General features: G+C 40.0%; 1 long non-coding RNA gene across 2 annotated transcripts in view; it reads left to right on the top strand.

Annotated features, from left to right (window-relative positions):
- Window positions 1-70,794: 70,794 nt before the first annotated feature.
- The window catches only part of LOC148024360 (uncharacterized), an 11,247-nt gene continuing 9,952 nt past the window's right edge, over window positions 70,795-72,089 (top strand). The window contains exons 1-2 of one of the 2 annotated variants that reach the window (XR_015693293.1): window positions 70,795-71,466; window positions 71,870-72,089. The exon at window positions 71,870-72,089 is cut by the window's right edge and continues 5,843 nt beyond it. This is a non-coding gene — a long non-coding RNA (uncharacterized LOC148024360). The remainder of the gene's footprint in view (window positions 71,467-71,869) is intronic. The other variant, XR_015693294.1, reaches the window with a different exon arrangement.

Below are 72,089 nucleotides of genomic sequence, written 5' to 3'. Positions count from 1 at the left end.
ACAGAGGTAGGTAGGTGTTGTCTATGGCAACCAAGAGAGATAGAAAATGGAGGTGGAAGATGAAGGGTTTATGTCAAGTTGAGCTAACTAAAGATTGAGAGGAGCTAAAGGAGTGATTTGTAGAGCTGACTAGGCTATGTTGATACCATGTAGAAAATGTCGGATCTAGAGCATGGCTATGGAGGAAGAGTGAGCTCATAAGGTAATAGACATCAAGACCGAATGTCACATAAGTGAATTAGGTTCCAAGACCGAATGTCACATAAGTGAACATCATTTTTTTTAGTGCCCCCAAATTTTCATTTTAAAATCATTTTTTGGATCAGCACTATCATCAGAGGAATCCTCTTGGCAGCAAGTTGCATCAATGATGATGCGACAGTGAAAAGAGACATTAATCAAGGTTGGAAAGATCATCAATGGCCATAAAAGAGAATTAGCCAACCTCCAAGTTTAAAAAATATGCATCATAATGAGCAGTTTTACGAGAAAAATGTAGATTTTATCGTTTTATGATCAATTGTTGTTTGAAATGGTTAGAAATGATTGTATTTGATTGCTCATACTCTAATTGATCACTCATGTTGAAGAAATCACAAAAATTCAATTGTATAATAATTTTATACTAAACACACAAAACTCAAGACTAGATATTTTAAGGAGAAATATGCAGTTTTTGGATTTTTGGTATACATTTGTCGTTCTTATGAATTGAAACATGCTAAAAAAATATTTTTTCGTAAGACCATTCAATATAAACAAAAAAATTAATAATAATAATTATTATTATATATAAAATAAAAATAGATATTTTTAAGCATAAAAATAGGAAAAAATAAAATTTATGTTGGTGAACATATGATAGAGATGAAGCATAAGGTTTACTGGGAGCCCAGATTCTTAGAGGAGCGATTGGCCAAATGGCGGTCTCAAAGAGACCCAACCTATGTAGTGCTAACTTTCTTTCGAGTGCTGACTACCATTCAGGGTATGGACTTAGCCGAAACTAGACAAGAAAACTCTCTAATTGATAAGGTTCTCAATGAGGAGGAGCTACATGTTGCGAGTAGGCTCGGACAAGGTACCATGCTACTCGATGTTGCAAAATATCTATTGTTATTGAGTAAGCTGCCATGAGTATTGGATGTGTGTGCCACATTCCAGTATAATCATGAGTTCTACAACAGGTTTTTATCCTCAGAGAGCGACATGGATGCATAAATTGTATATAAATGAACAATGTGTTTTGTGACGGTGAATAATTAATACCACCCAAGCAAGCACACACACAAGCAATGATAGTCAAGTGTAGAAAGAAAATTTTGGGTTTGATAGGCTTAGCTCCTAGGGTCCTCCTGTGAGCACATGTCTAGAAGTCGTGTGACCCTTTCTGCCTCCGAGTAAAGGGCATATAGTCCTCATGACTACCATGGGAAGCCTTGACCAACACCTTTGAGGGTGAACATGGGGCACCGTCCCTTTCTATGGGATCTCCCTCCACTTTTGATCTCCCCTTCCCGAAATGAGTCCTGCCCCTATTTATCACAACTAGTCCATGTGATTTGGGGTGAGCAAAGATCTACTACTGGATGGAATACGCTCAGTGGTCAAAGTATGAAAAATATTATCACAGGGGCCATCCCTCTACAATGACTACTATGTGCTTGATGATCTATTGGTTAATCTTTGTCATGCAAATAATTCCATCCTACCTCAGGGCCTAACCCTTGGTTCACTTTTTGCAGGTTTCCTCATAGTAGCCTTCATGGAGCACCCAATGTAGTGAACCAAGTCGACTACATTGGGTGCTCCATGAAGGCTACTATGAGGAAACCTGCAAGAGGAAATCTGGTAGAGGAAATCTCTAGTGTATCTCCCCATCTCAACAACTATTTCTCTAGCAACAAAGCTAGGGCACAATCATTACTCTAATATCCATTTCCACAGCCTTCGAATCTCGACATTTTCCAACCCATTGAAAGGCTAATAGCCTCAACATATTGCAATGGTTGTACTCAGGTTATTCTTTAAAAAAAACAAAAAAATAAAAAAAAAAGAAAGAGAGAAAGAAAATAAAAGAAAGGAAAAGAAAAGAAAAAAAGCACTCACAATCACACCACGATACCTAGGGATCCTCAAATTAGGTACTCCCAATGACCTTGGTTGACTGGCTTTCACTACAAGATATAGACCTTATAGCGACGTTTAAAGCAACGAAAATACAAACAACAAAATTTGCCCCCGTCGTCGCAAAAAGCGTCGTTATTGACGACGCCATAGAATCGTCGCTATAACCGTCGCTATATGCGTCGCATTTGCGACGTAAATAGCGACGGTTGCAGAATTTGCGATGCTGATAGCGACGACAATAGCGACGCGTGCAGTAAATTTGCGACGCAAATAGCGATGGTAACAGAGAAAAAAAAAATTTGTGGCAGGGCAGCAAGCTGCCCTACCACATATAGCACTGTGTGCTGTATGAGAGCCATACAAAATAGTTTCTGCACTGTTGCATACAAAGCGTTTGCAAACAAAAAGAATGTATACTGAAATCATAAAACTGATGGATGAAATAAATACATGATATCGCATAAAATGTGATTGGTACAATCATAAAACAATATCACTAATACATAGAAAATGTCTACATAGATCGGGCGACTAAAAACTAAAGGTATGTGAGCTCTAAGGATCCAAGGGCGAGCTACAAATCGTCGTCCCCCGAAAGCTCTTCCCGCTGTAAAGGAGCATCAAACTGATTCTGCAGAAAAAGAAACAACATATCAATCCACCATACAATAATGCATTCAAATATCTCATGGTAACTACAGACAAGAAAGATGAGTGGCTTACTGGGCCGCCGCGTCTATACAATCGGTCGATCAATGATCTGAGACCGTGCCTCTCCGCATATCGAGTCTCAAGGCCTTGCGGATCGCGATTTGTAATGGAGTGTTGCAAAGAAAACAAAATGCTAACTGTTAGAAACATGATTGTCAGTACAAAGAATATCTCAAAAAAACAAATAAGCAAAACAAAAGAGAAACTTACAAAGTCCTCCAAACATGTCCTGTGGCCGCCACTCCCAAGATGATGTACCGATCCGCCTCGATTCGTGCCCTCGCCGCCTCCCGCTGCTGACTCCAACGTCCTGGCGAATTTGTAGCCTCCTCCCTCAGTCGGTGCCAGTCGTCTGCATCTAACCACTCGGGCTTTGGAGCCCCACTCTTGATTGCCTTGCGTGCGTCGGATCATCTATGTGACATGTATGCACGCATGCAATCCATCATCCAACCCGTAGAGAATCTATCCACTGCGGTTGGCACCGGGAACTCCTCGTGCAAGGATGCTACTAGGTACTCCTTGCTCCCCTCCGGTATGTTCCTCCAATGATCCAGGACGTTGTGCCGAAAAACTTGTTGGCACAACTCCCTCATGCGAGCCATCACCCTCCTCCCCTCATCATTCATGATGATGGCTCCTGACCTGCCATCCACTAAGTATCCATAATTCCTAGGAGTGTGCCTTGTATAGGCCCTCTCCCATCTCCGTCCACGCTCCTGGGCATATCCAGGAGACCCCTGAACATCCGGTGTACCGACGGGGGTACCCTCTCCCGGAGTGCCACTCAAAGGGGTGCCACCAGAGGGTGTGCCATCAAAAGGAGTGCCACTAGAGGGGGTGCCACCAAAAGGAGTGCCACCAAAAGGCGTGACATCTGCCGACGGCTGCGCAAAAGCCGGAGTAACTGGAGTGGATGTCCCCACAGGTGTGACAAATCCTGGAGGTGACCGAGCTCCAGCTGAACGACGAGACGGAGACACCACGTCCGTGTCTCCACAGCAGCACCCCCCTGATCCTCCTGCAGTCGCAGTCCCTCCCTCTGGCCCAAGTCGCGAGCGTCGAGATCGTCTGCTCGAAGCTGAAGCATCTGATCGCACTGAAGCTGATCTAGCAGAGCGCCCTGACGAAGAACGAGACAGCTCCTGATCTGCTATCTCTCTGAATCTCGCGAGCTGATCTGGAGACATACGTGCCATCATCTCCTGAAACTCCTCATCGCTCATCCCTCGACTCATCCTGAAAATGTCGATACCTGCACAGATAAAAAATAATGTTAGAATAATCAATTTAAACTATACAAAGCACATTAATATAAATCATTTTTGAAAAATCCCTCTTAAAATGCATATCTTATCTACCTTTATGGAAGATCTAAACAACGAATTGAGTAATACAATTCTCCAAGAATGAAGTATTCTATGGTCCCATGTTAATCTCCTGACACAACTCTGCATACACTGGAAGGTCGATAGACATGTCACCACAAAAGAACGAGTCTGCCTCGTTCTCAAAAAATTCTACGACTTTTGTATTTCCATCATTGTTAGCCGATGCGGGCTCCAAGCTTGCGGTGGCCTCCACCCCTTGTAATTTCGATCCCTCTATTTGCATATTTTCTTCATCTATGCCTGGAACATCGCTTTGATCGTATACTCTCGCACCTCGAGGAGTTGAAGGTATAACATACCACCATCGAGGTTGTCGGGGATTTGGATAGAAGATTACCTGTTCACAAACACTTACAAACCGTCTTCAAACCATTGTGACATAAACCATGTCGTATTACAATTAGCAAGCAAATGCCTAGTTGTACCTGTTCACAATGGGCCGGCAACACAAAGGTGTCGCGCAAATCCATCCATTTTTTTTTGGAATCTATTTCAAGAAATCCAGATGGACCTCGTCGAACTGTTGCGCCAGCTCCTCCAAGTACCACTTTGAACCACTGCGCTAGCTCCTCCAAGTACCACTTTGAACCACTACAAATGCGACGCAAATAGCGACGCATATAGCGACGCCAATTGCGACGCCAATAGCGACGCCTATAGCGACGCCGATATCCGCCGTCGTTATTGGCCCATTCCCTTGTAGTGTTTGTCCCTAGTTACCTAGCCCTCTACACATCCCCCACAAATTTTTAGGGCAGGACATACCTGGGGAGTTTGTCTCGCCTATGGACCTGTCACCCTCATCCATTTGCACGATTCTTTTTTGCACACTCTGCCTTAAGTGTCATTGCAATCGATCGTGGTAAGCACCCATGAAAAGTACATTGTACTCGTCAAACAATCCTAATAGCTACAAGCTACTAAAAGTTTGGTGTCAATGTGTTCAATTATGCTACATTGTACCATCACAATGCAAAGGACATCTCATACATCTTCTTGTGTACTTCTCCTCAACATTGACAATTTTGCTTCATCCACACATTGTTACAAGGAACCAAACCCATGGTCTTCTAACTATGTAATATCTAAGTATGCACGAGCACTCATATAATATCTACACCAAATTATATACATAGTTTGGGCCCTCAAGTGCAGGACAATACTCTTAGCTTGCTTAGAGTTTGACATGTATCCCAAACTAATCAAACTACGTCTTGTGCAGGATAAGAAGCCTAGCACTACCCCCGAGGAGAGACCACATATGAGAGGTTTTCAATTGCAGGTATTGAAGACTCCAACAAAAGTGTCGCTCGCCCTTCATAAACACTCAACTCTGAATTTTTATCCTTTATCATCATGCAAGCCCACCAAGAATCATCGGCTGCAGAATGCCTAGAACACCAACACTTGTGCTAACACAGGAGTGCGAATCCCAACAACAACTAGCCCTATCACCAACTTCACTAACCCTACCACCATCCAACCACCAATCACATGCCCCAAATGAACTTCATCCGCCCCACTACCAAAACTCCTCCACAGAAAACCATAGTTGTCCCTTCCACCCACATCTTTGGTGCATGCCAAAGCATGCTACCTACGATGATGAGTGCCTTGGGACTGGCACTTGTCTAGGAGAGGGTAATGTTAACCCTTAAATAAACAAGGTGAAAAAGCCAAAAAATCTAAAGCAGAAGACAAGGCCAAGGAAAAAGTGAAACAGAAGATGAAGGCATACCAAGAAGAATTTGGAAACATAAGAATTGTAGAAATGTCCTAAATCAAGGAGAAAGGCGCACGAGAAAAAGTGAAAGTCAATACTTTTGTAGAAAAGGTATAGGGCGCACCATGATTTATTTTAAGAGTGCCGGGCTTTCACTCGTGCACTTTGTAAAGATAGATGGGCAGTAGGAAGGAAGCTAGGAAGATAGGAGGACAATGGGAAAAAGGGCCTATAGGCCATAGCCCGCCATGTAAAAAAGGGGATAAGGGGATGATTGCCCAAAAGGGATTTAGGGTTTTGTATATAGAGTTGAAAAGTGAATGAGACGCTCATTCTCGTGTGTGGCCAAAAGTGTTTCTTTTCTTCTTCTTCTTCTTCTTCTTCTTCTTCTTCTTGCTTGCTTGCGCTTGTGCTTGAGGGAGGGAGTGTGTGAGGGTGAGGGGCCGGGGAGGAGAAGTTCTCCATCTTCTCCTCTCTTCTTCTCTTCTTTTGTCTTGCTCTCAAAAATGGATCTTGGAGCATAGAGCTTGAGGATGGAGCTTACTTGAAGCTTGCACTTGGATCATGGAGCTACCGCAGTGCTCGGGAGAGGAGGTAACTCTATCGGGCATGGAGGTAAGCTCACTACACCTGTAGAGATAGATAGTGTATCGGCTATGTGAGAGGTAGCCATTGGTGCTCAGCTTGGAACGCTTGAAGCAATAAGTGGTACGTGGGTCTCAGCGGTTGATCACCACTATAACACCATATCTTCTTAGGATTAGGTTGTACCCCTTTCTCACTAGCAATATGGCCTAAGTACTCCATCTCAGTCTACATAAAAAACACTACTTCTCCTTAGCAAATATTCTGTGATACCCCAATACATCCAAAACCTTTCCCATATGTAAAAAATGGCTTGTAGTATCTTGCTATAAATCAATATGTCATCAAATAAAATAAGGACAAATTAAAAGAGAAAAGGTTGTAAAATCTTATTAATCAAACTTTGGAAGTTAGCCAGAGTATTGTTAAGCCCAAATGGCATCACCAAGAAATTGTAATAACTCAAGATTTATCCTAAAGATTATTTTAGCTTCATCAGCCTCTCGCATAGGGATCTGATGATATCCTGATCTCAAATCAATTTTGGTAAAGAACTTAGTCCCCTTGAGCTTATCAAGAAAATCATCTAGTCTGGGAATCAAATACATATTCTTCATTATGCTCTTGTTTAGATCCTTATAATCAATATATATCCTAAAGGGTCCTTTTTTCTTCACTAACACAACACTCGAGAAGCATACATTAAAGAACTAGACTCAATGAACCCCATCTCTAGAAGCTCACTGACTTGCATGGCCACTTCTCTGCGCTCACATTTAGACAATCTGTATAGGGTGGCTTATTGAATGGCTTTGAATGTGGCTCCAAATTTGTAGGGATATCCACTTCTCTCTTGGGAGATAATGAAGTAGATACTTCAATAAATCTCTGTACTCTTCAAGCAAAGATTTCAAAGTTGGATACTCAACCAAATTTGTGGATTGATCTTCAACCTCTTTATTTAGGTGTAAAAAGAAAATCTGAGAGCACTTCATATACTCCTTGAGTTTCTTTAAGGTGATAAGTTGAGAATCAAATTTACTAGGGATTCCATGTAGATGGATGGATTATCCATTAATGAAAAACTCCATGTACAACTGTGAGAAATCCATATCAATATTTCCTAAGGTCATTAGTCAATCATACCCAAGTATAACATTTATGGGTTGCATTTCCAAAGCAATCAAGTTCAATTTTGCTTTATAATTTTCAACCAATGGTATGGGAACCTATGGACATATTTGAGTGTTGATCTTTGCTTTGCCACCACCTGCCTAAATACTTAAGGTCTATTATAAATTAGTGGAAAATTAGAGCAACCTATTCACAATTGACTTATTCACAAGACTATGTGTATTGCCATTGTCTATCAAAATAAACACATCCTTTTTAAGAACGGTACCCTTAATATGAAGTGCATTAGGGCTCTTAGAATGTATCCAAGCATCGATTGAAATGAAAAAAGTAGTAGTATCATGTGTTTCCTCATGGATCCCTCTGGAATCAAAAGGAATACTACCATCATGGTCAAAAGAAAAAATGCCAGTAAGTTCATAGAACTATTCTTGCCCAATATCCTCCTCAATATCCTTATTTTTAGTAGCGGCTATAAGTGCATTTGCCAAATTATTATTATCTTTTGAATCTTCAAAAACTAGCATGCTATGGACCTTTGATTTTGCATTCTTATATACATACTTTATTACATGATCGGTTGCATACTTCTCACCATATTTGAAACACAATCTTTTTTCATTCCTTTCTTTGTATAAGTCCATAGAGATAGTCGTCTCATTGGGTAAAATGTTTCTAGACTTGTTGTCCCCTTGTGTATAATTTGCTATTGGACTATTTGATGTCTTGAAACTTCCTTTGAGGCCTTAAAGAATTAAATGATTGATAAGTTGGTACTCTAGAGTTTCCACTTGATGCATGATTGCTACCATAAACATTGCCAACCTATTATTATTTTAGAATAGTCCTTGGCTATCAAAAAATAGGTTGAAATGTATATTTTCTTATATACTTTCTTCTATACATTTCCACAATATAATGGCCTTGAAGAGAGTAGTGGGGTTTTATGCCATAACATCAACCAATAATGAAGGTTCTAGACCATACATATACTTGTGAAGTTTGGCTTTATCACTTATATTCTATACATATATAGTGATATTGAGAAATTGGTTTGTATACTCCTGCACATTAGGTCTCTTTGCTCTAATTTGTACCATCTTCATGCAAATTTCTCTTTTTCAAGAGGAGAAATAAAATCTCAATTCCATAAGTATCTTAAATGCATCCCAATTCTCGACTAGTATGTTCTCCTTCTTAATGTACCTCCACCAAGTATATGAAAACCGTTCTAAATATAACAAAGAAAAGTGGATCTCCATGTCATCAATCCTAGGGAATAGTCAAAATAAGACTCCAACTTTGAAATCCATTCTTCTAGATCAAATGGCGAAGATGACTGCCCATTGTACTTTGCTAAAATTATTTTATTTTTCAACTCTCTCTCATTAAGAGATTGATGTCCTAGAGTAGACTAATCATGATTGGTATTTGGACTTTCAAAATGTGACAATACTTTCCACCACAAGGTAGTTGAGATTTAGTTTGGAACCTTCCCAATGGTAAAGGACCCACACCCCTACAAACTTGAGGGTTCAACCCATGAACTCGTGGATTAGCACTATTTATGTTGGTCAAATAATCATCATTCCTTTGTGAAGCTTTTTCCACCTCATATTGACTATTTCAAATGCCTCTTTGTCCAATAATACCCTAACTTTGAACATTAAGATTAGGTGGTTGAAGTGGAACTGATGGCTCACTGTTTAATTGTGTTTTTTCCCTAGTATCTTTGGTACCCATTTGTATTTGTATCTATTGAGAAAATTGAACCATAATTTGTGCATTAAACTCTACCAAATTTTTTTATTGAAGGCTTTATTTGAGTTCTAGAATCCACCAAATTTTCAACAGAAGACTTCGTTTGATGGCTAGATAAGGCCATTTCCTCAATTCTTGATAAAATCTATATATGCCTATAAACATATCTGTTTTCATATTCACACATGGTATGATTGAGAGAGTACTAAGTTCTCCTTGCAATTGAGTCCCTTTAAGGATATTTTGGGGTGTGTTTTTCAACAAGGTATATCTAATTTATTGGGCAAATTCATCCTAGGCCTTATTCTTCCCTTTGTGATGTGCCATGATAGTGCAGCCCTTCAAAACCTCTTGTCAGAGTAAATCGACCTAGGAAGCTCCAATTGCCAAAATTTTTAGTTAAAATAAAATCCAACAACACCCCTTTGAGATGAGGATTAGCATATTATAAGATATTTAAAACAAAAGTTCTATAATTCAATCTTTGTGAGATTGAATTGTCTAGTCTTACACCCTATCTCAACTTGGAAGTGCCCTATTTCCACTTATGGAACCAAAATTAGTGTGCCTAAAGGCTAGCAATCCCAGTGGAAATCTAGATAGGACATGTGGGCAACCTAGAGTACCTGGATATGTATCCCAATGATGAGGATGATACCTATAATGACTTGTTTATACCTTACAATGTCATGTAATGACCGTGTTTTACCTTGTTTTGATCTTCAAGAGGCTTGAATCTTTGTGAGTACTTGAATATTCAATCCTCAGTGTGAAATACATATGTGAGGGATAAAATAGCATGATAGGCTCTATATATGAGCTTCAAATCACTAGGAGGTGGGTAAAGTTCCCGTTGAGTTTGTTGTTGTACCCCTTCTGAATCTTTAATAGGACAGGAGGGTCACCTCTCTATTGTCCCACTATCTCCCCTAGCATCCAAATTTTTTCTCATTGGAAATATCAACATGAAAAAGACATGCTATTCTATTCAACCAGCATGATATGCATAGTTGGAAATATCAATTGAGCTCATTCCATGTGATATAATGAATGGAATTGGAATTGATAAAATGACTAGGAAGAGGGTCATACCACACAATAACTCACTACTTGAATTTCCCTTTACAATGGATTTTATATATTTTTACTGTGAATCAATCAAACATCAATAAGCTATATGATTAGAGTGAGGAATCTAGCCAATCAATTGATTCTCTAATAAATAGGATTGCATGCATTGCTAAAAGTCCAAGCAAAAACTTCTAATTCATTGTTTGTATCAAGGGAACAATGCAATCCACATGAATGGGCTACTAACCAATGAAGGGTTGGATTTTTATGGATTATTTCAAATTTTAAATCTCTCAATCAAATGGATGAAACTCAACAAATGGATAGGTGAGAGAAATCAAGAATTGGTGAGAGTATCTCTTGTATTACTTAATGAAGACTTGAATACTCCTTGATGCTTGAATAAGCTTTTGATTATTCAATTTTCATAAAATAATCTTCAATTTTTGTCTATGAATACTTGAGAGTAGCTTTGAAGCCTCAATATCTTGAGATTGAAGGCTTGAACATGTTTGCTCCAAATCTTGACTCCATGGAAGCTCTTAAGGTAGAATCTTAATCAATCTTGTCAATCCTTGCAATTTCTTCAAGGAATCTTTACAAGAATGAATCCTAGGGCTCAAATGATAAATAATCCTCAAGAAATTTGAAAGAAACTAAATCTTAGACTCAATGTTTCATGGCTATCATGGATTGCACTGTTAGGGTTTCAACAGAGTACAAGAAGAAGAGAAGAGCACCAATCTTAATGATTTCTCAATAAATAAGGTTACTAAATGATTGAAATTATCACTTGGAGGAGTTGCATTGATCTGATTACTGAGAATCATGCTAGAATCAATCCAAAAAATATGATTCATTTTCAAGCATGTTCTTAGCTCTATTAATGAACTTGCTTGGAGCATATTGATTCTTGCTCTTGTAATGAGCTTAGGGAGCTTGTTGAAGTGTTATCTTGTCAAAGAGCTAGGGTTTGAAAGATAGAAATAAATTTTAGTTTAAAACTCCATGAAACCTATAGAAAAGCTTGAGGAAAGGTGAAAGAGAACCCTCTCTTTGAAAAGTAACCAAGACTTATTGCTTCTTTAACCTGATTAGCCATAGTTCTCTAGAATGCTCTTCAAAATAGGAAAAATTTGGCCATGACTTGCTATTTTAGACATGTTTTGGCTAAATCTCTCCAAGATATTTGTCAAAGCCCCAAGATTAGCCTCTACTCCATGTAGAATGCTTGTAAGCACTTGCCATGTGGCTCTTGTACCTGCTATTCAAGATTTAATGGTGAAAAAATAGAAAAAAATATGTCTGAAAATGAGAAAATATGGCTAAATCTCTCCAAGATATTTGTCAAAGCCCCAAGATTAGCCTCTACTCCATGTAGAATGCTTGTAAGTACTTGCCATGTGGCTCTTGTACCTGCTATTCAAGATTTAATGGCTCTTGTACCTGCTATTCAAAATTTAATGGTGAAAAAATAGAAAAAATATGTCTAAAAATGAGAAAATGAAATGGATCAAAAACCTATGCTCTGATACCACTTTTCAAGAAGAGATCTGAGAGATGAGAGAAAGGACAATGAAGTAGAGAGAAAAGAGGAAAGAGAACGAGTGAATAGGAGAGAGAAACACTATGAAGATAGGAAAGAAGAGGGAAGCCAAGGAGGTGAGATGAGAGACAATAATTTTATTGTTATCAAAAGGGTAATAGAAATTGGATGTCACACGGATTTTATACCTATGTCAATGTGACAATGTATTATCAATCATCTCTCTCTAAAACATATGTCTTGTAACCTTTTTACATCAAGTCAATCGTTTAAAAAGATATTTTCTCCTTGAACTTAGTCAAGCAACTCCTAAATCCTATGGATTGGATACTTGTTTTTAACTATGACCTAGTTTAGGCCGTTTTAGTCAATGCAATAACAAACCATTTTGTCTTTATTTTTTTGAAATAAGACCAATACTCCCTATGGTGATTTTCTTAATTGAATATATCATTGATCCAATAATTTATCGATTTTTTCTTTCAACCCAATAGCCTTAGTGATGGACTAGAGCAACTGGAGCAAATCTTGGTATTAGCTTAATTTCATGGTCAATTTTAACTCTTCTAGGAAAACATTTACATACTTTCTCATCCATGAAGGGTCCTCTTGTGATTACTTTTCCTAAATAATTTCTATTGAGTTTGATGAATTACATAGACAATTCTTTTCTTAGTCCTTGCACAATTTGTGAAGCTTTGGTCAACTAGATTTTTTGCTTACAATTTTACCTTGAGTTGTTACTTGATTTTCTTCTAGGTTTTGGAATGAGATAGCCTATTCTAAAATGCATGAAAGCATCATTAGATATTAGCTAGATCATTCCTAAGAAGCATTCATAAGAATCCAAGTTCATAACAAAAAACCTTATGTTGGATCATTGCCTAGATCAAACTTCACAATTCTAGTTTGTTGGGATGATACAACTTCCTTTTCATTTGCTAACTCTACTAAAAGTTTAAATGCTAGTGCAACCTTTATGCCTAGTTTATATGTACACTTTTGAGAAATAAAGGAATGAGTACTTCCACAATCTATTAAAAATTAGAAGGTCTACCTTAATGGTTTGCCACTGTCAGAATCATTGAAAATTGGTGATTCAGTTCCATCTTATAGAGAGTAGTGAAAATCATCTCTTTTTTCATTTCAATATCCAATGTGGGTTTTTCTTCTCCTCCTCCTTCTATAAGGGTGAATGCAAGGGTCCTTCCTCTTCCTCTTCATGTTGCATCTCTATTTTAGCCAAGAAAGTATACTTGTCAAGGAGGTTTTTTTAGCTTGGGACATTATCTTTTATAGTGGCCTAGTTCATTGCACTGGAAATACCTTTTTGAGTGCCATTGCTTCGGCTTGATGAAATAAATGTGCCAATTGTATTAACTTTGAAACTATTTCTTGCATCAAATTTATGTTTCCTTTTTGCTCCTTTTATTAAGATATAGGATCGTTATTGGATGATCCTTGACCCCAATATCTTTTGTTCTTTGACTTTTCTTGGAGGATAAGTGGTTTAACTCTTATCAATGCATCTTAAAAGTTTGTGGGACACATAAGTATCCAAGGGAGGATTTAAGACTCAAAAAAACTTAGCCACATATTGAGAAATATGCATAGGTAGGGTGTACTTCTTGATAGTCATAAAACTAGGAGTGGTACACTTCCAAGTTCAAGCCTTACTGATGAAGTTTGAAAGGCTCATTCATCTTCAAGGCACAATAAGAAGGTGGAATGTAATATCCCCCCCCCCCCCATGGCAAAGGAGAGGAAAAACACAGAGAAAGAGAGAGAGAGAGAGAGAGAGAGAGAGAGAGAGAGAGAGAGAGAGAGAGAGAGAGAGAGAGAGAGAGAGAGAGAGAGAGAGAGAGAGAGAACCTTCTAGAAGAGTCCTTCTCTTCCCCTTCTTAGAGGGTGTCCACACGCATTCTTCCTTTTCCTTTTCCCCATGAACTTGTTCCCTATCCTGCAAGCTTATTCCTTACCCCCAAGCTTGTTTTAACCTCGATTTCCCCTCTACTTGAGCAAAGGCTGCTAAAGTCATATGGGGGTTGCACTTAAAGAGGGAAAGATCAAGAATGACCCCCAAGTGGAGAATATCATGCGTGGATGGCAATCCCCAATTGCCCCTCTACTTGAGTAGAGGCTACTGAAGTCTTGCGAGGGTTGCACTTAAAGAGGGAAAGGTGAAGAATGGCCCCAAGCGGAGAATGTCATGTGTGGATAACAATCCTACAATCAGCAATACAGCTTCGAGTGAGGGCATCATTGTCAGTCCAACTCTAGTACCAAAAATAAGTAATAAATTTCTAAATTGATAGATGCTTGCTTTGATTCCCGCATGAGATATGTTAGGTCCTGAACTATACTACATGAGAATAGTCCATTGAAAAGGATAAATTTCATCTCAATTATTTGAAATATTGAATGCATGTATCAAGATGATTTAGTTGTACCTAGTTGCTATGCGATAAATTCGTGCATAGCATAAACATCATATAAGGTTTCAAGCATTGTGTGGAATTCCCATCCTTGCAATAGTAGATATGTTTTCATCACATTGAAGGTATATGTTGCAACTTGCATGCTTGATGGATTTCATGGTAAGCAACCTAGCCTAAAGGAAATTCTTCATGGAAACTCTAGATCTTTGCCCAAGCTCTTGCTAATATCACAAAATATTAGCTCATGATAGATTGGGATATTGATGATGTGCATAGTTAGTGCAAACAATGATCATAAGGATTAAAACTAAGATGCCTTGAGATTCATTTGTTAATTACTAGATGCATCAATCCAGTTCATGGCAGGGGTCTGTGATTATTCCAAGTGCTTGTTAGTTTACCATCATAGACCCCTGCCATGAATTTACCATAACAGATGAATCTCAAGGCAATTCGTCATCACAGACCCTTGCCATGAATTTACCATCAATCACAAGCACTTGAAATAATCTCAATGCTTGTGATTGATGGTAAATTCATGGCAGGGGTCTGTTATGACAAATTGCCATGGGAATAAATGAAATTTTTCTTAGAAGATGATATTGGGTTAATTTCCTTGTCTGTGCTTGATTCTTAAATGAATTAATTAAGGAAAGGTACTTTGCACGGGTGGATCAAATCCAAGATCACACGGCGGATGAACCCAAAAGGAGCATTGTTCAATTCACGGGCCGAAGGTCAAGTGGTGAAAAGGACAACCACAGGAATAATGTTTCACTCCTAGGCAACTTGTGGGTTAGGTGGAGCTCTGGATACCCCTTGTCAAGTTCGAAACGGAGTTGAAAGACCTCCATGGCCCCAATGTTTGTGGTGTTGGAAGATCCTATTCTAGATAAAGGATGGAAATTGTGGTGCCATGTGATTTGGACCAGTTACTTCTGCAGGACAGAAGGGACATACAATTTCTCCTGTATGGGCAGAAGGAAAATATTAACTTGAAGATAAGTTAAGGAACTTGTTTGTCAAAAGGGACTACTTGCTCTATTTTCATGTTAGTACTATAAGTTATATGAATGAACCTCATTCCCTAAAAGGCTTAATTAAAGAAGCTGATTTTAAATTTCATACAAAAATGTGATAGGACATAATAAAATAACTAAAGAATGCCTATTGAGGAAAGCAGGTGAGTGCGGGTCTGTCCTAAGGCAGGGTGGTCCCAGAGAATCGAGAAGCTTCTTACAAGGTCTTACCAACTATCGACCCTTAGGAATTGTTAGGTTATAACCCCAATTCATGCCATTTTAGGGGACTAGATTATGACTATGGCCTACAGGTAGAGAGGTTGAGTGTGCATCCCTCTGGTTTCCCATTCTCTTTGAACCAAGTGTGGCATGGATTTGCTTCGGCTTGGGTATCTTTGCGTAAAGTAGGATATCGAAGTCTCAACGCTAGAATGTTTTCAAGAGACCTTGACCACTAGAAACCCAAATTGCAAGTTGATCCCAGTGGGTTGGACTACAAATGTTCCATTGCAAGGTGGAATCAAGAAACCCTAGGTGACAAACCCCATAACATTCCATGGGAGTGTTGGGTAGCATCGCTTAGATGGAATGCTAAAAACGTGCCCGGATAGGTGATAGGCAGGCACGTTACAGTTGGTATTAGAGAAAAACTTCGTAATGATATGTGATTGATTAATGTATGTTTTGTAGATATATCTTAAATGGAATAACCTAAGTGGTTTGTCTTGATTGTCAGACACCTTTCTGCAATCGTGAATACTAACGTGCAAGAGAAGACATTCCTTCTCAAGCAGATTAAGGCAGCCGAGTTTGGTGGAAAAGGAATAGATGTCAGAGTAGAGGTGGAGATATGGATTGAGTCAATGGATGATTATTTCTCTACTTCAAGAATTGCTTCTACAAATCATGAAATGATGGCCATGCTCAGATATGGTGGAAACAATGGTGCAAAGATCAAGATATTTCTAAAGATGCTATACGTGGGCGATACCTTCCACCAACCTACTAGTCTTTGAGGATGAATCAATTCTTCAAGCTCAAGCAGTTGGAATTAACCTTGCAAGCCTAATACTCAAAGTTCGTAACCCTACTAAAATGCGTACCACCTATGGATATTGCGTAGCAAGTATCCAAGTTTTTCCATGGCTTGAACACTCCTTTGAACCACCATCTTGAGCAATGCATCCAACGGATTTGCAAGATGCATTAGTTTGAGCAAAGCCAATCATCCAAGAACTCAAATCGGGCAATTGTGACAAAGATGATTTTTAAGATCAGGACAAGAGATGCCACACATGTGGAGAGATAGGGCACATTCATAAGAGATGTCCCAACCGTCAATGCTCCCACTACAATAAGAGCTAGGGCATCTCCAAGAAGACTACCTTGCTAGAAGTTATTGAGCCTCCAAGTAAACGAAGCTACACAAGTGCAGTATTTGGATATATAGAGGAATCAGATGAAGATGAAGGCCTAGAATGCACTACATCTCTTTAGGATGATTAGAAATCTAGAAATTTTATCGACATATAATACAACTTGTATTGGACTAAACCTTACTCTTGTAACTATATTTAACTCGGGTAAAATGAGTTGCATAAATTTGGAACCTAGAACTTGCAAGTGATCAAAGATACTCTAGCAAGGAATGACAGTTATAACTTATAATCAATTTCTCTTAAGTTGTTTCTTCTCAACTAATATAGATTGGGTCTTACCAGAATGTGGAAGCTTGGGAGTATTCCTTAGTATTACAAGAAAAGCCGATTGTCCATGGATCTCAGTCTAGATCTAAAAATAGGATAATTCAAAAATAGATTTTTTGAGATAAAGGACCACTTTGGTTTGCTAAAAGGATCCTAGGGTAATTTGGTCTAATGAAGAAAATTCTGCCAAAGACAACCAAGAATCTTGTGATCCCAAGTGATAAAGTTTTGCGATGTTTCTATTGCAAAACGAGCTAGGTCAGTTGAAAAGGGAATGTCCAAAGAATCCTAAACAACGATGCTCCTAGTGCCACCACATTGGAAATATCCATGTCAATTGTCCCAACAAAACTCAAAGAGAACTTGGACTTACACGAAATAAGTTGTACAAGCTTCAGTGATCCAGAACCTACTGGGAAATTATCAGATATGTAGGAAAAACCTAGAAGATATTCATGAGTGACTACAATAAACTGTAATCCAGACTCAGATATATCAAATACAATAAGTTTTTATTCTAAAAGATCTCATGCTTATGAGTGGTCAGAGTGTTGCAACAAATATGTGATGGGTCCTACCCTACAGATTCTAGAATGAAATCTTGAGTTTCTTTCGAGATGAGGACATCTTGAGTTCTCTAAGGGGGAGAGGATGTAATATTCCATCCCCTTGAATAGGACCCCCTCCTAAAATATAAAATTAGTTGAATTCTTTTTAATATTCTCTCCCCCTTGTTGACGTTGAGCATGTGGTGAAGGGGAAGAAGAAGGAGTGGACGACAACAGGGGAAGGAGTGGATGATGAGGAGGGAAGAAGAAGAGATGATGACGACAAGGAGAAGAAGGTGATGATTATGAGGGGAAAGCCACATGGCCTACCACCCCCCAAGCAACCTTGACTATTCTATGAACTCTCCGCTGCCATGCTCGATGACAAGTGATGGGTGGGGGAGACACCACCACCACCACTGCCACCGCCACCACTCCACTTCCTCCCCACGTTTTTCCCATTATAAAATCTCTCCCCCATGGCAAAGAAGAGGAATGACATGCTTAGAGAGAGAGAGAGAGAGAGAGAGAGAATTTTAGAAGGTTCCTTCTCTTCCCCTTCTTGGAGGGTGTCCACATGCATTCTTCCTTTTCCTCTTTCCCATGAACTTATTACCTATCCTGCAAGCTTATTCCCTATCCCGCAAGCTTGTTTTACCCCCAACTTCCACTCTATTTGAGTAGAGGCTACTGAAGTCCTGTGGAAGTTGCACTTAAAGAGGAAAAGCAGAGAATGCCACGTGTGGATGGCAATCCTCAAGTAGCAACGAAGCTTTGGGCAAGGGCATCACTGTCAGTCCAACTATGGTACCGAACATAAGTAATAAATTTGAAAAATTGATATATGCTTGCTTTAATTCCCACATGAGATGTGTTAGGTCCCAAACCATACTACATGAGAATAGTTCATTGAAAAGGATAAATTTAATCTCAAATATTTGAAAGATTGAATGCATGTATGAAGAGGATTTAGTTGCACCACCTAGTTGCTATGCGATAAATTCATGCATACCATAAACAACATATAAGGTTTCAAGTATCATCAACTTCCTGTCCTCGCAATAGTAGATATGTTATCACCACATTGAAGGTATATGTTGTAGCTTGCATGCCTAACAGATTGCATGGTAAGCAACCTAGCCTAAAGGAAATTCATCTAGGACACTCTAGATCTTCTAGCTCTTGCCCTGGGGGTCCAGTAGGGTTTACCGTATCGTACCATGTGAGTATAAGGGAGGGGGGTTATTTAAGGGAAGGAAGGTACATTTTATAAGGTAAGGTCCCATAAATAGGGGGTAGGTAAGGGGTATTTTCATATATTTCTTACATGCACGTGACATCTCCTTATTACTACTAGTGAATCCCCCATGGCTCTTGCTAATATCACAAACTGTTAGCTTATGATGGATTGGGATCTTGATGATGTGCATAGTTAGTACAAACAACGATCATAAGGATTAAAACTAAGATGCCTTGAGATCCGTTTGTTAATTACTAGGTTCATCAATCCAATTCACAGTTAGGCTAGGTACAAACAACAACTCCAGGTATAAAAGGCAAGTGGTGTTAGATATGATCAATGCCCCACCTTCATTAGGTGCTACCAATGATCCATGGTGCTCAAAGTTGTAAGGCCTCCATTATGAGGAGAAGCCAAGTGTGAGCCCAGACATTGGTGGAGTCCTGACTTGTATATCAGATGAGGTCTATGTGACCGGATGGCAAAAAGGTGACCATTGTGGGTCTAATCTTTGGGTTAGACGGAGTGGTTAAGCTAGTAGCAACTCGAGGCGCATTGCATCGAGTTGCGGTGTAAGGGAGTTAAAAGGGGCCCCTATTATGGGGTCCGGGGGCCGCGGAAGCGGCCCCTGGCTGGGGGGTCCCAAGGGGGCCATCGGTCCCCCCTGGCGGGGGTCCGGGGGCAGCGCCCCCAGCCCGATGGTAAAGGGAATATTCCCTGGAATATTCCCTGGCCGACTAGTGGAGGCTCATATGGTAGGTCGGTCAGCAGGCCGACCTAACGACCTTCGCGGGCTATAAAAGCTAAACCCCTTCGTAGCCATCATACACTCATCTTTCACCCAGGCAGAGTTGTTGTTCCAGCTAGCCTTAAACTCTTCACCTATCTTCTGTCTAGATTGCCATCTAAGCTTCACACAGTGGAAGCGCACGGGTGGACAGAGCCATCTTTGTATCAGTTGTTTGGAGTTAAAGAATTTACTGATTCTCCTCTTATCTATTGTGTACTCTCTATCTCTTTCTCAGATTCTGTTTGCTGCGCCGTGTAATATTTTACAAGTGGAGAGCTCAAGGGTTAGGAAATCCTAAGTCAAAGGGAAGACTGATACTTTTATACTTGTTGGGAAGAAGATAGGGTTCTCAATCAATGCAAGTGATCAATAGAACTTACATCTTGTATAGTTGTATGAGACCTTAACATATGCCTTAGTCGAAGAAAGGGAGTATTAAGTAAAATTTTCCATAATATCACTCTTAGATCCCAAGGGGGAGAGCGAATATGCGGATGAAAATGTTATCGCATCTATTCTTGCATTGTTTGGAAAAATAAAATTGTTTTTGTTAGTTGATCAAACAACATCCTAAATGCTTTTACATTCAACTGATTGTTGAATTTTTGTTTGGATGATTATTTCAAGTGCTTGCGATTGATAGTAAATTCATGGTGGCAGGGGTTTGTGATGACAAATTGCCATGGGAATAAATGAATTTTTTCTTGGAAGATGATATTAGGGTTTATTTCCTTGTTTGTGCTTGATTCTTCAATGAATTAATTAAGGAAAGGTACTTTGCACGGGTGGATCACCTCCAAGATTGCACGGTGGATGAACTTAAAAGGGGCACTATTCGATTCACAGGCCGAAGGTCGAGTGGTGAAAAGGAAAACCATAGGAATAATGTTTCACTCCTTGACAACTTTCAGGTTAGGTGGAGCTCTGGATACCCCTTGCCAAGTTCGGAATGGAGTTGAAACACCTTTGTGGCCCCAACGTCTATGGTGTTGGAAGATCTTGTTCTAGATAAAAGATGAAAATTGTGGTGCCATGTGATTTGTACTAGTTACTTCTGGAAGACAGAAGGGATATATAATTTCTCATGTATGGGTAGGAGGCAAATATTAACTTGAAGATAAGTTAAGGAACTTGTTTGTCAAAAGGGACTGCGTGCTCTATTTTAGTAGTATAAGTTACGTGAATGAACCCCATTCCCTAAAAGGCTTAATTAAGGACGCTGATTTTAAATGTCATACATAAATGTGATAGGACCTAATTAAATAACTAAAGAATCCCTATTGAGGGAAACATGGGGGAACGTCCAGGGGGTCCACTAGGTTTTATCGTATAGTACCACGTGAGTGTAAGGGAGGGAGGTCATTTAAGGGAAGGAATGTACATTTTATAAGGTAAGGTCCCATAAATAGGGGGTAGATAAGGGGTATTTTCATATATTCCTTGCACGTAGGTGATGTCTCCTTATTACTAATAGTAAATCCCCCATGGGGGAACCCCAACAGGTCTGTCCTACGGTAGGGTGGTCCCAAAGAATTGGGAGGCTTCTCACAAGGTTTGACCCTTAAGAATTGTAAGGTTAAAACCACAATTCATGCCATTTTAGGGGACCTAAATAGAACTATGCCCTACTAGTAGAGAGGTTAAGCGGCGCATCTCTCTCGTTTTCCATTCTCTTTGTACCAAGTGTGGCATGTATTTTCTTTGGCTTGGGTATCTTTGTGTAAAGTAGGATATCCAAGACTTCTATCAGGAGACCTTGACCACTAGGAACCCAAATTTTAGGTTGATCCCAGTGGGTTCGACCATGAACGTTTCATTTATCAAGAATCGTGTGATGGGGGGACTTGCTTGAGCTATTGTATCAAATACATAATGTATACACAAGAGGAAGCTCACTCAAGAACACAAGAAAAGAGATGGAGGCCAAAACGTTTTCTTGTTGATTTCTTCTTCTTCTTCCACACACTATACAATGTACATAAAGTATAGATAAGATACATCATAAAGGAAAGTGACCTACTAAGTTAATCAGTGCATAATAGACTATACCAATCGATTGGCACTATATATTTGCCTGTTGTAGGTAGGTGTAACAAACTAAATATAATAAGTGATAAGTCAGTGGCCATGTGAGTATCATAATGACCACCAACATGCTAAATGTAGATGTGCAAATCCATCTAGCTAAGCAGTCCATCATCAATGTCCACACGTGTTGAGCTTGCCATCTCAACACCGTTGCGAGGCAGACTCAAGAAACCCTAGGTGACAAACCGCGTAACATTCCATGGGAGTACTGAGAAGCATCACTTAGATTCTCTTGATGAACCGCTTAAAATGTGCCTAGACAGCCAATAGGCATGCACGTTACATAAGATACCTTACATGCACAACTTTCTTTATGAGTTATTGAGAGTAGTAGTAGCCTTTGAGACTCTAGTATCTCCACATCACTACTTCCACTAGAGAGGTGCTTACACTATTAGTTTCAACTTAGCTAACATGACACGATTAAGGATGCTTATCCCTGTAGCCTCATAAACAATCCTTCATGGATCTAATCTAGACTTTAGCATTCATCTTGACATCCTTATAGCCCTTTTCGTTAAACTTGAGGGGTTTTATTTTCTTGAGAATGTATTTCTTCTCTTGTAACTCAACAAGGTTACCCCAACTAGAATGTCCTAGTTTACAAGATGCAAAGAAATAGTTTAATTTATAAAATTTCTCAAGTTTGAATGAAAGACTTTTCAGATCAATTATTGACCTTGCATAAATAAGAGAGAAAGAAACACCTATTATTTTGAATGTTTCAAATATCCAAGAGGCATTATACCATGATAAGGATCCTATCTGATACATGAATAGTGTGAGAGCATGGAGATTTAGTATAAAAAAAAGTTTTTTCTAGAAGTCTATATGTGGAAGGAATGTCTAGATATAACTTTTTGTACAATAATTTGGTAGTAAGAGTGGCCTAGAACAACTTTATCAACCAAATACACTTTAATTGCTTCATCATAAATATAACAATATGGACAAGTCTACCTTCCTGTGAGGTGACTACCAAGCTCATTCCAAGGTGCACCTTTAGTAGTCCATCAGTAGGTTTTCCAAATGATGCCGCGCCTGACGCTCCCTTGGAGTATCACGAGGTTTGTCATTTAGATCCTACTAAGTCTACGTTGCAACGAAAGAGTTCTGGCCAAACCCACTAGGATCGACCTAAATTCTAGGTTCCTAAAATTAGTCGACGGGTCTTCTAACAACCAACTAGCATCAATAAATTTGAGTTTCCACTTCCTACAGGATCACTCAAATTAAAGTGGACTTGCCATTACACTTGGTTTAAAGAGAATGGGAGACAAAGGGGAGTATTGTGCATCAATCCTCCTATCCATAAGGCAAAATTCCATTCAGCCCCCTAAAATGATGCAAGTCAGTTCTACCTAGCAACTAGTTGGTTAATTTATCGTTTCCCTATTTCTATCACCGATTTAGAAAAGCTCCCAGCTAACTAAGGTGGACGGACCTGTCAGGGGTCATGCCCACCTGCTTTCCTTTGGTGACGGTATCATCTTTAGTTTTTTAAATTACCTACATCACATTTATTGAAGCATATACAACCATATTTCTTAATTAGTCCAGTAAATCATTGGTTCCTTTACGTAATTTATCTCATGGACATGCATACAATTCAAAAAAACCTTGAGTAAAACAAATTCCTTTATTATATTAGAAGTTTAATACAATTTTCATATTTTCTATCATGCAAAAGATATACAAAATTCCATGAGGGTATTCTACCCATGCACCAAGATTCCACCCTTGTAACTAGTATTAGGGTTCCATGATTCCATGATTCCCTTGGAGTAGGGTCTCGCAGCTAGCTTGAGGGTAGCCGAGTGCAATATTTCCTTTTATTATGTTTGTCAATGTTTTTAATCAAAGATTTAGATTCTAGAAATTAGAAACAATTCTTTCAAACATATAATGATGCAATCACAAGCACACCATCGTGCAGCTCACAGCTTCACATAGCCAAGGTAGACCTTAACCTAAGGTAACCTTATAATCTAATGAGGATTCTACTTCTCATAAAGAAGTTTTGAGTACATCTCTTTCAACTTTGTTATGCAAGCCATGAATTTCCCGTTTCAGGCTAACTTGCATATTCTTCTATTTTAATTTTTGGGAGTTTATAGCCTAATACGTTAGGCTAGGAGGATCTAAGTTGTTCTTCACGTTTTTAGATTCCATCCAATATCTTCCTAACATTGATCTATCCTAAGAAATAGTGAATTTCCTTTAGTTGGTACCTAGTAAAAATATGGCGATGAGACAATTTATAGGACTTTTAAATAGACTTTCACAAGTCTTAATCAATACTTAACCTTATTGTTTTTTATAATATATATATATAGTTATTTTATTTAACTAATCTCGAGTGTGCATATCCTCCTTTACTCATTTCGTGTAATATCCACCTACAACTATTTCTATCATGATTCTATGGATTATAATCTTGACTAATCAGACTACAAATCATAAGTAGCAATTAACAATTCATGCATGTACTAATATACTCTCTAGATGAAAGCTGTCATTTTATATAAGTGTAAATATAGAAGCTAATATTTTATGTACTTCATTTTTATATGGATTCTATCCATGCAATCTAACAAGTAGTTATTGTACCATTTAATGCAAAAGCTAACATTTTATGTAAAATTTTGGCAAAAAACTTATTATTTTATGTGGCGATATGAAAATAATAGCCTATTTTTGAGTCGTGAATAACCTAGTTTGGCACGACGACATTGGGAATTTCCTCTTTGCTTGCAATCATGTTCGCTGGAGCTCTAAAAGGAACACCAAGGAAAAGGGGATTCTACTGCAAGAAAATCTATCTTGTAACATCAACAAGCTTTTATTTCATTCTTTTGATAACCACAACAAAGAAAACAACAATTCTTCACGCACCATCATAGTAGATATCTCCCACAGATTTGATAGAATCAACCATAATCTTCAACATCTTCATAAAATCCATCAATAGAATAAAGAACATAAAAGAATACACCATTTTGAATGGAAATTAATCACATAGTATTCATCTTCATTGTCTTCATAGTTCTCTTCTCTCAATCTCTCCTAGAAAGATACATTGTTTTGATAGAATTGGTTATCTTTGGCTCTCTCTCTCTCTATATATATATATATATCAATAGTACATCATCTCCTCACTACAATACTCAATAATGACTCTCAATAATCCTTCTTAGGTCATGGATGCACCTCCCAAGAGGTATGGGAGGTATGAAAGGGCACCAGAGCCACTACAGTGTCTCTTCATAACTCACTACTGTCACTGTCACTTCAGTCTTCAGCAACTGCTTCTTCCATTTGTTTTAGCTCTTTTGAACTTAGATTCATCCTTTCCAAAAGTTAGAAAACTTTTCCAAAGTTACACATACATTCTACATAACACTTACAGAAGATCTATAGAACAGAAATAGAGCAGAGATAGAAGGTCTATAAAAGGTTTATAGGGGGTTAAAGAAGGTCATCACAGAATAGCAGATCCTCCTAACTCATACTAAAACCATTCCAAACTATCAAAAACTATTCAATAAGATTCCGAAAGACCTCATCATTCTTCAATCATAAATCCATGCTTCATACAGAAGAAAATCAGAATAGAACAGAAGCTATACATAAGGTATCAGAACCTCACAGAATCTATCAGAACATCACAGAGCCTCATATTTCTACTAAGAATCATCATGAACTTCCAAAACATAATCAATATCATCCAAAAAACTCTCAAACACTCCCATTAACAACCATACATCACTCTAAATCCATAAAAAATCAACCATTTAGACCCCAAAAACAACAAAAATCAATCAAAAATTCAATCTTTTTCCACTATCAACACTTCTATGGTCAGCTTTGTTGGTCTTATGATGCCCAATTATACTGAAGTGATGACTACATGTATGGGAATGCTATGCCCATATTATGGATTGGATTTGGATCTGATTTTGGTATTAAAATAGCTTGTTTTGATAGTGTATTCACTCTTATATATAGCAGGGATGAACCTCTTATAAGAGGGATTTTATGTACCTATTGCTTCTGGCTATGATTTAGGTGTTCTATATTCACTCTTGATGTGTACTATTGATCCTAGTAAATTGGTATATCATATGCCCATGATTTGAGGTGGCTTTGAGCTTCATTTGGGGACTAATTTACTTAGTTTTGACAATGAATTTATTGTTGTAATAACTAGGATTGAAGCCTATTTGTCAATGTATGCTCTACCTATTGGTCATGGGTGCTTCTTGGGTGACATATATGACTACATGGATGTATACGGAGGTTGGAAAATGTATTGGATGGTTTTGGAATGTATTTTGAGCCTCGTTTAAGCTTCGAATTTGTTGGCACATGCTTTGTAACAAAGGTTATATCTATAGTCTATGCATGACCCGTTGGTACATGCTTTGAAGCATATGTCAGTGATGCATGCTACCTACATTGTTTGAGCTTCTTTGCCACTTGGAGCTTTAGTTGGGCTTGTAGTTGGATAATTTGGAACCTCTTTTGGATGTTTCTTGACTTGTCAGAGATTGACTTGGGTTCGTACATGATGTACTTGGATGCTATTAGATGCTTGACTGCTCACATGCTCTCGGTGCTCTCATGATGTATGGTCTTGGCTATGAGATATCTTATGCATTTACATGCTATCTTTGAGCTTGGTTGCTCATTTTCCATCAACTTTTTTGCCAGTGGGAGCTTTATGCTTATGGTCTTGGATTTAGCCAGAACTTGCGGGTTATGCATTTGAGTTATTACTTGAGGTTTAAGACTGAGATCTCTTACATGTTCATGACTATAATATTTTCTTGGTAGATGCTTCCATGTTCACTCTTGGATGCTTATGATTTGGTTTGATCTATGTTCATTGAGCATACACTAACCTTTGTCAGTAGGTCTTGCCAGTGGTGTGTACATCTTGCTTATTACTCAGGGGATATATCGGTTGTATTGATGGACTCTCTTGACACATTTGGGTGTTTATCTCATGTTCATTGGCTGTCATAGTGCCTCTCTTATGCCCGCTTGATGCAAGATTAGGCTTGGTAGTCACTGTTGTCATTGGATTTCTATTAGCTCACTATTTGCTCTCATTTACTCACTACTGTCATTTATTACAACAAGTTGTTTTATGCGGACTATGATGTATCTACTAAGCTTAATCATGTCCTTTTGATGTACTTTTGGTACTATTTGGTGGACAGCTAGTCATTCTAGCAGTTTCTCTTATTTTCAGCTTGTTTTGGTAGTGGTTTTAGCATGTTTACTGCTATTTATAGTAGGTTGTTTTCTACATAGTCTGCCTCTCTTTGACTCATTATGGCTAGTCATCTCAAAGATACGGCTTTGTTTCACATTGACAAGTTGGATAGCACCAACTATGGCTACTGGAAATCTCAAATATGGCATGTTTGGTACAAAAATTCCATATTAAGTCACCAAGAAACAGAGGTATTAAACACGAGAATATGGATGATGATGATTGGGCTAATTTAGATGCACTATGCAAGTTCACTATTATTTTATTACTCTTTGAAGAGGTCCATGATAATGTTATTGAATATGAAGATCGGAGTGCATGAAATCTATAGGAAAAGATTTAGGAACTTTATGCAAAGCAGAGCCTTGCTTCACAGATGTATTGCCTTAAATCGTTGATGGATCTCTGCATGAAGAAGAGGACCCCATTGTCTGCTCACTTTAGCCAGTTTCATTCTATCATGAACAATATGCTTCAATAGGGTGTTGAGTTTTAGAATAATCTACATCTTATGTTTTTTCTTGGTACTTTACTTGAGTCTTGGGATGTATTTCGCATTGTGATCTATACCAACAAACTTGATGGGCTGAAATTACAAGATATAGAGAGTGCTCTTTTGACTGAAGAAATTAACAAAAAAACAATTATGCTTCTTATAGTTCACATGCTTTATCCATTAGAGGTGGCAGAAGTGGCAAGAAAGATAATGATCGTCATGGGAAGGACTCTCATAAGTCTCAGTCTAAGTCACATGGGTGTAGCAAGTCCCGTGGACGTAAGTTTGATCTTACATGCCATTATTGTGGGAAAGTAGGACACCTATGGCTATAGTGCCATAAGATGTGTGATGACGAACACAAAGAAAAAGGGAAAGAAAAATTACATGAGAAATCCAATGATCTCAGCATTATACCTACAAAGTCCAGTGTAAAGATTGAGGAGATAAATGTCATGTAGCTTGAGGAGTCAGATGGTGACCACATCTTAGCAGCCTCTTCATGTGATGCCTCTCAATTATTCGAGGCTCAATCTATTCATGCTCACAGTGTTGGCTCTTGGATTCGAGTGCCTCTTTTCATGTGACCCCCTACCTTGAGTGGTTTCATACCTATCATAGTGTATCTGGTACTATGCTCTTAGGTGATGATCGGTCTCTTGCTATTGTTGGCATTGGTGATGTCCCTCTATAGTTTCCATTTGGTAGCACTTTTATTCTACATAATGTACATCATATACCAACACTAACTAAAAGCCTTATGTCTGCTAGGCAACTTGATGATGCAGGTTATCATATATGCTTTGGTGATTCTGTATGGAAGATAAATCATGTGGTGGCAGGCTTATTCTTGTAAGAGGTACCAATTCTGGTAGCCTCTACCCCTTAGTTGTATCTAGTTCTACTCTTGATCATGTTTTGGTAGTGGGTTCTATCCCACATGTATCTCTTTGGCATGATCGTTTGGGGCATATGTCTCTTGAAGGAATGAAAATGCTTCATACTTTGTAGTATATCCCGCCTTTTGACTACTCATGTTTTGAGTCATGTGATCGTTGTTTATATGGCAGGCAAACTAGGAATTCACATAAGAAGTCTAGTATGTCACACATAGGTGAGCCATTGGCTCTTGTGCATTCTGATGTTTGTAGACCCATGCCCTCTCAGTCTCACTAGGGGGTGCGAAGTACTTCCTTACATTTATTTATGACTTTTCATGTAAGGTTTGGGCTCATTCATTCAAGCAAAATTTGATGTCTTGGTAGTATTTCAACGTTGGCTTTAGCCGACCAGTTTGGGCATAGGCAAAAATGCCTAAGGACAAATAATGGAGGTGAGTATGTCTCATGTGCTTTTGAGAAATTTTGTGATGAGCATGGTATTAAGCGTTAGTTGATCGCCCTTTACACCCCTCGCCAGAATGGTATGTCTGAGCGTATGAATAGGAGTATCTAGGAGAGGGCCTGCAATATGCTTAGCCAAGTAGGCTTACCATAGCATTTTTGGGTTGAGGCAGTGTCCACTGCCATACATCTCATTAACAGGTAACCTTGCAGTGGTATTGACTTCCATGTTGCCAAGAAGGTATGGAGACAGGAAAGCCTCCCTCATATGCTCATTTGCGTGTCTTTAGATGTGAGGCCTTTTCCCATGTGCCCAAGGATAAATGCAATAATCTAGATCCTAAAAACGTGAAACGCATTTTCCTTGGCTATGAAGATGTAGGTAAGATGGGATATCATCTTTGGGATTCTCAAGTGCGAAAAGTGATCCGCAACCTCCATAATGTTGTGTTCCATGAGGAAAAATTGCATATGCAGCCTGAGAAAGTTATTGGGATATGCATGGTTATCTTTCAAGAGGAGTCCCCCTACTCCTGCACATCTAGCTAGACTGCCTACATCAGTTGATCCTCATGGCCAGGATGTTAGACAAGATGTTAGATAGGATGCTAGACAAGATATTGGACAGGTAGCACAGTATGCATTGAGGCATTCTACTAGAGATAGACAACCTCCTGACCACTATAAGCCCTCCATAAATTATGTCTTGGTTATAGATGCAGGAGAGCCTCTCACCTATGATGAGGCTCTATGCATGAGTGGCAATCACTCCTGGGTGCAATCTGAGATTGACTCATTGCATAAGAATTGTACGTGGGATTTTGTTTTCTTGCCTAGTGGCAAGAGGGCTTTGCCTTGCAAGTGGGTGTACAAGTTGAAAAGTACCCCTTAACACCCTAGGCCAGCATACAAGGCCAGATTGGTAGCAAAGGGTTTTAAGCATGAGCATGGTGTTGACTTTGATGAGGTATTCTCTCCTGTGGTTAAGATGGCCACCCTACGCTTAGTCTTGCATTTGGCTGCACAGCTTGACTTGGACATGTATCAGTTGGATGTCAAGACGAATTTCTTACATGGAGACTTACATGATAAGATTTACATGAAGCAGCCTAAGGGCTTTGTAGAGCTTAGTAGGGAACACCTAGTGTGCACATTGAGGAAAAGTTTTCATGGCTTGAAGCACGCACCTAGGGAATAGAATCATAAGTTTGATGTATTTATGCAGTCACAAGGATATAGTCCTAGTGCTATGGATCTGTGCTTGTACACGAAGAAAGCCCGTGATGGATCTTTATTGATTTTGGTACTCTATGTGGATGACATGCTTTTGGCAAGGAAAGCTCATGATGAGCTAGATGCTCTTAAATCTCAGCTCAAGAAGAGCTTTGTTAACCCTCAGATGAACAAGGTGGAACATTGGAAAACTCTAAAGTAAAGGACAAGGCCAAGGCAAAAGTGAATAGAAGATGAAGGCGCGCCAAGAAAAAGTGCAAGTCAATAGTTTTGTAAAAAGGTGGAAGGTGCACCATGATTTATTTTAAGAGTACCGAGCTCCCACCCGTGCAAATTGTAAAGGTGGATGGGTGGTAGAAAGGAAGCTAGAAAGATAGGAGGACAATGGAAAAAAGGGCCTAGGCTATGACCGACCATGTAAAAAGAGGATGACTGCCAAATGGGATTGAGGGATTTGTATATAAAGTTCAAAAGATGAATGAGAGCTCATTCTTGGGTGTGTGGCAAAAAGCTTCTTCTTCTTCTTCTCTTTTCTTGTCTTCTTGTGAGCGCTTGAGTAAGGGAGTGAGTGTTTGAGAGCAAGGGATTGAGCAGAAGAAGCTCTCCATCTCCTCTCTTCATCTTCTTCTCTTCACTTCTCTTCTCTTGTTTGGTGTGGCCATGGAGGATGGAGCTTGATGGAGAGGGATTGAGGTTTCTTGAGCTTTCCTCAAGGATCATGGAGTTACCAGCGTGCAAGAGAGAGGAAGGTACTCCATTGAGCATCAAGGTAAGCTCACTACACCCCATGGGTAAGAATAATGCATCGGTTATGTGAGAGGTAGCCATGGCTGCTTGGCTTGAAACGCTTGACCAATAAGCAGTTCGTAGGTCTCGGGGGTTGAGCTAGAGAGCTCCCTTCATTTTTGTTCCAATGCTGGGACCGATGAATTTGAACCTTGAGCATCACTTGCTTCGAATTGAGCATGAAAGTAGGGTTTCATCCCCAAACTAGTGCTCGAGGTAGAAATGATATTTTGGCATTTTAATCTATAAAACAAGTAAGTATTTTGGGTTTCTGATGTGCAGATGAGTAGGTTGACGCAACCCAAGCATTGTCTTATAATTTTTGTTTGCATTAAGGCAGGATAGGACCAAGAGATTGTGAGAAAACAGTAAGGTTTTGTTGCTATAAATAGGGCACAACCAAGAAAAGACTAATAAGGTGGGTGAGTTGCAAGGTAAGGACTGAGTAAGGCATGTCCCTAAAACCCCAAGGACAGGGAGAAAGACCTCATTTCTACACACTAAGAGTGAAAGAGAGAGAGAGAGAGTTGCAGGTCACAGAGTGATCACACTCATTCATTCAGAGTTTTTCAACCATACCAGGTGGATACAAACCTTCTTGGCTATGTTTTTCTTGATCTAGAAATTCTTACAAGTGGCAGCAACCTTTGCATGGAGAAATCCACTAAAATGCATTGCATTGCGCCATCGTAGTCGGACCAACATGTCTTGTTTGATTCCCAGAGTCAGGCAGTCGAACTGTCTGACTAGAAGAATCGGACCATCCAACTACCAGGAGTTGGACCACTAGACCGTACAGTCAAATACACTTGGCAATCGAACCAACCCCTTTTTTCCGATCAAACCAACCGTCAATTGAATAACCAACCTCCAATCAAACAACCTTCTCCAATTGGACCACCCGTCCACCAGTTGGACACCCAATTCGTCCAATCGAACGATTGTCTGATGAGACCCATGTTAATATGAAAGAGACCTGGCATAGCAATTGGACCTAGTAGGAATTGGACCAAGTTGTACAATGATTGGACCACCTTTAATAGTCGGACCACCACAGTCGGGATTGTTCGACTATGAAAGTCGGACCACCTAGAATCGGATCGTCAAATTCTAGAAATCGAACCAATTGGGACACATTCTTGAACACCCCTAGAGACTTGACCTGGCTCGTTGAAGCCAGGAAATGGAGAAAGTTGCAATTGAATAGTCTAGAAGTGGCCCTAGCATTCTGGCCAAGGGACCGACTTGACTTAGAGACAAAGATCGACCTTTACATGGTAACCCGGTCTTGATAAAGTGAAGAGGGAGCATCATAGACCCCATGAATGATTAGAGACCACTCTTAGATCCATACTAGGTCGTAGACAAGCCAAGGGGGGGGTAGCCATACTTGTAAGATTGTTTTGTTTATTTTGTTTGCACACCCCATAGTGATTTATTTTACATATATACACTAGAGAGATGGAAAGCATCAATTTGCACCATGCACAATAGAGCACCCAACACTAAATATCAAGGAGCACACTTAGACGCAATAACTCAAAGGAACCTACCAGCAGGAGGAGACCCTAAAACATAGTCGAGCACCTCAGAGCCCCATTAATAAGACTTGGGAAGATGGGAGGGGGATTGAAAGGACAGCAAGATTGAGGGCAAAGTGCTACTAAAGCTGCTCGAATTGATTGACAACCATGTGGAGCAGGAAGCAGGAAGAAGCAGTAATGATGTTTTAAGCAAACGTAGACCAGGAAGACAATCACCTAGATGTGGGTGAATTTCCAATCACAATCCAAGACATGGTCAATGAATACGACCTGCTAACGAAGACAATAATCCACGCTAGACCAATAGAGGAGGTAGTGGCAAGCTTAGAGGAAGAAAGGATAGCACTTAGGAAAGTGTTGCAGGGCATAACGACCTACAATCGGGAGCAGAGAGCTAGGAAGCTGCAGTAGGATGTAGATGTGCACGAAGTTTGATGCATGCTAGCCCTAGCTAGTAAAAGTAAAGTTGGACCAAACACAGAGAGAGAGCGTGTGCTAGAGGCACATCTCATGCTGAGCGAGCTTGTGACCAAGCGACTTATGGAAAACATGGCTGTCGAACAAAGTGTAGCAACACTAGCAACCTCTCTACTCTCAGGACTAGGAATTACTCAAGGGGCGAAGACCCAATAAAAAATCCTTGCAATAGCTAAGAAATTGGGGACAAATACCAGCCTAGTAGCGACCTGTATAGCTTCATAGAGTAGTTTGAGTGAGGCCAATGGTCTCACAGACCTTGCACAACACTCCCAAGTGTTTGGGCTCTACTTAGGCGATAAAGGTAGACTATGATACACTAGGTTAGACACGGTGGAGCGAGAAAACTTTGCCCGACTAAAAGATCTCTTCATTAAGAGATTCTCAGAAGTAGGTACTCTAACAACCTCGTAGTCACTCATGAACATCAATCAAAAGGACGAGGACATAAGAGACTATGTCACTCATGTGCATAGCCTCTTCAAGAGAATCCCTACGAATGAGCGACCCAATGAAAGAGTGGTCTCCACCGTGTTCATAAACAAAATCCGCAGTGAGGAGTTGTACAAGGATTTAGTGAGTAACTCTAGCTTGCAACGAGATGTGTTAGCTAGGGTCTTTGACAAAGAAATTAGGGTGGATGACTAGTTGAGAGAGAGAAGCTCTAGAAGTGAAAACCGTAACAACTCCAGTCTGAGGACCTTAGAGAGGACCACAACCTCTAGCAAGGGATCAACCCCTAGCACACAGGATAGGGGGAAGAGTGTAGATCAATGCCATGAGCTAGCGGAGGTGAGGATGGAGCTAGTACGACTGCAAGAATTGGTTAAGAGGCCAGCACGACCGCACATCCAATGCAAGCATTGCGGTGGCAGTCACCTTACAAGTGAGTGTCAGGATCTTAGATCTAGGCCTTGCGCAAACTATGGAAGATTTGGCCATGATGCCATGCATTCTAGGCCTAGGAGATCCCCTATGTCCAACACAGTACACCACGCCATACTTGGGGAATAGGCCACCAAATTTATTTGGAAGAGGAGCCAAACTGGCACTTCCAGCACCACACGACACAACACCGGTCAACCCTAGGATGGAGTTCAACCCAACGGTGGGCATACTTGGCCACCAAGACCCTACGTGACCCATCCATTGAGTGATGCTCCAATCCATTAGGTGGAGGAGCCTAACAAAGACAAAGCCTACGTAAACCCTTACATCTCATACAACGAAGAGGGTGATCTAATTCTGATGGACTATTGACCAGCACCAATGATGGCATTAGGTAGAGGTAGGGAAGAGGATTCGCAGGGCCGACCCAAGATCCAATATCCTGTTGGACTTGCAGTCACCCGGGCCATATCTCATCATGTTGTCTAGAGAAAGAACAAGTGAATAAGGAAAAAGCCAACCTCAGATGTATTGAGTGTGGCATCACTCATCTCTTTGCTAATTTCCCTACATGGAAGGCATCCCCTAGCTCGGCAATCATATCATTAGTGCCCTTGGGGTTGTTTGGAGTCGAGACATTTGACAACAAGGACACACCCATCCCACTGCATGTCATGACCAGGAAGCAAGAATACATATCATTGCTAGGGCCCAACAATTTAGATATAGCCTCAATATGAAAGAAGAGCCGAAGGAGAAGGAAGAAAAATATTGACGCAAAGGTCACACTTAAGACTAAGGATGCGACAACGCTAGTGACTAGCAAGAAGTTCACGGATGTAGAGGCAGAGATCATTGCTCCAAAGATGGCAAATAAAGGGAATGCTAAGGTAGGGGAGTATCCCCACCCTAAGCACCTCAAGAGCATCTCAAGGATGCTAGACCTATCTTAGAGGATGAGATTGAGGACCTCTCTACTGTGAGTACCTCAAGGACAGTGAGCCCAAGAGCACCCCAGGGATGTTGAGCCTATCTTAGAGGATGAGATCAAGGACCTCTCTACTGTGAGCACACTAGTCTCACCTACACGACCAAGGTCAAGAGATACACCCATGCCATAGATGGTGCCACCTAGGCCAAGTTTAGATGCCACGGGCCAACTAGTCAGTCAAGACCAATGGCCAAGAAGCACAAACCTAGGAGAGAGGCAAGCAACCAGCAATCTCCTCACCATGTTAGTGACCACCCTAGTGACTCTAAGTTAAGGAGACCTGCTCAGACAGCACCCCATGCTATGGCAGGAGTTGAAACATTGGATAGAAGAACCAATGGAGCATACTACTGCTGACTATCAAGATCATGATGCAATCATGTAGATACCGAGCTTGACATTGCACTTAGTGTCGAAGTCACTACATGCTAACACCTTTTGGGAAGGCATTGAGACACATGTAGTTTTGTCTATCCTAGCCCTAGGAGACATAACACAGAAGGGAATCATAGATACAGGAGCAGGAGTGAGTGTGTTGAGCCACACTATGCTCCAAGCTTGGGGAAACCCGCCTGTTGAAACAGCTAGGTTCAATGTCACTCTAGCCAACGGAATGAAGGTAAGGCCATTTGGAGTCTTGAAGAACTCGCTAGTAAAGATTGTGGGTGTCCAGTTCTCTATGAACTTATTCGTCATTAAGGGAGTGGATTATGACATTCTGTTAGGCCGACCCTAGATGAGGAATGCTCAAGTCATTGAAGACTGGGGAAACAGCCTAATCTTCCTAGGAAACCAAAGGGAAGCAGTAAGAGTCAAGATGGACACTTGGAAGACAACCCGTGTCGACCTAGATGCCATCTGTACCATGCTCAAGGGTGATGTTCCAATGAAGAAATCGTACGGGCCATTAACCAAGTACATCCCTTTCCTTGAGGATGAGTGAGATTGGATGCATGTCCCAACGACCATCGATCTCCCATTCTCAGATGAAGAGGAGATGTACAAATAGGCTACAAAAACTATGAGCATGTTGAAGGAGCCCATAGTGCCACATCACACGATGACCAAGGGCTCAAGTAGCCAACCAAGGCCTATCTCTGGGCTAGAACTTCAAAAGATCCTAGAATACCTAATAGGTGGATTAGCCAGCAACCCCACTACTAATCTCAAGCCCCACAGAGATCTACTAGATGAGCCTAAGTGAAAATGGACTAAGGTGCACGATCTGAACTTACTATACAATCAGGCCTTAGTCACCGAGACAAAGGATCGGATAGAGACGAGAGTCTAGGGGATGATGAGCAGTCAGGAGAGGCGTTGATTTCGATGATGAGTATGAGGATTGTCACTCCATTAGTGAGAAAGCACGATAGAAGATGTGGTCGACAAGAATGTCAAGAAATGTGACTTTGAGCAGGGAGACCATGTTTCGCTCTACTTGGTAAAGGGCCACAAGCATAAAATGGTATTGCGAGGACTACGACCTTTTCGAGTGTGCACCATTTGTAGGATGGGAAACATAGAACTTGAAACCCTCGAAGGTGAGAGAATAGGCTTCTTCAATGGTAGTCGCATGAAGAAGTACTGCCTTCTCATACGTCCAGTGCATGAGCCCCCTATGATAGAAGCCCCTGTCAATGTTCGCATAGCCACGATTACTGAATTAGAGGACAAGGATGAGGAGGTAGTAGCACCAGCATACCTCCGTATCACGGTCACCACTCGGCACATGCATGCTTTTGTTGTCTTGATTGACGAGGGAGTTGACTTCAATGTCTTGACCTACACTCATTGGGCCCTCATTGGTCAGCCACAGTTATAGCCCACCAATGATAAACTCAACCCATTCGGGGGCAAGTCATATGCACTCCAAGGGGTGCAAGATCGCAGTCTCTATCAAGTCTGAGAGCCTATAGTCATCTTTTATGTATTGCCAAATATGAAGGATGCAGGCCAAGAAAGCTATTAGGATGCACTTTCAAGAAGCAAGCACACTGCAATGTGGACTATGATTTGCAATGGATTCACCCTTCTATTGGCAACGTTTGAATCATGACAACTTCTAGCAAGGGTAGCAAGGCTCCACTAAGGCCTGGTATGCCATTGATAGAGCCACCTAAGACCAAGCCTAAGGAGGAGGGTCATGAATTATCACAACCCAACCAGACCACAAAACCACCGGTATAACTAAGGCCATTCCCAAGGCCATAAATTCCACACTTAAATGAGTGCCAAGGCACCAAAAATGGCCTATGCATAACAAGCAAACACGGCCCCATAAGTAGGGCCAATAGCTATCATTCAATACCTAAGTGAACAATCCAACGCTATCAGCATAGATGCACAATCAAGCTGCGATGGATTCCCAAAGATATGTTGTGAGACCAAGGATACTACCAAGGCAACACATGGATATGGGTGTCCAAGACGAGAGATCTTAGAAGCATAGCCCAGCCATAACCATCGACTACCACCCCATCTCCAGGAAGCCCCAATCCCGCTAAGGTAAGGAACACCTAGGAAACCCAAGCTGCAAAGCCCATAGAACCCATGACAGTTGTGGTCAAAAAAATCCAACCAATATATCAACCAAAACATCAACTTCATATCCCAGAATCATCTAAGTGAAGAGAACTTGGCACCCTAGTGGCTCCGCAAGATGGAAGCAATGCACCGTCCATGCCACTGGATCCACCCTTAGTATACCAAAGCAGCACTAGACACACAGATCTGACTATAGAGCTACCCTTAGACACACCACTGTCAAGTCCATTGCCACTAGAACCATCACTGTCTAGCCCAATTCTAGCCCAGCCACTAGCAAGTCTTAGGCCTTCCTATGATCGACGTTCATTTCTATCTGTCACCAAGGACCTTGCTGAGAATACGAGGGATGACTTGGTGACTTGCATCAAGCTCTTGGATAACACCTTCACCACATTCACTAGGAGCTATGAAAGACTTGGACTCAGCTTTCTTGATGAACCCCTTGCCTCTGAAGTTTTTTCCTTACCCTACACTTGGGAAGAATACGAGTTCATGACCGCAACATCCCCCAAGGTCTCAAAGGAGTTGATCGATAATGGTGAAATCTCAAAGGAGCATGCATTCATCAGACGACTAATAACCTCATATCGCAAGCCCCAAAGGCCTACGTCAACCGTTGAGCTAGAGGAACTCACTCGCCTCGTTGACTCTGACTCATCGTTCTTACAAAAATGGTGTAGCCTACGTTTCCAATGGGAGAAATGGGATTTCCAAATGATGACTAATGTTGAGCAACAACGTGCCATCAAAAAAATTGAGTATGACCCTACTTACGTAGCACCAACCTCGTTTAGGGTCTTGGCCACCACTCACTCCAAACACCTAGACGACCAGGTCTTGGTCCATCCTTACATTGGTCGTATCCTTACGGATGAAGAGCTACATGTGGCTAGCCGCATCAACAGAGGTGATTTTCTAACCGATGTCCCATTACCCAAGTATGTGTTAGTCCTCGTAATCTCTATCATCATGCCCACTTGGAATACAATCCTGATTTCTACGATTGGCTTATGCCAAAGTAGATAGCACCCTACAGTGCTCAAATTTCTTGCCTCTCCCATGTCCAGTCCTAGGAAGGATTCTTCTCATTTCCAAGGGGGGAGGGGGTAATCATGAAGAAAGATGAAATCAAGGAAAAGTATCATAAGATCTTGGAAATGAATAGAACTACTCAAAGGAAAATTCTTTTTGTTGCTTAAAGCATGTTCTTCTTGCCATACAAGCATGATCAATTTATGTCTATTTTCCAGCAAGAAAATGTCTTAGGAATACTAATGGTGAACCATGATGTGTGATAGGAACCTAAAATGGTAGGGCAAGATAAAGGTAGCAAGCTTTCGTTCACAGAGGAAGAGCAAGCTAAGTATGGCTTGACAGTAGAAACGAGGGGCTACAGCTAGTTCACATTCAAGCACGCCGTGAATCTAAAGGACTTCGTCATGGAAGAACCACCCATAAAGCAAATTGTGGACCAATGTAGCCTACATAAGTATGTAGAAAAGGTTGGGCAAGTGGTCAACTACAAAAAATGCACAAAGTTTTTGAGGAGCTTCAATGCCGAAAGGAACTATGGCATGGTGACAATCAGGAAAGGGGAATAAGCCCACCGAGTAGAGGTGGAATTGAGCCCTGAGGCGGTGGAGAAGGCCCTAGGCTTAACTAACAGGATTGAGCGATGCCCAAAAAGGGACATGTACAGCATGCTAGGGATGAGCAAAGCTGGTGTACGCATAGTGGACGGGATAAGTTTAGTGAATATTCCAAATCCTGAGACCAAGCTATAGGCAAAGATGGTCCATGTTCTCTTCTCCAGCCAAAGGCATAATGCCCTTATGAACAGAATCGGGGTGTTTTTGTTGGAGAGCATCGCAGCAGGATCCCCATATGAAATAGAATGGACCACATTTGTGCGCAAAACTATTGAGAGCTTAGTGAAAGCTTTGACCACTGGTAGAACGATAGTAGGAGGAGAATCCCCAACCTCCATAGTAAGATTAGTTTGAAAGAAGTCCTCCTCCAAAGCATCCACCATCACGTTCTCTGGGATCCTAACGGCCATCATCCCAAGAGGCCTTGAAGGACAAAGAGGAAGGTGGAGAGGGAGTAGGGGAAACCCTTGACCGACTGCCTTACCATGAACAAGTGTTGTCAAACAAAAGGACTATAAGTGATAAGGAAGAGCAGGAGACACAATCCCGCCAAGGAGAGCCAAAGGCACAGACAAAGGGAACCCCAGCAAAGCTGAAGGAGGCAAAAGAAACGATGACAAGGGCCGAGTTGAGGAAGGCCCAAAACGAGTCCAAGAGGACCAAAGATGAGAGAAAGAGATGAGCCAAGAGAGAGGCAGAAGAGCTAAAAAGAAAGGAATATGAAGACATTGTGGAGACCATGCACAGGTCTGTAGAGGAGGCCTACGGTTCCAGAGGAATGGCCACCTTGAGTCCATGGCATGAAGTCAAACCAAGCGACAGCGCTAAAGTAGCCCCACTTGTCACAGGAAATGGCAAGGCCCCGTTGCACCCCCTCCCTTTGACTCTCATACCTCAAATCGCCACCACCACCTCCGCCACATTGGAGTCAACGTATGCCATGGACACTACTCAGCTCATGTCCATGATGCAGTTCCTGGTCACAAAAGTATGAGAGATGGCACCAGGGATAGGAGCCACAAGGTTGTTTGCGGTGGACATCGAGTCCAAGCAGGACCCAAAGCGGTAAAAGCTAGAAGCATCCACCATAGCACTACCAATGATGCACCTGGCCTTGGACTATGATACCTATGTGGCTGAACTCCTAGACAACTAGAGAGGGCCAAGGAAGAGAAGAAGGCCACTGCTGTGGAGCTGGAGGCCGAAAGAGAGGTTGCAGTAGCCCTACAACTAGAGATGACACGGCAAGCCTCTAAGCATTAGAAAGAAACTTGGAGCTTGAAAGATCAACTCAGTGCCCAAGAAAAGAAGGCTCAAGAAAATGAAGATCGCCTAAGACAAAGACTAGAGGATGAAGCCCAAGACTTGATGGCGGAGCATCAGGACCATAAGTGGCTCATCCAACAATATGCTAAGCTCCAACAGCGAATGGCACGGGTGGAAACTATGCATGCAGAACTACAGAGAATCCTGCAAGAAGGAGACCATGCATCAAAAGAACAACACCAAGAATAGGAGGATTCCCTAGTATTCTAGCTATGGACGACAATGGAAGAGCAAGGAAGGCAGGAGAGAGAAATAGAATCCGTGTCAGCAATGAGGGTCGATGCCATCAACAAATCCACAAGAAGCCTACAAGATGACTTGAAGAACGTTCAGGAGGAGGTGGAGGCACTAATGGCCATGGCATGACTGAAAGGAAGTTGCACCGGGAAGAGCTTGAAAGTTGTATGCAAACCTCTGAAGATCTATCAAAATAGATCAAGAAGCCTACCAATAGTACTCTATGTCTAAGCAAGGTAGGAAGATAGGTGAAGAGCAACTGAACCGCTAGGATAAAGAGAAGACCCAGATGATGAAAATCTAGACTGAGCAACAACAGGTGGTAATGTTGTCTCAGGAGATGGAGCAGGGTAAGGAAGACATGGAAGAAAAGGCATAGTAGTGGGAGGAACACAACCTTGAAAGAGTGCTCCAACATGCAGAGACAAGCCTTTTTGAGCATTGTGCTTCATGTCACACAAGTTGAAGGCAAGGACTCTGTGGAGAGAATGAGAAGGAAGTTGGAACTGACAACCAAAGCTTTAAATTACGACCTGCAATAGCACACACTTCCAACCAACACATGCAAAACCAAAGAGTAGCAACGTAGCTACTTGTAACAAGCTAGCCTCTCCACCGATGAGCTCAAGGAACTTGGATTTGAGGAATAAGAACAGCCCCACCCACCCCCAATCCGACTCTCTATATGGAACAAGACATCGAGGAAGGGCCTCACCTCGAGCAAGAATTTGAAGAAGAACTGCAAATATGAGAGGCTAGTCCGCCCTTACCTAATCTATCCCCAAAAGAGCTAGAGGGTACCCAAGTTCCCAAGTGTGTTATTACTACAATAAGAAGAAGACGAGAACTTGTGGAGCAAGCCCAACAAAGGGCTTAGGCATGGCCATAGCAGCTTCTTCATAAGCCCATGCCACCACACGAGGATCACCACCTCATTAACTGGCTGTAGTAGTAGCTGACTATTTGGAAACAATAAGAGCTCCAATCCCGACCCTTCAAGTTCTCCTTCCTCTACCTACGGGCCTTAAATCGAGCCTTACCCCTGGAAGTAGTGGAAGGAATCATTTGATTGGGCAATACTCTAGCAAAACAATGGGTTGAGGAATAGAGCATCATCATTACACAATGGAGGTGAAAGCCCATAGACCACTGGCAAGACAAGGTCTATTAGGTTTCCAAAACCATCCAAGGCTACAAGGCGCAACCAAAGTGTTGGAGGAAAAGTTGGGACACCAATTTTGATGCATGGATGGCCTTCTGTGGCACACCACAGGAAGAACGGAGTGATCCTGCCTACATGCCCTACCCTCGTAGACATGGGAAGTGGATTACAATAGGGGTTGCATTGCATGTATGACTTTTCAAAGATCTACAATGTTAATGCAACAACTCCTAAGGAATGCATGACCTTTAGAATAGGGGACTTGCACCCTTCTATTAACTGTTTCCTAGAGGATTTCTCTTCTTGCCCAAACCCGACCTTCATAACCACTTGTAATTACCTTAGGATCATTAGGTTTCTGCTTTAAAAAAATCCACTAGCTGAGGAAGCCCACCTCCCCCCACACTTTTTTGACATTAACCTAGGAATAGATAGTTGTGCTATGGCTAGGCTCATGATGAGGGCAACCCTTCTTCCCTTGTTTTGCATGAGGATCCTTGAAGAATGAATGATAACCACTTTACAAAGCACAACCACCCTTTTTATCAACCACACCTCTCAATGAGAGGGCCAACATCAAGGAATAATTGCAGAGCTGCGCCTTCTTGACTAATTCCTAAGACCACCTCACGACTCGTCTGAGGAAGATCAGGGTTGGCCAAAAGGAAAAAAGGCACTTTGCACGCCATTACACCTATCATTTTCATACGTAGCTCCACCCCCCATGACACATGCTTAGGGCATAACAAGGGTAGGACACACCTAGAGAGGTACCACTCACCTATGGTTAGACTTATCACTCTTAGCTACACGCACTGCATGCTCCATCTACACCAACTGGATCCTCAAGTATGGTACACCACCAAGGGGTTGCCCAAGGTAGACCCGTCTCCCAATTCCACAAGCATCGGCACCACACACTCCATGGTGAGGCAAACACACCCCAGGTGGTGCACCTTCTTTTCTTTCCAGGTACAAGCAAAGCTCCCACCACCAGCTCTAGAGACCTCATCATCCATGCAATGCACTCCTCATCCCACACCCCGTGCCATCCACCAAAGCACACCCAAGCAAGGGGCAGATGTGCGATAGCCCCTATCCAAATTTGAATGAAGAAGCTCATTTGGAACATCACAGGTAAACTCACCCATGGAGTGTTAAATGACGGATCCGTCTAACACCATCTTAAATTTCAACCAAGAATCTGTCCACATACCATCCTCCAAGCCAAGCGTGGACCCATCTAACACCATTTTGAATTTCAAATAAGGACCCGCCTCTCAACATCCCTTCAACACCAAGGATCATACCCAACGCCAGGGCCTTTCAGTTCCATAAATCCCTACAATAGCTCCATGAATCCCTCCAATACTACCTGGGCTTATTCCAATGGCAAGAGTCTCCCAGTTCTTCCAGAAATCCCTCCAACACACCCTTAACATAGTATGTCCACAACCTCAAGGTGCCTTTGGCCATCTTTCACCACCCTCCCTCTCACCACCAGCAAGTGCCATGGGACTAGCACTCATCTAGGAGGGGATTAATGTTAACCCTCAAACAAACAAGGTGGAACATCAAGAAACTCTATAGCACAGGACAAGGCCAAGGCAAAAGTGAAATAGAAGATGAAGGTGTGCCAAGAAAAAGTGCAAAGCACACCATGATTTATTTTAAGAGTGCCGGTGTGCAAATTGTAAAGGTGAATGGGTGGTAGGAAGGAAGCTAGGAAGATAGGAGGACAATGGAAAAAAGGGCCTTGGCTATGACCAGTCATGTAAAAAGGGGATGACTGCCCAAACGGGATTGAGGGCTTTGTATATAAAGTTCAAAAGATGAATGAGAGCTCATTCTTGGGTGTGTGGCAAAAAGCTTCTTCTTCTTCTTCTCTTCTTTTGTCTTCCTATGAGTGCTTGAGTGAGGGAGTGTGAGAGAGTGAGAGAGTGAGTGTGTGAGAGAGAGGGATCGAGGAGAAGAATCTCTCCATCTCCTCTCTTCATCTTCTTCTCTTCACTTCTCTTCTCTTGTTGGTGCAGCCATGGAGGATGGAGCTTGATGGAGAGAGATTGAGGTTTCTTGAGCTTGCCTCAAGGATCATGGAGCTACTAGCATGCAAGAGAGAGAAAGGTACTCCATCGAGTAAGCTCACTACACCCCATAGGTAGGGATAACACATCAACTATGTGAGGGGTAGCCATGGCCACTCTGCTTGAAATGCTTGACCAATAAGCAATCCGTAGGTCTCGGGGGTTGAGCTAGATAGATCCCTTCAAGCTTTGAGCTGAAAGATTTGGGACAGGCCTCTCATGTTCTTGGTATGCCCCTTATGCATGATAGGCATCAAGGACTACTCTATCTATCACATAGAGAGTACATCCATAAAGTCCTTGAGCGCTTCTGTATGTAGAATGTAAAGCATATTGGTTGTCCATTTCCTTCTCATGTGAAAGTATCACAAGTCGATTGTCTACAAACAAATGAGTAGAGGGCTGAGATGGCAAATATTTTCTATGCATCCGCAGTGGGCAGTCTTATGTATGCCATGATAGCCACCCTTCTAGATATTGCTTTTGCAATTTTTTTTGTGGCACGTTATATGGCTACACCTGGCAAGAGGCCTTGGGATGCCATGAAGGGTATCATGAGGTACCTGAAGGGCACTACTGATATGTGCATATGTTATGGCAACCAAGATATAGGAGTCATGGGATACAATGACTCTGACTATGCAGGACATGCAGATAGTAGGAAGTCAACCTCTAGCTATGTGTTCACTTTTGTTGGAGGTGCTATTTCATTGATGTCTAGGGTGCAGAAATGTATGGCTTTTTCTACTACAGAGGCCAAGTATGTTGCAGCCACCACTGAGGCTTGCAAGGAGGCCAGTTGGTTGGGTTGTTTGGTTGCTGACCTTGGTATTGCAAATGCTATCCCTACGCTGCATTCATATTCTATGAGTGCTATCCAATCAGTCAAGAATCTGATCTTCCATGTGAAGACAAAACACATTGAGATGAGGTATCACTTCATTTGTGGGGTCATTGAGGGCAATGATGTTGACCTTGTCAAGATCTCAATTGACCAAAATCTTGCATACTTGCTCATGAAAAGCCTCTCTACAGAGTGCTTTTCCTTCCTTAAGAAGTTGATGGGCGTTGGATGAGATGACATCTTTCCTCATCCTCTTGTATCTATGTACATGTTGTATTTCCTTTTTTAATTCTCACTCCTCACTAAGGCAAATTCACCTTTAAGTGGAAGGTTGTTGGGGGTAAAGGCGCCTCCGCCTAGCCGCTTGTGTATTACTACACTGTAAGTACCCACACTTGCACATTATAGGTGGCAGGTGGCCATCATTTTCACTCCATTCTTTATTCTTTCAGTGACATTGGAATAAAGGGAAGGCCGGTCACACATTGTGACTGTTGGAGTTCCCACATTGTGTGTGTGTCTCTCTCTCTCTCTTGCTCTTGCTCCTTCCACCATAGCTCTTGCTCTTGCTCATGCTTCCACTTCAGGGCTCACCTCCCTTCAATACTTCATGTTTAAAAGGAATGTACTTGTTTATTTCAAAGTTTCATTTCATATTTTGTATTCATGGATTATGACTTTATTGGCTATTGAGCATATGTGTTATTGAGAAACACATACCCAAAACTCTGTGTGTGTGTGTGTGTGTGTGTGTGTGTGCACGCATGTGTTTAAACATGCATCCAAGAGAGAGAGAGAGAGAGAGAGAGAGAGAGAGAGAGAGAGAGAGAGAGAGAGAGAGAGAGAGAGAGAGAGAGAGAGAGAGAGAGAGAGAGAGAGAGAGAGAGTTTGTTATTGAACCTTTGGGAGCTTACAATAAGCTTGATCTTGAAAATTAAAAAATATTAAATGATATCATAAGTGCAAGAAATAAATTATCTAGGATATAGATAATATATTTTGCATGTTATTGGTGGAAAAAAGTAAGAGTGTACATAATGATTATCCAAACATCGAAGAGTGTAATGAATAATCTTTCATAGACAATGCAGATGGTAGCATGTGGTGGTATATACTTCTCTATATATGGAATGCTAGGACTTGAGTGGTAAGGTTTGATGGAGAACTGAGAATTGTTGTTGGTGGTAGTATGTCTAGTTGATATTCAAGTTTTCTAGGCACTAGTGTGGATTTTGTTGATGTTAATATGTCTAATTGATATTCAAGTTTTCTAGACACTAGTGTGATTGTTATTTGTGAGAGTATGTCTAGTTGATATTCAAGTTGTCTAGGCACTAGTATGGATGTTGTTGATGTTGAGGGTTCTCGTTATAGCTTGCCTTCCATGTTATCTAGTGTCAAAGAAGTATTCTAGATAAAAATTTAGTTTTGAAGATGGTTCATATTATGAATGAGATGTGAAGTGCTAAAAGGAGGAATTGAAAGGTACAAAAAGATGAAGAACTTGGTATAAAAAGTAGAGATGAAAAGTTGGGATTCTTGTACAAGCTTCAATATAGTAACTAAAACCTCATGTGCAATTTCTTTCTATGGGAGGACTAGCCTTCTCATGAACATGATTGATGCTTCTGATAGGAAGATGGGTTTGAAAGAAAACAAAAAGAGAGAGGGACAAAGGTTAGGCAAGAAGGAGAGTAGCCATGCTCCCTATCCAAATTTGATTTTCTTCCACACACTAACAATGTATACACAACCAAACATACACCAGTAAAGTGTCCTAGATGTAACCGTGCTTGAGTCACTATGATCCAATCTTTTTCAACACTAAATCAAACCAAAGGTACATGAGCTTGAATCTCTACACTCCCCCTCAAGCTCAAGTGTGGCACTTCACTCCAAGGAGCTCTTTAAAAGAATTGCACAAACTTATCTTTACCCAATGACTTGGTAAAGATATTTGCAACTTGGTTTTCTGTCCTCACATGGACCAAATCAATGTCACCTGCAATCACTTTTTCTCTGATAAAGTGATAATGTACCTCAATGTGCTTAGTACTAGCATGATAGACAGGATTATTGCCTAGGAGCACACTAATCATGTTGCCACAATAGAGTGTGAAAGGCCTAACTTCCTGCATGTCCAAATCATCAAGAAGCTTCATGAGCCATGCTACCTCACATGCAACAAGTGTAGCACCTCTATACTCTGCCTCAGTACTAGAGAGTGCAACTGTAGGTTTCTTCTTATTGCTCCAGCTGACCATACTACTACCAAGGGAAAATGCATACCCACTATAGTAGATCTCCTATCATAGGTACTTCAGGTCTAGTCCAACATCTATATCCTGTAAGATCCAAAGGCTTACCATGCTCATAGAATAGACCATAATCTAATGTAGCCTTCACATATCTCAAGATCCTCATCAATGCATCCAAGTGAGGCTTTCTAGGCTTCTACATGAATTGGATAATCAGTCCAACTGAATAGTCAAGGTGTGGTCTAGTAATGGTAAGTAAATCAAGCTACCCACCATCTGTCTATACATAGTGACATTTTCAGTCTCATGCCCAACATCTACAAGTAACTTAACCTGTTGCTCCAATGGAGTACTCAAAGGCTTGCAATCCAACATACCATAATTGGTTAACATGTCTTGTGCATATTGCTTTTGCAACAACCAAGTACCATGAGGTGTAGAAATAACCTCAATCCCAAGGAAAACTTTAGTTCACCCAAATCTTTGACTTAAAATTTAGTATGTAACATTTCCTTGATCTCTTCAATTTCTATGGCATCATCACCTGTAATGATCAAGTCATCCACACAGATGAATAATATCACATAACCAGCCTCTATCTTCTTTGTGAATAGGCTATGATCAGTCATTTTAGCAATGGGGTTGAATGTCTCCTCATAATCACGGTTGAACCAAAAAGGGGTTTTTAATCACAGTTGCCATTTTAGCAATTGGGCTGAATGTCTCCTCATAATCAAGACCATATTGTTGTGCATACCTTTTGCCACAAGTCTTACCTTGTATCTTTCCAATGTGCAATCCCAAGTGTCATTTTCAACCAATGTTGAATATTCCTCATCTATTGCCTTACACCAATGATCATCCAAAATAGCTTCAGAAAACTTTGTGGACTCCTTGAAGTTAGTGACTTTTTCCATATGTCCATAGTGATGCATTGTGTGGCCACTATATGTAAGCCTATCCATAGGCTTTCTGACTCTTTCTAATCTCCTCAACTAAGGTGCAGTATGAGACTCTCCTCTCTCATGAGGTGGTACATATCTATGTCTCACACTAAGAGTCACAACTGATGGAATGCCAAACTCACTATCCAAGCTGTCAGTGCCACAGGTGAATCATAACCAGAAGTGAGTAGCCCTGTAACATCATCAAGTTTTCCTTTTCCTTCATGCACATATCTCCCCCTCACTGACATATCTGTGTCAATGTGGATAAAGATGTTGATCTCCTCAATCTACTAATATAGTAGCATCTTTAAAAGGCCCAAAAATTTTTGCACTCTCATTTGTACATGCATGTACATAAGTTTCCTAACAAACATCATCATCATCTATCAAGATGGTCTTCTTATCATGCCATGAATATAGCTCATCAAATACTACAACTCTTGAGACCAATGCCTCATGGTTAGAAGGATTATAGCATTTGTAAGCCTTCCTATCTTGTGCATACCCAATAAAGATGGCATTTTCTGCCTTTAGATCAAGCTTCTTCCTCTTTTCATCTGGAATATGTACATATGCCAAACATCCAAAGTCCTTAAGACGGCTCATGTCAGGCTCTATCCCATAAAGCCTCTCATGAGGAGTCACCTCATGTATCCTTGTTGTTGGTGTATGATTCATGACATACACAATAGTCATTACAGCCTCTGCCCAATATGCATGTGGAAGGCTCTTCTCATTCAACATGGCTCTAGCCGATTCCATGATCACCCTGTTTTTCCTTTTTGCCACATCATTTTGTTGTGGTGTGTACCTGCATGTCAATTAACTATTTATCCCATGGGTTGCCAAAGTCTTTAGAGACATATTCTCCACCACTATCATATCACAAACATGAGATGTAACAAGCCAATTCTTTCTCCACATGTCTCTTGAAGTCTTGAAAAGCATCCATGACACCACTCTTTTTCTTCAGCGCATACAACCATGTGTACCTACTATAGTCATCTATGAATGACACATAGTAGTGTGATCCCCCAAGAGTTGCATTCTATGAGAGTCCCCATACATCCAAATGTACAATCTATAATGGTCTAGTATTGGTGCTTACATGCCTCATAAATGGAAGCCTTGATTGCTTCCCAAATTGACATGATTGACATACATGTCCCAATTCCACATGTTTGAACTTAGGAAGTCCAAGTACAACTTGCTTATGCTACATATTTTTTAGCTTTTGAACATTTACATGATAAATCCTTTTATGCCATATCTCAATGTCCCTTATTGCAACATTGTCATGTGAATACATAGCAACATTCAAGGCTAGAATTTTTGTATCCAATGTAAACATCATGCCATTTCTTTTGCCTTTAGCAATGAGTTTTCCTCCTTGACTATACTCTTCAATGCAACATCCATCTCTATTGAATCTAACTTGTAGATTTTGTTTAGACATTTGTCCCACAAGAAGCAAGTTTTTGGTAATGGAGCGTACATGTAAAACATCATATAGTCTCTTTTTCTTGTCACCATGCATCATTAAGGGAACAATACTTGTATGCTTAATGTCATGTTGCATATCATCCCCTGTGCAAACATATCCTGAGAACCTTCTACCAATGTGTCAAACCACTCTCCATGAGGAGTCATGTGGTTAGATGCCCCTGAGTCTATATATGATACATCATCTACTTTGCCTTGTGTAGGCAACCCCTTCTTCACATGTTGCATAGCAAACAACTTGTCATCCTCGTGCATACCACTAGAAGAGGCATAATTACCATGTTGCATGCCTCTTGCTCTCTGATCATTCTACTTCTTGTAGCAATCTTTAGCTACATGCCCATATTCTCCACAATAATGAAAATCCTTATCTGCATTTGATTGCTGTCCATGGCTCATTTGGGGCTGCTGCCAAGTACCTCTTCCTCTAGATGAGTAACCCCCTCTTCCATGAGCATTATAGGCACCTCTATTTGCTTGAGGCTACCTATTTTTCCATCCACTACTTTGCTATCCATGGGCTACATATGCATTTCCAGCCCCTCTTCCTCTAAAGTTTGACCTTCCTCTTCCACATCTACCCCTTTGACTTGAGTAGAAGACATTTTATGTTCTATTCTTAGACCCACTAGAACTTGTATTGAGTCCAAGATTCACTTTTTCATGAAAAATAAGTGCCATAAGTTCATCAAAGTCAGGTTGCTCCTGATGCACTGATATGGAAGTGTCAAACTACTTATACTCCTCTCCAAGACCATGGAGGGTAGTGGCCACCAAATCATCATCCTCAACTTCAGCTCCAATTGAGCCTAGTTGCTCTGCAATGGTTCTAATCTCACTCACACAGTCTTCAATAGACCTTCCATTCCTGGATATGTGGCTGAATTTTGGCTTCAATTATGTCTTTCTTGTATGAGTGACATGGCCATAATTCTACATCAACCAAGTCCCAAGCGGCTTTTGGTGATGTACAATTTGCAATTTGCATAGCTTTTGTGCCTGACAAACATAAGGGCAGCCAATGCAAGACCTTGCTAGCCTTTTCCAACCATGTCTTATGTGTCTTCAATTGATCTTGTGTTGGAGGTCTATCCTCCAGTAGCTTGGGCTTATCTTCAAGACCTGTGACTAGATCCCAATAGCCTCTTCCAATCAAAAAGTTTGATATCTTGAACTTCCATAAAACAAAGTTGTTGTAGTCCAGCTTGTCACCTACTATCTGGGTGATAGTATCCTTCTCTCCTATGTTTGCCATTCCAAAGTCTTCAGCTTTGCAAAACAAGATTTTATGTGTATAGTTAATTACCCCAAAATGCCAACAAGGCAATGCACTTCAATGACTTGTAGTGCAACTAGTTTTTACTAAAAATTTGTAGCAATAAACACTATTCCATTCTTATCCAATACATGTTCTTTGTTCCCATTCAACCCAAGTTACAATGCCTCCAACAAACTTGCATTCCAACTTGACGTGGTGATTGCAAGCCTTGGCAAAGAATCTATTGCCTCTTTGTTTGCAGCTTGCAAGAAAGAGAACAATACCGATGCAATAGACTTACGTACTGCCATTCTTAAAACACTTCTACTGATGTGAAGGAGCTAAAGGAGAAGAAACAAGACGAATTCTCCCTCACATGTGTTCAGGACTGCCATGCCAAGAATGTAGATAGTGCCAATCTTAGAAGACAAACATGTATGCAAAGCTATGGATAGTTCCCCCTAAAGGCATCATGATATGGGATGGAAAGACCCGCTTCTCTATGTAGGGACAACCAATTTACCACTTCATGAATGTCTCGAGCTTCAGTGAATACACAGTTCTGGATTCTCATTGCATGGTCAGGATTTTGACCCCAAGGTTCCATTAGATTATGCTTGCCTATTTGGTTGTGGAGTTCCCATAGGAGTTAGAGCTGCATGGAACTATGCCAACTACGGTCATATTTGGGTTGGGCATAGTGGGATTAACTATAGTAGAAGGCACTCGTGGAGCTAGGGTTGCATGCATCATTGGTGTTGATTGCTATTATAGTAGCAGATAACTCTACAAATCGAGCTTTGCTCTAGACAGCCCTTTCACAACCATAGAATACAATCCTAATTCTCCATCTGAATGGACAACATCATTTTACTCTCCCATCATAGCTGGCATTTTGAGGGGTTCTCCTCCAAGTGCTAAGCCTCCGTCGTGGAATTTGAAAAGCTTACCCTCTTACACTAATACTTTCTCCAACTTGAGAGCTCTCAGTATAGATTCATGGTGACGAGGCAAAGAAGTTGCATTTAATACTGGCCTAAGAGTTATTACGTATGGGGGTGCTCCAATCACTCAGCAGAGCTACAGGAGATGGAGAGAGGGGCTGACATCCTCATGGCGACTCTAGGATGTTTGTTAGATCTTTTAGAGAGTGCCAAGGTATCCCTTTCTCAAGTTTGTTGTTTGGCCTTGGATAAAGCTCATTGAATGCTTGATATGGGCTCTGATACCATGAAAGAAAACAGAGAGAGAGAGAGAGGGACAAAGGTTAGGCAAGAAGGAGAGCATCCATGCTTCCTATCCAAATTTCATTTTCTTTCACACACTAACAGTGTATACACAACCAAACGTACACCAGTAAAGTGACCTAGATGTAACCGTGCTTGTGTCAGTGTGACCCAACCTTATTCAACATCAAACCAAACCAAAGGTACATGAGCTTGAATCTCAACAGGGTTTAGTCTAAGTTATCCCCATGTATATCTCATAGTTGAGAATTCCATTTATATATAGGTTGAAGCATGAACAATATGAGTGTGTTTGTGCTCATCATAAGTTTGAGTTTAGCAAATGGTTCTTTGGCTTTCTTCCCATTGTTATGGATTGCTTGTGCACAAGGGTATTCTCTAGGGTTAAGAGTATTATTTCCATCCAAGTGGTACTTGATACCATGGCTCCAAGGTGAATCGACCATCATCTCTACTTGCATAGAAACAAGCCTTACTACAAAGGCTTAATAAGCTAAGGTCAAAGCAACAATATCTTTAAGATTATATGTGGCAATAGGAAAGGCCACATTGATATAAGGGAGGATATGAAGGTAATTTTTGAAGACCTTATCATTCTTATATATAAACCATAATTGGGGGAGATGGAGTGAATCCTTAAAGATAAGGATCATAAAAATTTAGCTATGAGCAACATCCATGGAGAAACTAGATCTTCAAACACTTTAGTCACTTCAAATGGAAAAGCTCTTGTCACCATAAGAGGAAAAGGAAGTAATGCTAAAAGACAAGGAAGATACCAAAGAGGGAGAGGAAGTACCTCCAAAAGTGTGGCTAAATATGTGAACCATGTTGTCTTTGAAAACAATCAAGAGCCAAATTTCCAAAGAGCACTAGTAGAACTAAAGGATTACTAGACCACCGTCATATATATGTATCCAGTCAACCCATACTCCTTCTAAGGATAGGTATATTTGCTATGTCAAATTCATTGAGGATCACTCAAGGTAGATGTATGTTTATTTCACAAAATAAAATATGAATCCTTTATTATCTTCTTGATTATCTTGAAGTCATTTCATAATATGGTTGAGGACATGACATGGAGAAGAATCAAGGTTCTTATGTCAAATAATGCAAGCGAGTTTATGTCAAATGAATTCAACCAATACCTTCAGCGATATGCCATCATAAGGCAACTCACTTATAGTTGTACACCTTAGTAAAATGACATTGTAGAGAGAAAGAATAGAGCTCTCTTTGAGCAATAAGATGCATGATCAAAGGCAAGTGACTCCCCAAAACCTTAAGGGTATAAGCAATAAACATAGCTTATTATTTGATGAATAGGTACCCCATTGAGCCATTGAGAAGAATTACTTTATAGGAAGCCCTTTTTTGGATACAAATGAGAGATAAATCACTTAAGAGATTTTGGTTTTGTAAAGCCTTATGCTCATATTTTTTATGAGAAAAGGAAAACATACATGACAAAGTAAGAAAATACATCCTTATTGGCAATGGTGAATTGAGCTTATGAAGTCTATGATCCTCTCAAGATGGTTATATTTATATGTGACGATGTTGTCTTATGATGAATAAGCATGCTAGAAATAATTTCCTACATCAATTTGGGACAACCCCTCATCATTAACAACTGTCAAGGGAGAATTGCATTCTCTTGAAAAGTATACAAGTAAAGAAGTAGAAGAAGATGATGAGGAGCATAGAGCAACCCAAGTCTACAAGAGAAAGAAGGCAACTAGAAAGATTCACGTATCAACAGATACCACTTCAACTATTTAGTAGCGTAATTATGCATTCCTATCATGAATTAAAGACAAGAGGAACCTCTCTTCTATGACGATGCATGTGACAAGAAAGAATGGAAAGAAGCAATGGACAAAGAAATGGCATTGCTACAAAGGGGTTTTCTCAAAGAAATTCCATTGGACAAAGAGAGACTTATGTGCTAGTTGCTAAGATGGATTCCATCAAGTTGTTACTCTTGTTGGACTCTCTTCAAAAGTGGAAACTACGGCAAATAGATATCAATGATGCCTTTGTTAATGGGTAGATTGAGGAAGAAGTTTATATGTAATAACCTCAAGGTTATGTGACAGATGATTTTTGACACCGAGAAGTGCTTAAAAATAGCATAATAATAATAATTTTCAAGGGAAAAATAGACTTCGTTGAAGGCAACGCAGCTGCAATCAGTACGATTTTAAGCGGCAATGCCCAAAAGTGCTTTAAAGACCCATGAGATGGCAGTTGGTGAGTTTTCATAATTTTTTGGCATGTCAAAAGAGACTTCTGGAGATGCCCAGCAGTGGGGGACTTTGACACGGACACCTAGGAATTTTTGGAGGTTGATTTGGATATCGGATGTGGGAGATGAGTTGGATGGGAGGCCAAGGGCCAAAGTGGCCAAGTGGAAATGGTCTTTAGAAGGTCTAAAGGGGTGTGACCTTTGGGGGCTCCCTTTTTAGGGGCCCCCTAAATTTTGATTTTCGTTTGGGGGGGGGGGGACTTTTTTTTTGGCGGCTGCATCAAAAGGCCATGCCATGGATGAGAGGGCGACATTTTTTTGGGGTGGTTGGAGAGCTTAAAAGTAACCCCCCCAACTGATCAAATGCATGATCTTCTTGCTACCTACGCTTCCTATCGCTTATCTCCCCTCCTTCAATGGTTGCCTAAAGATCGAGATCCAAAATAAGTCTTCTTCTCTCCTCCCTCTCTCTCTTCCCAAAGGCAATTCATGTGGAAGAACCAAGAAGAGAACCGGTTGAAGGATGCTTGTCCTTGGCATGGTACCGGATCACTCCCGAATCGATGGAGGGCTAGAGTTGGTTGTTTGAAGGTGGGCTAAGCCTTGAATGAGGGCTGATATGTAGTCCTGCATCAAATTTTAAAACCCGCAGAGAAGGAAAAAACCGGTATTTCTATTTTACAAAGGAAATTTACTTGTTTTTGACATTTGATTTAGCGAATGTTGTTCTTATGGAGTGAAAATTGGTAGACATGATGTTTACTGTTTGTTCTATGCTTGCATGATGAAAAAATCAGAAAACATAAAGTCAAATTTATGGAAATAATTTTTAGAAACCCGTAAAATATGGTTTTTATGAGGAAAATTGGGTTTTTGGTGTTTTCGGGTGGGATAAACCAATACACATGGGATAAAATGCTAACAAAATCTATATTTTTGCTATTCTAAGAATTAAGAGCCAGAGATCTGAAAATATATCAATTTTTTAATGAAAAATAGAGAAAAATAGAAAAAAATAAGAGAAAAAATATGAATATGCCTTAGAAAAATACATAAAAATATAATAAATGGTTGTGGATGTATGGTAGGGCAAAGCATGAGGTTTGGCCTCAATTTTCCTTATTTTTTTGTCATAGTGTGTGATTTATTGCTCTTTATACACTAAATCATGACAAAACAACCTCTATACACCTATGCAACAAAGCAAAACTTAAATGGTGAGGGGTAGTAGGATTTTGTACAACAGTTTGAGGGTTGAAATAACTCTCCAGAAGAAAAACAATTCACCATTGGTCTTTGGAAATATCCTCTCCCATGTTCTTTCCTTCCACTTCCAATGTTTCTTTTATTGGTTTGTCCTTTCAAAGCTCCTAATCTCATGTTTTGCATTTGACTTGACTGATCCCCTCAACCTCTAGTGCTAATTAATCATTTTATCTTGTTAAAATTCGAAGATTTTGGCCATCCCCTTGCCAATTTTTGTCTCTAGTTTCAATGTTGGGTTTTTTAAATGATTCTCTCCTCGTAATTTTCTCAATTTTTCTCTCTTTTTCTATGGCAATCATTATAGCTTCCTAAAAAATACTCGGTTCCTTAATTTTCAATTTTGTTCTCACCTCTCCCTGCATTTTTTCAACAAAATGTTTTATTTTCAACATTTCTAGTGCTCTCTCTCTCTCTCTCTCTCTCTCTCTCTCTCTCTCTCTCTCTCTCTCTCTCTCTCTCTCTCTCTCTCTCTCTCTCTCTCTCTCTCTCTCTCTCTCTCTCTCTCTCTCTCTCTCTCTCTGTGACCTAAAGATGTATTCCAATTATCCTAAAGTCTTGTGTACTCCAAGGCAAAAAAAATATGGTATGGTGCACAAGTTACATATTTTGAATCTGTAATTTTTTAAGGTGTTTGTCAGGAAGCAAACATAATGTTTATTTGTAAATAGGTTACAGATTACATATACTATTGAGCAATCAGTGAAAAAGATTGCTTGGTGTATTGTTGTGCACTTGTTGTGAAAGGCTGCAAAAGACTAGCTTGATGTGTTGTATCCTTTTTTGTGAGAATAGTGGAAACCCCATTATTGAGAAGCTTGACAAGAACAACTACCCTTCATTGAAGTTCCATGTGACAAACTTTCTCATTGGAAAGGGCTTTTATGAGTTTGTTTCAGGTGAAGAAAAGGAGCCAGAGTTGGGTATCCCTCTCCGACTGTAGATGAATTAAAAGCATGGAAAGAATTGAATGCAAAAGACAAAAATGTGATGTACTGGCTATCTATAGTCATTGATAATACTATGCTGGGACATACCAGGAATGTAGAAACTTCACATGCAGCTTGGACAATTTTTGAAAACATTTTTTTAGTAAATACAAAGGCACTAAAGATTCAACTCAAGCAAGACTTGAATACATTGAAGAAATGGAAAATGTCTGTCAATTAGTATGTATTGAAGGTGAGAAGCATTGCAGATGCTTTAGCAGCGATTGATGCAATACCTGATGATAATGATTCGGTTTCATCCACTTTGAGTGGAGACAATAATGAGAAGGCATGGAAATAATTTGTTACTTCAATATACGTACAGAAGCCATTTCCAGATTTTGATGAGTTGGTCTCTCTCATGATTACCGAAGAGATCAATATACAGGGTGACTCATCCGAAAGAAATGGTGAACATGTCCAAGCATTTTACTCAAGTTTAGGAAGGGGACATGGTAGATCCTCTTCGAGAGGCCATGGTATGGGATGTGCTGGTGGCGATAACCAATAAAACAGTTTCAATCTCAGCAATTTGGTGAAATACAGGTTTTAGGAGGCCCAGGAAACTTTAGAGGCAAGGGAGCTTTAGAGGAGGAGATGGATAGCAGAATGGAGGTTCTAAAAATTCTACTATTATTTGCCATTATTGTAGCAAGACAAGTCATATTGTAGCCCATTGTTATGCTAAGAATGATGATATTCGCAATGGTAAATTATAGCAAGGAAACTATGCACCGCCTTCACAACAGAATGAAGACAAAAATGAGCGTTTGTTTGTTATGCAACATATGATGAATGCAACTACAAGAAAGGGGACACATGATGTATGGTATGTCAATTCAGATGCATCTAATCATATGACCAGTCATGTTAAATGGTTTGGAGAGATGCAGGACTTACAAAATCTAGGTTATGTGCAAATGGGTGATGATTCATGCCACCCAATTTTACACATTGGAAAGGCTCCCTTATCCTTGTATAATGGCCAGACAAAGAGTTTGACAAATGTATTAAATGTGCCATCAATCACAAAGAATCTAGTATTTGTTGGCCAAATGGTAGAGCAGGGATTGTAGGTCTGATTCAATGCAAAAGGATGTTTTGTAGAAGACTTTAATGATAAGTGTAGGTTGGTCGCAAAAGGAAGTAGATTTTAAATGTTAGAATTCTTGTAATGGATGTTGCTATGTATGCTAAAGGAAAAGGAGTAGTTGCAGATATTGAAATATGGCATAAACGTATTGGATATGTAAATGTGCAAAGAATGAAATTAATGCAGTCCAGAGGATTGGTTACAGGGTTTCCTTCTTTTAGAGTTGCAGAATTGCATAAAGTCTGTGAGGCATGCCAGTTTGGTAAGTAGGCAAGACAACCCTTCTTTCATGACAGAGAAGTGAGCAGAAATATACTTGATGTAGTGCATATAGATGTTTGAGGGCCTACACAAAATTTATCTCTTGGTGGCAGCAAATACTTTGTCACATTTATTGATGACTGCTTAAGGAAGCTATGGATATATTTCACGAAGGAAAATAGTGATGTATTTGAGCACTTCAAATCTTTCAAGGCAGCTATTGAAACTGAAACAGGCTTGAAAGTGAAGTGCTTGAGATCAGATGGAGGGGGAGAGTACCTCTCTAATGAGTTTCATGGCTTCTTGAGGACTCATGGGATAAAAAGGCAATTTACTTTACAGGTATACCCCACAGCAAAATGGGGTTGTAGAAAAAAAAAATAGGCATATTGCAGAAGTTGCACGAGCATTAATAGCTGAAAAGAATATGCCAAAACATTTTTGGTCTGAAGCTATCCATACTACTTTCTATATTATAAACAGAACCCCCACAGCTGCAGTTCATGGAATGACTCCTGAAGAATGCTTTACTGGCAAGAAGACTGGCATATCACACTTGAAGGTATTTGGATGTGTTGCATATGTTCATGTACCAGATGAGCTATGAAAGAAGCTTGATCCAAAGGCTAAAAAATGTATTTTTATTGGATACTCTTTGGAGAAAAAATGGTATCTTTTTTATAACCCTGTCAGGTGAGTTCAGAGTGAGCATGGATGTTATTTTTTATGAGATGAACAGTTGGTATGCACCTGCTAGTGATGTATTTGATGATAATGATCATGATAGCTATGTGCAAAAAGAAAAGCAAGAATCATGGAGTCTTAGTGGACCAAAAATATCATCTAATACTACACCTACAGTGAGCCCTTGGTCTGGGAGACTAAGGAGTAGCCCCACATCTTCAGGTGTATCTATAAGTATTGTAGGCAAACACAAAGGAAAGAAGAAAGTGTTGGATGGTAATGACACATCTACTAGTCATTTGGAAACTGATGGAGATTCTAGTGGTTCAGAGAGTTTTGATGATGAGCTTGGTATTCCTTCAGTCAGGACACTAGGTGTACAGAGATCTCATAGTAATATAAAGGCTCCATTGAGTGATCCAGTGGTATACAGGTCTAGCAGGGTCACATACCCTGTTAAAATATTTGGCTTTGAAGGTTATGCAGCTCACCATTATGATTATATGGTGAAACTAGTTGATGATGTAGAGCCTACTTATTTTCAGGATGCTGTTGGTCATGCTCATTTGGATGCAACAATGGATTAGGAGATGGCTGCATTGGAAGCCAATAAGACTTGGGATTTGGTACCCTTGCCTAAGGGTAAGAAAGCTATTGGCTGTAAGTGGGTTTACAAAGTCAAGCATAATGCAGATGGTTCAGTTAGCATGTGTAAGGCTAGGCTAATTGCAAAAGGCTATGCTCAAACATGCTCATTGGGATACAACAATGGATTAGGAGATGGCTGCATTGGAAGCCAATAAGACTTGGGATTTGGTACCCTTGCCTAAGGGTAAGAAGGCTACTGGCTGTAAGTGGGTTTACAAAGTCAAGCATAATGCAGATGGTTCAGTTAACATGTATAAGGCTAGGCTAGTTGCAAAAGGCTATGCTCAAACATATGCCATAGATTATGAAGAGACGTTCAATCAAGTTGCTAGGATGGTAGCTGTCAGGTGTGTGATTGACTTGGCAACAGTCAAAGGTTGGAGTTTGTAGCAAATGGATGTTAAGAATGCCTTCTTGCATGGTGAATCGCAAGAAGAAGTGTACATGGAGTAGCCAACAAGTTATGAGAATTTAGAGCATCCCACATATGTGTACATGTTAAAGAAGGCGCTCTATGGGATGAAGTAAGCACCTAGAGCACGGTTTGACAAGATTGGAGAGTATCTTGTCAATATTGGATTTTGTATTTTTTATGTTGATCACTTACTTTATGTGAGAAAGGGAGATGCAAGTTTGGTCATCATAGTCATCTATGTGGATGACTTGATTATTATAGGTGGCAATGATAATGGGATTGTTGAAGTTAAGGACTTCTTGAAGAAGAAGTTTGAGATGAAGGATTTAGGTGAGCTGAGCTGAGATAGTTTCTTGGTATTGAGATGCTCAATTGTGATGATGGTATATGGCTATCACAAAGGCAGTATGGCTTGGATATGCTTGGATATGTTATCCAAGTATGGTATGACAACACGTAAGCCTCTTTCAGTACCATTGGAGCAAAATGTGAAGTTGAGTACCAACGTTGGGGATAAGATAGAAGACCCTACTATGTTCAGGAGGATGGTAGGGAGTTTGATTTACATGACTATCACAAGGCCAGACTTGAGCTATATTGTTGGCCTTGTCAGTCAGTTTATGTAGATGCCTAGAAAGCCTCATTTGGATGCAGTTAGATGTATATTGAGATATGTGAAGTCCACTTTACATTATGGACTTTTTTATGAGGCAAGTAAGGATATACAGGTTTTTGGATACATAGATGCAAATTGGGCTGGTAGCATGTCAAACAGAAGATCTACTAGTGGACTCATGTTTTCCCTTGGTAGTGCAACAGTTACATGGAGCAACAAAAAGCAACCTATAGTTGCTTTATCGAGTACAGAGGCTGAGTATAGAGGTACTGCTATGGCAGCATGTGAGGTGGTATGGCTGAAAAAGCTATTAGGTGATTTGGATGTGTAAGGAGATGGTCTAGTTGTCATTCATTGTGACAACATGAGTAGCATACATTTTGCTAGAAATCTAGTGTTCCATGCTAGGACAAAACACATTGAGATTCACTATCACTTCGTGAGAGAGAAGGTACTTGCCAAAGAGATTGACTTGGTACATGTTAGCACACAGGATCAGATAGCTGATATTTTCACAAAGGCATTAGGTGCAAAGAAGCTTCAAAAGTTTCGAAGTATACTTGGAGTTCTAGAGATAGAGTTGAGCTTGAGGGGGAGTGTTGAGACACGTGCGGACATTGATGATGGACCGCCTGGCTAGATGGGTCTGCACGTCTACACTTAGCACATTGGTGGTCATTATGATACTCGAATGGCCACTAACTTATCACTTATTATATTTAGTTTGTTACACCTGCCTACAACTGGCAAAGATATAGCGTGAGCCGATTAATATAGTCTGTTATGCATTGTCTGACTTAGTAGGCCACTTTCCTTTATGTTGTATTTTATCTATACTTTGTGTACATTGTATAGTGTGTGGAAGAAGAAGAAAAAATCAGCAAGAAAACGTTTTGGCCTCTATCTCTCTTATTGTGTTCTTGAGTGAGCTTCCTCTTGTGTATACAGTGTGTGTTTGGCACAGCAGCTCAAGCAAGTCCCCCCACCACACGATTCTTGACACACAATGCGTGATCGGTCTTCCCTTTATTCGAATGTCACTAAAAGAATAAAAAATCAAGTGATAGTGATGGGTGCCGCCGCTGCCTACAGTGTGCAAGTGCACGTACTATCAGTGTAGTAATACACAGGCGCCTAGGCAGAGGCGCCTTTACCCCCCAACAAGTATGACTCATTTAAGTAATTTCAATTATAACAATGCTACATTTTAAAAGAAAAAGAAATCTAGTTGACAAAAATTTGTATTGTAATTGTGAAATCCTCGTTATTGCAATGCTATTGATAACACATGTGCTATTGCTTATATATCCAAAATTGTTGCATGTAAAGATTGCATTTTTGTGAGTCTTGTGGGTGTGAGGCTTGTGGTTGGGTGGGAGGGTAGTCAATCAAAAATATGTGAGAGAGCATAAATTCTGTAATGCATGGAGAATAGTTGGAAAGAGGGTTGTATAAGGGGTCTATCTAACCTTCAAATTAAACATGTAAATAGGGAGAAGTACTCCCTCGAGGTTGCACCTTGTAGAACATATAAAATACCACATGAGTTCAAAAGAAAGGGTATTTTATTTAGTAAAATTTACAATATTATATTTACAAAAGGGATTTTATTTACAAATTATAAAAAATATATAATTTTAATAAGGTAAAAGGGGCCATTTTATAGCCTTATAACATGTAAGAAAAGGGTATTTCTTAATACCCTTTGAACACACGTTATATAGATGATTTCTTAGAAGTGCACCCCTTAAGAATACTCTTTAAATGCACATGATATATATTAGTTTCATATATTGATCCCCTCCTCCATAGATGTGACCAAGAGAAATATTATTGTTTAAGTGATTCATGATTGTGATTTTCTCATTTTTCTAATTATGTATTTAAGTGACATAATTAAAGCATACACTTCATAGGTGTATCTAGGCTAGGTTCTTCTTTAACACATACAATATATTAGTTTCATGTATTCAAAGTCCCTCCCTATATGTGATCACCTAACTGGAGTTGCTTGAGAGATATCATATTCTAGTTTTCTTCCTTTTTGATGATGCATTCATGTAAAAAAAGTTGTCTTTTAGGTGCATATATTAAAATATATACTTTTGGAGTATAGCTAGTTACCTCAAGTAACAATGTAGTCACATAGAAATCTATGTTGCAGTTTGAATAATTTGAATTGTAAAACTTAAAAATGATTCAGTACAATAGGAGCTAAGATGCAGACACCTAACATGCAGTTATGAGTGTGTCAATGTATCCATAAAAAATCCCCCTTGTATGTGTGAGCTATCAGGAATCTACATATCTTAGTTAAATGCATGTATAACCGGGTCCATCATGTGGCATGGTTAAATTCACATTGAAAAGAGCTTGTATATGCATGGGTAAAGATATGTACAAATTTACAAAAATTACATGCACTTGTAAATGCTTACTCTCATAAGATACAAAGAGTGTGAATAAAAGCAATGTAGCCTGCCCTTAGGGCAGTTATATGTGCATTTTGGCAAGCTTTCATTCTCTAAGGTCATTAAAACTTTGTACTTTTCTAGAAGAATGTATGGTGGTCCCCTGTATGGGTCAATTGTTGCATTGGTTGGCTTATCCAATTGTGGTCCAAGCATCATAAGTAAGGATATTATAACCCTCTCCCTCATCCATGAGAGCCTTAATGGCATGCTCTCGCTTCACAATTATTTTGATGCTACGATAGGTAGGTGAGATTAGTTCATCATCTTCAAGTTGAGATGTTACGTCTAATGGACCCATTCTATGTGTAGCTAGATATCTAACTTTTAAGAAAATCTTGATAAATGTGAGTAATGCCACACTCACTACATCTGAGGTTTGCTTAATTTTTAGTTGAAGGGTGTCTCTTTTGGGGGTAGTCACTTGATATTGCACTAGTTGGTGGTAATACCAACACTCTATTTTGTGTCTTGCATAGTTTGTAACACCCTTTTCTCTTCTTCCTATTACCATCATGCTTAGGGCAAGCCAATTATCCATGAGGATTATGTTGACTTCATTATTATATGCCACATAAAGACTCATGTATTTGTACTCATTGTTTGGATCTTTTATCAAATGTACAGGAGGATTACTAGGAGTGTATGTTATGATGGAACTAGGGGGCTTGGGTATTCTGAATGGACTGATTTTGGCTCCAAGGGCAAGTGGTCCTCCTTGATTGGTTGGGAATGGTAAAGCTAGTGGTGGCACTTGCTAGGTTTGTCTCAAATAATTGAAACCTTGGTTAAATTGCTAGTAGCATTAATTTGGGTTAGGAGTTGGGAGACTTTATACAGCTTTACAATAAGTGGTATCATGCCCAAAGTGTCCATAAGCCTGACAATAGATTGCAGCTCCTTTCGCTTTTGGATTCTTGATGGATGTTTGTCACTATTAAGTCTAATTATCAAGACTTTATAAAAGCTTTACTGTTATTATGCTTTGATTAGGCTAAGGACTGTAGCCCCATCATTAACACTTTTTTTGCATGTTTATAAGATCGTTTATTGACGTGTTTATAAACTTGTCAATGTATTTAAAAACTAGTTTAAATGTGCATTTATAAGCCATTTTAAAAGTTTGTTCTAAGCTAGTTTACATAAATATATTTATATATCGACATAATTGAAAGACATCTTATAGGTACATTTATGCCCATGTTATTCATTAATACAAACACAAAATTTAATGTGCAATCGAGGATGAGATTTAAAAAAGTGCAAACAACTCATTTTGAATTTTCTTCTCTTCGTCTTCTTTGTCTTCTCCTTCTTCTTCTTACTTCTCCAAGTAAAGAAGGATTGTGTAGACTAAGAAGGAAGAGGACGTGCTTCTTCATATCAATAACCATGTATAGTACATTTTTCCTTTCTTCTTTGCTTCTTCTTGTTCTTTTTCCTTCTCCCCTTTGTTTTCATAGTTGTGTTAGTCTAGTTCTCTATTTTGTGTGTCTTCTTAATATAGGTGACCACATAGGTTTGTGTGAAGGAATGCATATGCTAGGGTGCATATAAATGTGTAGGTTATTACACACAAAAATGTGCTAGTAATAGTGCATATTATCAACCTGTTAAATGCCTACAAGATTCCTCTATTTCTTAGATGAGCATCTATTTATTTATTTGTAAGTAGCGAAGATAAACATGCTATTGGGTGCACATGTAATGGCACCATTGAATATGTAGTCAATCCAATAGATAAACACCCAAATAATAGTGGAAATAATGGCACAAGTAATAGTATAGTTAATTACTAAAATAAGATACCCTTTCTCTATATACATGAATTGAAATTTTTCATTAACGAGAATATGTGTAGGCACAATAAAAATAAGAGAGGAGGCATTTTCTTCTCTCTTAACAAGTAAAGGAGGGTTGCATGCATTGTAAGAAGATATGGGAGGTTCTTCTTCAACTTGGATATAAGGTTTTTTTTTTTTCCTTTTTTCTTTTTTTACTTCTGTGCTTCTTGTTTTATTTATTTAAGTAATGTGGAACTTTGTTGATCTTCCTCTATATTCTTTTATAGTTTTAGTAGTTTAATTATGTATTACATTTCCTTTTCTTGTGTAAATGCATAGGCTAGATATACACCTAGCATCTATAGATATGCCTATAGTGATGTGTATAGTTGTTCTTAGAGCTATTACTTTGTATACACAATGGACATGCAAAAAATGACAAAGAAAGACTAGGGGGCTACTAGTTGTTGTTTTTTTAAAATAGTACCTAATATGTTTATTTATGTATGCATATGCATGTGTACATACATATCTAATGATGTTCTAACACACCTAAATAATCATTTTATGTCGCCATGAAATTTCCAAATGAAGCATATTTAAAAGGGCACAAAATGTCACATTTATAGTACGTGAAACAAATGCGACTTAGGAAGTAGGTCTTTTCATGACGGTTTTTAATCATGATTATAGATGCACTCATAAGTTTTTTTCATAGTTCAAAAAAATGTGTCAACAAGGCCATCCATGTGTGCTGAAACCTTTGTATTAATTTTAAGGTTAATAATAATAGTCAAAAACTTACTCTAGAGTACTATTTTCTCTCAAAGTTGTATTCATGAAAACTGAACCCTTGGCTTTGAGCCCGGGGGGTGCACTTTATAGAACATGTAAGTTACCATATGAGTTCAAAAGAAAGGATATTTTATTAAGTAAATTTAACATGATTATATTTATAAGAGATTTTTTAACGAAAATTTAAAAAAAAAACTATAAGTTTAGTAAAATAAAAGGGGTCATTTTATGGCCTTACAGCATTTTTAAAAAAGGTATTTCTTAATACCCTTTGAATGCATGTTATATAAATGATTTCTTCTAGGTGCACTTCTCGAGGCTTTGAGAGAGAAAATGTCATTCTCCAATGTTTTCTATAGCTTGAGGATTTTGAAACTCATTGAGATAGAAAATCCAAACTACAACTACCTTTGTTGTGATAATAGGGCATGCAAAATTATAGATCAAATGATGAGGCTTTCAAGAGTGTTGCTTTCAAAACTTTGATTGCATCTTTAAAGTACAGTCTGTAGCACCTAAGTTATAAACTTCAAATTGCACAATGGTGTTACTCAATTTACACTTGTTGGGAGGATCTTAGTCATAGTGTAATTGATGTTTCTGGATAATGTTCTCGAAGGAGCAAGACGTTAGACTATCAAAATTATTGAGAATCATTTTGAAATATTCCAAGGAGCATGAACTTTTTAGACTATGAAGGACCATCTTCAAAAATTACTGATTTTTTGTGTGTGTGAAACTGGAAGGAAGTTGTGTAGTTTTCATCATATCCTTTTAAGGTGTCAGCCATTTATTGACTGTGCTTTTCTTTGTGCTTGAAAAGGTTGATGCAAGAACTCTTTAATGATGCAAGGATAGATCACATCATATTGCAAATCCATATTTGCAACTATAAAGAACTTAATGAACACTTTAGTGCCAATGTTTCGATCAATGGACTCCAATATGTTGCAAATACTCATTAATCTTCTGGCACAATAGAAGAGGTGGCCTTATTAGGTGGCAAATTCCAAATCGATCTTCTAAGATAATAGAACAAGTTACCCTATTAGGTGGAAAATTATGATAGCCAAATGCGTGTGGAAAAAGCTCGCATATACATTGATAATGACCTACATTGAAGGTGATTGCATGCCAGATGGAGACAAACTAACAACCCCTCATTCCACTAGCAAGTACAACACACATGTGGGTAAATGTGAAAGAGAAATAGTTTGGACTGTAATTGGTTCATCAATCCAAAACATGCCTAAAAACCATACTAATAAATAAAAATTCTCCAAAGTTACATAGTGAATTCACTTCATGCAACCTTTTCAAGATTTTGGACTTTCAATCTTACAAAGTGGTCCCAATTACCCACACAATGTACGTATCTAACTCTAGGCTCTGAAGCGCTTTCAAGGTTTCCGTTCTGGTTTTAAGGAAGGAATTATCAAAGGCATCGACTTGCACAGCATTAATCCACCAATTTTCGTTTTGCTTGATGAAATAATCAGAGGCATCAACTTGCGAATCATTAATCCGCTCGCGAGTAAGAGGAGTGTGTGATATTATATTGGAGGGTTGGATGGACTTATGCAATCACACTAGAGCATATGCAAGGCATAAACTAATTGCACAAGGCACATGGGTAATGAAGCAAAAAAAAAAAAAAGAAGAAGAAGCTTGTAATAAATAAAATGTAACTATGGAAGGAGGGGAGGTGGCGAAATATATACCAAAAGATGAGGGCATGGATGGTATTCGGACAAACGTTAGTGCAATGATCAATGGGTGGATCATGATTGAGATCAGATGAAGAGGTCCGGGGGTGACAAGAGGCCGCGTGTGTAGGCTGGTTGGTGTTAAGGAGTGTGGAAACGGATTTGATTGTTGACGTTGGTTTCCTTGCTGTGATTTGTGAATCAGCGGCCGCTGGCGGGATCGAGAAGATGGTGATTGAGAAGACCCGGCCACCAGCCAGGCGCCCCCCCTCCCCTCCAAATATGGTGGTAACCTGGTTTCTACAACCCACATACTGCGCCCCTCGAGAGAGACAGGGATGCCAAATTTGTCAAAATCAGGCTTGAGGGAGAGAGACAAACCAGGGCATGGGAAATTGTGATGGGTGCATAAGCCTTAAGTGTGATATGAGTGGAGGGGGGTACACAGTAAGTAGCTGTCTCTGAGAGAGAGAGAGAGAGAGAGAGGAATGCCTTAAATGAGACAGGAGAAACACAAGGAGAAAGCCTTTTGACAAGCTCCATTAAACAAAAAGCTTCAAAGAATCAAAGGAGAAAAACAGAGCGCATAGAGAGAGAGAGAGAGAGGCTGAGAGGACCGGGAGTGTACTCGCACTTGGCATGCATGATAGATAGATAATACAGTGTCCTTTTGATGAGGGCGAGCTGGTAATTGTCGGTACACCCCCCAGCTTAATAAATGGTGGTGAAGAGAAACATGGATTGTTACCGGTATTTAATTCCCCTTGTCCATTTTTCGAATTTTGGGTTTTCCCACTGGGATTCCCCACATTACATTTAATTCCACCAGTACCTGTTTACTACGATGTATTAAAGACCTGTCTCTAATGGCTTGATATGTGGAACACCTGGTTTTTTCTCCCTCAAGGCTTAGGTGCGAAGCAACCCGAAAGGGGCTTTTGGAAGCTATACTAAAAGCTACCTGGATGTATTCTGGATAATGGAATATATTGTATCTCATGCATGCATGTACATGTGGGTGACTACATATGTGCTTGTTAAGTTGTTAGGGACTACCTAACTCATGTAAAATCACTCCATTCGCCACATCTCACCAGCCCTCTGTCCTTTTGCCTGCTCGTCTATCGAACTTATTTGCCTAGCTTGCTCTTTTCTAACTTTGTTTAAGTTATCCAATTGGGGAAATTGCCATCATTTTGATGCGAGCTACACTCACAAATTCCCAAGAGATTTGCAACACGTCAAGCGGTTAAAGCATATTAATAGTAAACAACTAAGTAATAGTAGCAAGTAGTTCTTGAAAGGACATCCATTTAGACTACTAGTGCCAGAGGTAAGGGTTTAGCAATATCTTTTGGATATGTGTGCTGAAAGGATGAGTTTAAGAGATGTTATAGAATGATAAATCCTTTAGTGAATCCTTATTAACTCTCGAATGATGATACACAAAACACCTCATATATTCTAGAAAACATATTGTATATATGTAGTAATTTAAGAATTCCAAACAAGGGTAGTTTCAAATATGTAGTAGTTTAGGAAAATTTTACAAATAAGGGTATTTTTAAATAGGCCTTGAACACACATGATACATGGGGTTTACATGTAGTGAATCCCCCAAGGCTTGAGGAGGTAAGAATGTTAGGAGAAATTTAGGTTTTAACCTGCAATAAGTTTTTATATAACCAAGTATTCAAGACCTAGATTTTATGAGCATTTACTCAATATAGGAATATTACCTAAGACTCGAGTCATATCCACCTAATAATAGATATCATTAATGGAGCCCTTTATTATAATCATCAACCATTTCTTTAGCCTCAATAGAAATCAAATTAAACTTAGTTAATAAATACAAAGGTGAGACATCAACGTGTTCCATGCCTATACATCACCTTCACCCTCTATGGGAGATTGACTATAAGTCTTAAGTTATGGGAACTTGTGTGTGTGTGTGTGTGTGTGTGTGTGTGTGTGTGTGTGTGTGTGTGTGTGTGTGTGTGATGTGCATTCAAGGCCTATTAAAAAATATCCTCATCTATGATTTTTTCTTTAATAAAATACAATTTTTTAAAATTAAATTTGTAACTAACCCCTTTACATGACACCATTCTATATGTTTAAAAAAAATTGGCATTTTAAAATTCCCTTATTCTGAACCCACGTGATACAGACATAGATTCATGGGTGAAACCCACCCACCAATAGATACTGAATAGTTTCGGTATTCAAGAGGACCCACTGTAAAATTTCTACCTATGGATTCATAAGCTCTGAAAATAGTCATTCTATATTCGAGGTTACGGGAAACTGTGCCTTCTCTAGGAAACTATGTATGTGCCATGCGTGTATATTTTTCTAGACATTAAAAAAGAAAAACATCCTATGTGGAACCCACCATTCTTTCCCCCTTCCAAGCCATAGGTGGCACACTATGCAAGAGTATACATTAAGCATGCACCAAGTTTAAACCCTTACCATATCCTTGATTCTCATGAGAGTAGGAGTTGTGCAATTGAAACCTTGCAAAATAAAGGAGGTTATTGTATGTGTTCCTTAAAGTGACACGAGTATTCACTTTCCTTTCCTATGAGTATGCTGACCTTTACATCTTGAGGTATTTCACAATGTTAGATATTACACATATATGTTTGCAGTCATGCATTGAATGGAACTGAAGCATGTTCTACCTTTGAGTTTAGGATGTATATTTTCATGATAGTAAATATTCATGATGTTGAAGCTTAATGTGGCCATGCAATTAATATCCCATCATCTCATGACCGAACCACCTATGCACATATGACTGATTGATGGAACTTTGTTTTTTCAAAATTGAAGTTTGAGTTTAAGAGCCACATAAGTGCCTCTGAGGTGATGGATGGACAACATAGCAATTGTCATGTGGGGCAATCCGTGGGAGCAGCCTTGCCCTTCAATATGATGGATAAGGGTGACACTTAGAAGTTTCCTTGATCTATGTACTTTTTGACAAGCATTGGACATTTTGGGAACATTCAAGTATCCACTACACTCAAAAACATGCATGGTGGGAGTCAAAGATTAGCCATTGGTGGTAGACTTTTCTAGGGCATTGCATAGAGACTCCAAGGCAAGCAACCTTAGAATCTTGGCCCAAAACTCGAGTAGAGAAGTTATTCACTTCCATGACAATCTTCTATACTTTTGTCTAGAACCTTGCTCGATTGATACTGTTTGTTTAGAGAAACCCACAATTTCATAACATTCCTCATGAAAATTAGAAATGAGCATTAACTACCAAAGTTGATATCAAAGCCATCTCACCAAGAAGTGTACCATGCATGGGCCCTTTTCTAAATGTGATTTAAAATACGAATGTGAATGTCTCTCACCAATATACTAAAATGGATGGTGGGGTATTCTTGCTTTTGGTAGGGTTGAGCATTTGGTGCATAATGATTGTTTTTCTTATGGCAACAATACACATTAAGATATCTTAGCTAAGGGGTGGAGTTTGTGGGCAAGTGGTATATTTTTCGATCATGAATTTAGAAAAAGGGTGCTATAATAAATTTGGTACAAGAAATATTGTATGCTAGGATTATAGGATACCTTTTGCTTTCAAACAATCTATGTTGAAGGAAATTAATAACCGCCTGCTTTTAAGACAAGTATAGACAAAGGCTTTCCTTATGGAGAGAGTATATGAAATTTGGGGGCCGGGGCGTAATAAAACTTAATGAAACAAGGGGTAAGCTACAAGAGTCATGAGAGGGGGGTGTTAAGAATAGTGGGGGGGGGAGGGGATGCATAAGCCATATTGTGGTGGTGTGAGTGTGTAATGAGAGGTAATGATGAGCGCGGGTATTGAATTTGGGATGACAGGTCGAATCAGAAGCTTGAATTTGCGATGGCAGAAGAGATCGAGCCACTGATTTCAAAGATCTGAGAGAGAGAGAGAGAGAGAGAGAGAGAGAGAGAGAGAGAGAGAGAGAGAGTCGAGAGCCTTGAATATGAACACAACAGTCTCTTTTCGTTTCCCTGTTTGTGTATTTTGCCCGTCCATTCATTTTCTTTTGGGCTCTTTAATTCGGCAGAGCAGGCTGACAAGAGATGGTGGAAGGGGAATAGTGAAAGCGCCTCTGTGTGTGAAAGAGAGAGAGAGAGAGAGAGAATTAGGGCATGGGCCTTGGGATTGTGTACAAGCTGCAGAGTATTATTTATATATATACGGGGAGCCTACAAGGCTTTATAGGTGGTATGCCTCTTAGTAGTTCTATAGCATGTGCAGTCTATATAAGCTTAACTCTCGGGGCCATTTAACAGTCGATTAGATACAGATAGATGCATCATGCATGGCCGCCCCCGCAGGGATGAGAGAGAGAGAGAGGGGGGATGTTTGACGGTGCCATAGTGAGCCGTCGACATAGCTAGGAGTATGGGACAAGATACCTGAGAGAGAGAGAGAGAGAGAGAGAGAGAGAGACCCTGGTCTCTCAGCAGACCCAGTCGCCGCGCCACAGGTAAGACTTAACCAGAAATCATCTCGGACGTGTACTAATTATCATACGTAATAATTGAGCGTTGTAATCATATATCGCTCTTTTGCTGCTATGATTATGACGATCACTAGGGTTATTATTAAAGTTAAGCCTCGCCTGTGATATTGGAGCGGCTCACTCGGATTTGAAGATCACAAGGGATGCTCTTTCGACCCAAGTGAGCCGTGCCAATATCACAGAGGCCTCTCTCTCTCTCTCTCTCTCTCTCTCTCTGTGTCCGTCGTGATCCTTGCTGTTCGACTGCAGGTGCTTATGTTGTAACCTCAATCGTGTAGTTACTTGTATATTTGATTATGATCCCGATCAGGTTAATTTAGCTTAATTCTTTGTCGATCTGCTGGCTCTTGATAATATAAAATTCCAGGTTGTGGATGGCGGCTGGCAGCTCGATGCGAGACAGCAATGTATTTAACACTCTTCCAGAAGGAGGAGCCGTTTGCTGCCGTTGGGTGCCTGCTCGATATGCTTTTGCCTTGCATGATTCTCACGATCGTGTCCACTTAACACACACACACACACACTCTCTCTCTCTCTCTCTCTCTCTCTCTCTCTCTCTCTGTGTCTGTAAGTATAAGCTGCGAAAC

This window comes from Lygodium microphyllum, chromosome 15 (genome assembly GCF_053477565.2).
Source record: "Lygodium microphyllum isolate KBCC chromosome 15, Lygodium_microphyllum_v1.1.10, whole genome shotgun sequence".
Taxonomy (NCBI): domain Eukaryota; kingdom Viridiplantae; phylum Streptophyta; class Polypodiopsida; order Schizaeales; family Lygodiaceae; genus Lygodium; species Lygodium microphyllum.
Note: the sequence above shows the minus strand (reverse complement) of the source record. Positions and strands in the feature narration are given on the sequence as shown.